This window comes from Nicotiana attenuata, unplaced genomic scaffold (genome assembly GCF_001879085.1).
Source record: "Nicotiana attenuata strain UT unplaced genomic scaffold, NIATTr2, whole genome shotgun sequence".
Lineage (NCBI taxonomy): Eukaryota > Viridiplantae > Streptophyta > Magnoliopsida > Solanales > Solanaceae > Nicotiana > Nicotiana attenuata.
This window is the reverse complement of record NW_017674162.1, coordinates 5,501-77,589: the sequence shown is the minus strand read 5'-3', so window position 1 is coordinate 77,589 and position 72,089 is coordinate 5,501. Positions and strand designations below refer to the sequence as shown.

Below are 72,089 nucleotides of genomic sequence, written 5' to 3'. Positions count from 1 at the left end.
GAGCCAGGTGTTTTCCACGTAAAAATCTCTGTGTTCTTTATGTCTGTATTTTAATTCCGCAAAACAGTAGAAGTTAGAACACCTAGAAGAACCAGGTTCTTCTAGTGCGAAAATTAGGTACCACACGAATCACCCCCCCCCCCTGTGTGGTATTGACGTCTAAAACATCACATACGTACATAATCGTTACCACGTCCTTATGGGTGGTGATGTCCTCTTTGGGGGAGGGGATCACCACATCCTTATTCTCCCAATTGCAATCCTTTTTCACCTGCTCAAGTTCATCTTCAGTGATTAAGCAGATGTATCAAGACATGGGATCACACCGACCTGGTGTCAATGCAGGTTTATCAATTTTAAAATCCGAAGTTATCTCACATGGCCCAGGAGTTCACTCCTCGATACGAGGAGGCACCACTGTTCTACCTCTGGCCGACCACGATGGTGAAGAAGCTTTCTCTTTCCGGGGAACGATCTTAGATATTTTAGCCGTTGATGTTGATAAATTCAAAAGAGGAGAAAGAGTTAATGTTGTAGCAAGAACAAATTGGGAAAGCAGTGAACTTAGAGAAAATGAAGAAACTAGTGAAATTTTAAGAGTGATTTGAGAAGTAAAAGATGTAAAAAGTGTGAGATTGGCCGATTTATAGAGGCAGCCTTAACAGTTTGGGGAAACTAACAGCCGACCATCATCCATCTTCAATTGATGGCCTTGGGAACTGTGTATACGTGACCTTTCAATCACTTCAATCGCTGACGTCACGAGATTTGCATCATGATCGAGGCATCGAAGGGTCGAGAATAAAATTATTTCTTATTATTTTATTCCAAAAAATGCGGGGACTATCTGTATATGGTCAAAATCATATGCCTCCGATTTTGTAAGATCGAGAGGTCGCATCGAGGACAAAAGTTCGATATAGAACAAGCTCGGGCTAGAAGGCAGAATAAGAGGCTCGAAGATCTAAGTGCTCGAGGAACATTGGAGTTAAGCATGACAGACTCCGAGATGGTGCCGTTATGAGTTTGTTACAGAAGGACAAGATTCCCGCCACATCCCCAAGATCGTGGCATCAATTCCGGAATTTATTCGTACGACCTAGTACGAATCCGTACTAGGCGGTTAGACAGCTGTCCCAATAAGATTCCTTACTGTAAATAGAAATGTACCTAATTTAGGGTTCCCCTATTATATAAAGGGGACCCCAATCATTTGTAAACATCATCAATCATTAGCAAAGAATATACTCTCTTATTTTCTAGTTCATATTTCATCAGAGTTGTCCTTTTACTTGATTGTTCTTACTTCACTGTCCTTAATCAACCTCAAGGCCACCTAGATCGAGGTCGATACTGTCTTGCTCACCGGTTTGATTTACTTATTTTCTTCACTTATACGTTAGTTTCTTGGTTATTAATTAGTATTGAACTAAATCACATATCTTTAAAACCATAAATCAAGTTTAATCGTTACCTCGTATTTTTGAGGTAAACAATTATGTCCCTGTTTACTCTAATATTTGTATAACAATTAAACTTGTAACGTGGTTTTAAGGATATGTGATTTCACCTAATATCAATTGATTGACTTAAAGATAAATGATGGGAATTGACGAGAATGTAAAACAAACCAATACTTGGATAGTACCCTCGAGCTGATGAACCCTCGAGCTTAGTAGAGTAAGAACAATTAAAGAACAACTTGTTAGTAAAGCAGAGAAAGAGAGAAATATTATATTGTCTTGATCTGTATGAATGCAGTCCTTTACATATGATGGGGATTCCCATTTATATACTAGAGGAATCCTAATTATAGTACAATTCTAATTACGGAAGTAAATCCCATTATTGGTACAAATAACTGCCCTTGATTTGATCTATTCCGGGATTCCATCCATGATCGTCAATCGGTTACGGATATCTCACCTTTCCGTTATTGCACTTCACTCGAAGTCGGTCATACTTAGCCTAGATTCTTGCTGGCCTCGATCTCGATAGACATCTTGATCCTTGAAGTCGACACCATGACTTCATGTATAGCCTGATCCATGGCGAGGCTGACCCTCGACGTGATCTCTTGGTCTCGATTAAATAGCAAAATCGGGAAGCCCGATTTTTACCATATACAGATAGTCCCCTCGTTTCTTGGAGTGTAATGAGAAGAAACGAGCTGAGCCTTCAATTTTGTACCTCTACCAATTATGATGTCACCCTCATGACGTATGCGACGGAGGAGATTAAAGCGTTGCGTCTGCACCATTTTCAAGATCATTAATTAGTGCCAATTGATGGTCGGCCACTAATGCCTTTGAACCGTCATACCAAATATAATAAATAGATCATTTGCATAATTTCTCAAACTTTACATCCAAAATCTCTTCTAATCTTCATAGCTCTTCTTCTCCCTACAAGTTTTTCAAATTTTAAAATCCCATTTGTCAACCTTCTCTTCAAACAACAAGTTTTATCTTCTTCTTTCTTCGCGGCCGGCCGGCGATAAAATGCCGGTAGAGCCACGCATCGAAGAGTGTGTTCATGGGTCGTGCGATCTTACTTCCGACTTTAAAGTTGAGAAAACCTTGTCGGTACCTAGCCAATGTGAGCCGATATCGAGGTACATATGCTTGATAACCGAGGGCCATCTTGAGCACGTGAAAAAAGACTGCCATTAGGAAAAAAATGAGGTTGTGATTCCTACCCCCGAGGAGGATATTACCACTCATGTGAAAGGATTTGTATGTGTTTACACTTACTCTTTCACGCTCGGTCCCATCGATTCCGTTATTATCAACTTCTGCCGCCAATACCACATAACCCTAGGCCAAATCCACCCCAGTTTTTGGCGCATCGTTATTTTGCTCCGATTCCTCGTGAGCAAGGTCGAAGGGATGTCTTTCACCCTCGATCATCTCATTAGACTGTACAGCCCCCATCTCAATCGAGGCGGATTAGTAAGACTTCAGCGCCGGGCCACAAAGGTGTTGTTCTCGAGCATAGACGAGGACAAAGATCGAGGATGGATGGGCCGGTTTGTCCGAGTGAGGACTTCTGACATAATCCTGGCCGAGAAGGTGTCATTCCCCAAAGAATGGAACATGAGGCATAAGAACAAACCCACAAGTAGCATGTGTTGATTGTTTTGATTCCTTTACCTTCTCTCATCAACATTCTATCTTATGATGCAGCGGTCTCTTAGGTGCCCGGTGCGATCCCGAGCCTTGAATGTTGGGTTTGAAAACTGGACTCAACCTCTTTGTACATTGAGCGCTCGTGGTGCGATTTGGCCAAGAACCGATGGGAGGCCAAAAATCACGATAAGCTTCTCTATCTGTGTTCGATGCCTTCCAGTGAAATGTTTCTTTTTTATTTTTACTTGATTTCCTCCCATACAGGTCTTAGAGACAAAGCTATCACGAGGCCGCCCCCACCTGGGGGAGAGGAGGCCCAGAAACCGGCTAAGGATAAGAAGAGGAAAAGGGTCTCGCCTTTTGATACTCCAAAGCCTAAGAAGAGCAAGGTTCATAAGTCGAAGAATGGCACTTGCTCTCTACATGTCGACGTAGCCCATAAACTACGAGATGATGAAGAGGAGAAAGAAGATGTTGACTGTGAGCTTGTTGCTCGAAAGAGGGGAAGAGCCAAAGCTTCAAAGGAGGATCATCTTCAAATCGAGGAGATCTCAGAAGATGGTCCGAGCAATGTCCCCAAGTCATTGGAGGTTGAAGATGTCTCCCGCCATGATGAACAATCGTCGGGTGTGCCTGAAGGGTCCGGTTCTGAGGCCCTCCGATAAGGATAGAGCACCCCAAGTGTCGTGCTTGGGGCAATAAACATTGATGATTCACCGCCCCTCCCCACATTTTCTACGGGGCGAATTCAGGAGGCCCAGTCTATAGAGACTCCCGATGTGGGAACGGTCCACGAAGTGGATGACTTATTTCTTGGCTGCTTCACAGGGGTCGATAATGTTTCCAACCTAGATGTATCGATCATTTTTTATGAGGCTCAGCAACTTCTGAACCAGATAGATTTCAGCCTCGTTATTAGGTTTACATTTGCTTTAATTTCCTTCCTTTCTCCATAGGCTGTGATGCTTTACTGGGAAGCGTTTCCTAAATCCCGAACTGAACAGAACCAGTGTGAGGCTGAACTCAAAAGAGTCACGGAGGAGAGACACTCCCTCAAACTCCTCTATGTGAAAAAAGAAGATGAGGTCAGGGACCTCCGAGCTAAATTGGTAACATCTCATAAAGAGCAGATTGACCTGATTGAATAGGTAATGAAGAATTTTCTTAGAAGTTTGGTGTGCTAATTCGGGGAGCAAAACTAATACTTTGACCCTGCAGGTTCAGCAGAAGGCCGAAAAGATCAAGGAGTCGCGAGGAGGTTGAGATGAAAGAGGCAGAGACATTGGGGTGGAAATAGAACATGGACCGCCTCGCCTCGAAAAAATATACAGCTCGAGCCCAGCTATCTTCGGTTGAGCATCAACTCCAAAGCGTGAAGTAGGAGAGCTTGGCCCGAGAATAGAAAATTGGGGAGCTCGAGGCTCGGTTGGCTGCTAAGCTTGCAAAGGCCGCATCTAAGGTAGAAAGAGTAAAGGCCGATGCGGAAGCGGTCATGGCCGTCTATCAAGCTGATGCTGAAGCCACTCACGCTTGAGCAAAGGAAATTTCCAATGCTGCTCAGGTTCGATCATTCTGTGTTGCCAAGCATGCAAAGTGTTAGTCTCGGAGAGAGACTCTCGAAGAAATTCATGCTCGTGGTTTTGACCTCACTGCCGATATCGAGAACAGGAAAGTGCTCGAGGCCGAAGCCAAAGCTTTACTCTATGATGATGATGACTCCAGGACCGCGGGTGGATCCGATAGCGGAGAAGATGAAGATGGAGCTCCCGGGGAATATTAGGCACTTAGAATTTTTTCATCTTTTTTTTTTGTTGATTTTTTGTGGAAGACCCTGAGTGGTCTTTGTAAACACTTTCGTATATGTGAAAGGTCATTTTTCTTTCCAATTCATCTCTGATTTCTGTTTTGTGAAATTTGTGTTTTGCTTTCGCCTTATGACAATTCCGATATACTTTAGGTTTTGTGAGAAATTCGACTCACTTCACTGCCTTGCGAAATATTTGTTGAAATCGGATTGCTATAGTCTCTATAATCGAGTGAGTACTTGCTCGAAATTAGAGTAGAGAAACCCTTAGGTTTTATGGTTAAGTGAGGGTGGTTCCTCAAGCTCAACAATGTAATGTCCCTTAGGCTCTTGAATCGGGCCGATATGGCTTCGAAAAGTTTCTTTTCCCCTTTTTCGGCTTAAAAATTTCAATTGTATAAAAATTTGTTATGCCAAAGCATGAGATAGATCTATACCCATTAGGGTTTAGTGTTATCGAAAAAACTTTGTTATGCCTTAGCATAAGTTTTTTCAATTCGGTATCTCTTAAGGTTTTCGAGGGTTGATGTTATCGAAACCCAATGTAAATTCGCCAAGGGTAGCCCCTTTTAACCGGTTTTATGAAAATATTTGAAGACTTTTTTGACTATAGAATTCGAACGTCTCTGAACCGTGTTAGTTTGGTTGTAGCCTTTAACTTGATATTTTCCCATTGGGCTTGTTTCTCGATTATACTTCAAACCTGTTCGAAGTATCAGTACCCGAGTGGGGTAGTCGTAGCCTACAAAATCAAAGATTGCCTTTTTAAGGTCTTATGATTTTGAAGTTTAATAATTCGAGCATGTCTAATTTCGGATGGCAGTCCCCGAGTACGGGGTTAATTGCTCGAGATTTAGTCCCAATTGGCTCTTGAGCGGGTTCTCGCAATAGATCATAAGTATGAAACTGTAAAGTATAAATTTCACTAAGGCATGGAATATTTGGTAGGAAAATGATACTTCTTTCAATAGATTGTTCTTGCGTACATGTTTTGCCATTAGGGCTCGAGTAATCTACATGGGCATGATTCATTCGACGTTTGGCCCTTTACAAAACTTACCTATCGAGACCCTATCGACACGAAGTATTTTCCTCGAATATAACATCCGAGGGTGATGCCCCCCAATATTCGAAATTTATTGTAGAGAAGCCTTGAATACTGTTGAATTTCTCTAAGCACGAACAATGGTTTCCTTGTTAAAAACCTTGCCGGAAAAACCCATTTGGGATAAAAATCGGTCGAAGGGAAAAAGAGTACAACGTGTGCTTTCCGACCTAAGGACTTCATTTTTGGAGAGAACTTCGACGTCTTCGACCAAACATCTACAATAAGTTAGTATAAAATACAAATTAAAAAGGAAGAAAACCATACCTTAGCAATATATCTCTTGAGGAGTGATATGTTCCAATTATTCGGCAATTGTTCATCGTTTATCGTGCCAAGTTTATAAGACCCTCTTCCGACGATGCCGAGGAACTGATATGGTCCTTCCTAATTTGAATCGAGCTTCCCCTCGTTTGGGTCTTGAGTGTTGATGGTGACCTTTCTCAGAAATAAGTCCCCAATTTTGAAGTGTCGAAGATTCGCTCTTCGGTTGTATTGTCTTTCGATTCGCTGTTTCTGGGCGGCCATTAGAACGAGGGCAGCTTCTCGTTTTTCTTCTAAAAATTCGAGGATCGTATTCATAGCTTCGTGATTTGATTCTTTCGTTGTGTACCAAAATCTGACGCTCGGTTCCCCAACTTCAGTCGAGGTCAGAGCTTCGGCGCCTTATACTAAGGAAAACGGCATTGCCCCCGTACTAGATTTTGTCGTTGTCCGAAATTCCCAAAGGATTTCGGGAAAAATTTCTCTCCATTTTCCCTTAGCGTTGTTCAACCTTTTCTTTAGTTCTGAATGATGGTCTTGTTTGTTGATTCGGCCTGTCTGTTCCTACTAGGATGATACGACGTCGATAATATCCTTTTTATTTTGTGACCTTCGAGGAACTTTGTTATTTTGTTGCCGATAAATTGTTTTCCATTGTCGCACACTATCTCGACGGGTATCCCTAATCGGCATATGATGTGATCCCAAATGAAGTCTATGACTTCTTTTTCTATAATTTTCTCGAAGGCCTGTGCTTCAACCCACTTAGAGAAATAGTCAGTCATGAATAAAATAAACTTAGCCTTACCCGGGGCCGATGGTAGAGGGCCGACGATATCTATTCCCTATTTTATGAACGGCCATGGGGATAAGACTGAATGAAGCTGCTCCCCAGGCTGATGAATCATCGGTGCATGTCTTTGGCCTTTGTCGCATTTTCGAACGAACTCCTTAGTATTTTTTTCCGTATTGTCCCAATAATATCCTGCTCTGATGACTTTGTGAACCAGTAATTCGGCACCGGAATGGTTCCTGCAGGTTCCCTCGTGAACTTCTCGTAGGACGTAGTCGGTGTCTCCCTGGCCCAAGCATATTGCAAACGGCCCATCGAACGTCCTTCTGTACAATGTTCCATCATCGGCCAATGTGGATTGTGCAGATGTTGTTCGTAGAGTCCTCGATTCCTTAGGGTCCGACGGAAGTTTCCCATTCTTCAGATAATCGATGTATTTGTTACTCCAATCCCAAGTTACGCTTGTGGAGTTTATTTCGGCATGGCCTTCATCAACTACCGACTTTGAAAATTGTACGACAGTCCCGAGCTAATTTCATCATCTTCAATTGATGAACCCAAATTTGCAAGGGCATCGGCCTCACCGTTCTGTTCTTGAGGTACATGATGCAGGGTCCATTCTTTTAACCGGTGTAAGTTTACCTGCAATTTGTCCAAGTACCTCTGCATTCGATATGCTCGAACCTCGAAGGTTTTGTTGACCTGGTTAACCACGAGTTGGGAATAACACTTGGTCTCGATGACCTCTGCTCCCAAACTTTTAGCCAGCTCGAGACCTGCAATCATGGCCTCATACTCAGCCTGATTGTTAGTCAACTTAGGGGTTTTCATAGATTGTCTAATTGTACTTCCTGTGGGCAGCTTCAAAACGATGCCTAGACCGGACCCCTTCACATTTGAAGCACCAGATGTGAAAAGGGTCCACACCCCCAAAGACGTACCCACTTTTATAAAAAATTCCTTTTCGACCTCAGGTACGAGGGCTGGCGTGAAGTCGGCCACGATGTTTGCTAAGATTTCGGACTTGATGGCCGTTCGGCGTTGATACTCAATATCATACCCACTAATTTCGACGGCCCATTTGGCCAATCGGCCTGAGAGTTTAGGCTTGTGCAAAATATTACGAAGGGGGTAAGTGGTTACAACACAATTTGGGTGACATTCAAAATACGGTTTTAATTTCCTAGAGCCGCTTATTAAGGCAAGCGCTAATTTTTCTAAGTGAGGGTATCGGGTCTCTGCTTCTCCTAAAGTTTGGCAAACATAGTAAATGGGAAATTGCGTACCTTGCTCTTCTCGAACTAGGACACCACTTACCACAACTTCCGAGACTGCCAAATATAAATAGAGCTGCTCGTCCGCTTTTGGAGTATGAAGCAATGGGGGATCAAAAGATACCATTTTAGTTCTTCCAATGCATGTTGACATTCTGGGGTTCAAGTGAAATTGTTCTTCTTTTTGAGGAGTGAGAAGAATATGTGACTTCAATCCGAAGACCTCGAGATGAACCGGCCTAGAGCGGCTATTCGCCATGTTAATCTTTGTACGACCTTAAGACTGTCCACGACTGTGATGTCCTCGATTGCCTTGATTTTATCGCGATAGATCTCGATTCCCCAATTTGACACCATAAAGCCTAGGAACTTGCCTTAACCGACCCCAAATGCACATTTTCCAGGGTTGAGCTTCATGTTGTACTGTCTCAGTATGTCGAAGATTTCCTACAAATGTGTCAAATGGTCCTCTGCGCGGAGGGACTTAAATAGAATGTCATCAATATAAACCTCCATTGATTTACCTATTTGGTCTTCGAACATTCGGTTTACTAGGCGTTGATAAGTAGCACCAGCATTTTTTAGTCCAAACGGTATTACATTATAGCAATAAGTACCGTACTTAGTGATAAATGAAGTCTTATCCTGATTCTCCGGGTTCATTTGTATTTGGTTTTACCCGGAGTAGGCATCGCGAAAGCTGAGGACTCGTGGCTGGCCGTGGCATCGATCATGCGATCGATATTCGGCAGGGGAAAAGAGTCCTTAGGGCATGCTTTATTTAAGTCTTTGTAGTCTACACACATTCTAAGTTTATTCTCCTTCTTGGGGACCACAACTACACTTGCAACCACTCGGGATATTTTACTTCCTGGATGGATCCTATTTTGAGAAGTTTGGTTACCTCGTCCTTGATGAATGCATGCTTTACCTCGGACTGTGGCCTTCTCTTGTGCTTTACCTGTCTGAACTTCGGGTCCAAACTCAATCGATGAGTGGTGACCTTCGGTAGGATCCCTATCATGTCAAGGTAGGACCAAGCAAAACAATCCATATTTTTAATAAGGAATTTAATGAGTTTTTCCCTGAGCTCGGGAGTTAACCCCGTGCCCAGGTATGCCTTTCGATATGGTAGATGCTCGATCAATATGACTTGTTCCAGCACTTCAACCGTTGACTTCATAGCGTCGGAATCATCGGGGATTACGAAGGTTCGAGGTATCATGTAATCATCATCCTCGAGAATCTCCTACTGTTTCGATCTGGTCGAAGCCGGCGACTGTGGTTTCTATTTCACTGTCTGCTTCTCCTTCGATTCTGGTCCCTTGATTGATGTTAGTGCTGATACTGGTATTACTTCATCAAATGAAAACATCTCTTTGGTTGTTGGTTGTGCGTTGTACACCATTTTGACTCATTCCGCTGTTGGGAATTTCAAGACTTAATGAAGCGTTGAAGGTATTGCCCTCATATTATAGATCCAAGGTCTTTCGAGTAGCGCATTGTACCTCATATCACCTTCGATCACGTGGAACTTCATTTCCTGGATAGTCGTTCACTGGCAACATTATTTCCCCTTTGGTGATTTCACTGGCCATGTTGAAATTGTTGAGCACTCGAGCTGCAGGCACAATTTGATCTTGGAGGCCGAGCTACTCCACGACCCTCGATCGAATAATATTCGCCGAGCTACCTTGATCAACCAACACACGTTTTACTTGAATTTTATTCATAAGGATAGATATTACTAGTGCGTCGTTGTGAGGTTGTCCGACCCTTCTGCATCCTCATCGTTTAAAGATAAGGTATCTTCTTGTAAGTAGTCCCGGGTACGCTTCTTCCTTGTGATTATAACTTTGGTGCGTTTAAATGCTGGACCCTGAGGAATATCGACCCCACCGACGATCATATGAATCACGTGATGTGGTTCCTCCTGTTCGTTTTTTCAGTTTGCATCCCTGACTCTGAAGTGATTTTTTGCTCGGTCACTCAAGAACTCTCGAAGATGACCTTCGTTGAATAGACGAGCTACCCCTTCCCTTAATTGTCTGCGGTCATCGGTTCTGTGACCATGGGTTCCACCATTCTTGCACATTTGATTTGGATTCCTTTGATCTGGATCGATCTGTAGGGGTCTGGGCTACTAGTATCCTTGATTCGTCCAATAGCCGACACAATACCTGAAGCATTGACGCTAAAGTTGTATTCCGATAACCGTGGTGCTTCCTTTGGCTCGACATGTTTATCGAAGCTACTCTTACTCATGAGCCCTTGAGAATTTTCACCTTGATCATTCCTTCGATCATTTCGAACGGGATTATGTCCCAGTCCGTTATTTCTACGATCTGCGCTATATGGTTCGTACCGGTCTCTGTTCGATCGGGGCTCTCTATCTATGTCTCTTTGAATCCTGCCTTTGGATATATTTGGGTAAACGGAACCGGACGGGGATCCCAACTGATCATCCTCAACTCTGATCTTCGATTGGTATCGATTATGCGCATCGGCCCAGGTCACCACTAGATATTCAATCAAATTCTGATATAGTTAACGTGACGCTACCGAACTTTGCTTGTTCAAACCCTTAGTAAAGGCTTGGACAGCCCAATCATCGTAACCGGGGGTAGGTCCATGTGCTCCATCTGAAATCGAGATACGAATTCCCTTAGCATTTCATTATCCTTTTGTCTCACTTTGAAGAGGTCCGACTTCCTAGTCGCGACCTTTATCGCTCTGACGTGTGCCTTTACAACGAATATGCAAGCATCGCGAAAGAATTGATGGAATTCGGCAGCAAATTGTGGTACCATATCATTGCCCCCTTCGATAAAGTTTCTCCAAAAATTTTCAACAAAACAGATTCAATTTCGTCGTCTTCCAAGTCATTTTCTTTTATTACGCATGTATAAGAAGTGACATGCTCGTTAGGATTAGTGGTTCCATTATACTTGGGAATTTCTTGTATGCGGAATTTCTTCGGAATGCGCTTCGGAGCCGCACTTGGTGGGAAAGGCTTCTGTAAGAACTTTTTTGAATCGAAACCCTTCAGAATGGGGGGTGCCCCCGGTATTTGATCAGCCCCGGAGTTGTACGTTTCTACCTTTTTATCATTAGCCTCGATCTACTTTTCTCCCGATTCAATCTGTTTAGTGAGCTCCTCGAGCATCTTCATGATGGCGGGACCAGTCCCCCATCCATTATCGTTCAATTTCTCCTGTATGGGTTTGACCCTATGAACAACATCTTGTAATGTATCAAGTTCGATTTTTCTTGGGGCTCGATTCTGATTTAGGAGTTACGCCATCGCAGCCTGCTAAGTTTGTAACATGTCAAATATCATTCGAAGGCTCGTTTCGCCTTCTTCACCATTTTGTGCATTTTGATCAGCTGCCCGGGAGTCTCTGCGGATCCTATTTTCAGGGTCGGCGCCTAAATCTCCACGAATGGCGACACAAGAACCGACATCAACTGGGTCTAGGGCCTGTGGTGCATCGGGATTGATTGGAGGCACTCTGTTCCCAGGGTGGCTACGTGTTCGTATTCGCCATGAAGGCCAAGGCCAGTATTAGTGTGAATGGGTACTACCAGAGAATTTGACATGTTGATTCCTGAAATCGAAAAATACTCACAAGAACAGGCGTAAAAGCAGTATCTGTTATGAAGGTTAAGATATTAAGCAATCACTATTATGCTTAGCCCCACGGTGGGCGCCAAGCTATTTACCCTAAAATTCGAATAACAATTAAACTTGTCATGTGGTTCTAAGGATATGTGATTTCACCTAATATCAACTGATTGACTTAAAGATAAATGATGGGAATTGACGAGATGTAAAACAAACCAATGCTCGGACAGTACCCTCGAGCTGATGAACCCTCGAGCTTACTAAAGTAAGAACAATTAAAGAACAACTAGTTAGTAAACCAAAGAAAGAGAGAAATATTATATTGCCTTGTCTGTCTGAATGTAGTCCTGTACAAATAATAGGGATTCCCCTTTATATACTAGAGGAATTCTAATTATAGTACAATTTTAATTACGGAAGTAAATCTCATGATTGTTACAAATAACCGCCCTTGATTTGATATATTCCGGGATTCCCGCCGTGATCTTCGATCGGTTACGGATATCTTGCCTTTTCGTTATTGCACTTCACTCGAAGTCGGTCATACGTAGCCTCGATTCCTGGTGGTCTCGGTCTCTACGGACATCTCGATCCTTGAACTCGACACCTCGTCTTCGTGTCACAGCCCGATCCATCGCGAGGCTTACTCTCGACGTGATCTCCTGGTCTCGATTAAATAGCAACATCGGGCAAGCCCGATTTTGACCGTATACAGTCTCACTTTTTTTTTTTTACTTTTGTTATTTTCCAATTCGTTTATTACTGATTGTTATTCTAATTAGGTTTCTGAGCAAGAATTTGATGACTTAAAAAGCATACTAGTTGAACATGGATTAGTGCACACCAAATAATCAGTTTTATTTTAACTTTTAGCTCATAATCAATATATGATAAGCAAAACGGATTAATCTCGCCTTCAAACATCCTAGTAGACCAATATTTTGAAACCAAAAAATAATAATTAAAATTTTTATGAATATATGAAAACTCATACTATATTTTCCTTCCATATCAATTCATTTTTTGGGACTTCAGTAGAATCGAAGTTCATTATATGCAAGAATCGTTTTAGAACCTGCGATAGTACATGAACTCAATTAAGACTCTTAAGTAATTCTATGTTCTATAATGGAATAATAGAATTGCAAACGGAAAAGGGTCAAAACTGCCCCTAGATTATTGGAGTTGGTACAATAATACCCTACGTCCACCTACTTTGAAAAAATTGCCCTCACCGTTATCTTACGACTAACGGTCATGTTAGATAAAAAAAAAATTAATTAATGAAACTGGACAAATTTATTTGATTCAAGCATTTAAATAGCTTAAAAATGCTCAATGTATAAGTGATATATCCAATTCACGATATACTGATGTAAAACCCATTTGGGAGCTTCTGAAGACCCATTGGGGAGCTCATGGAAACAAGCTGTAAATCCTTTTTACCTAATAGGAAACCTTATGCTTGGATAAAAAGTTTACCTGCTACCTGCCCTGCCTTTTTTTGAATTATTCAAAAACAAAGTTTTGTCCTGCCCTGTCCTCCCTCATTTACAGCTTGTTTGGACGGTTGTTACCCATCTGTGATGACCCAAAAGGTCATCTTATGTTTTACAACATGATTTTGCATTCGTAAGCCTTAAAAATCTTATTTTTATCCTCCTCGATTTGTGTGCGCAGTCCGGGCGTATTTTCGAAAAGCATTTATGCTGAAAGTTGATAAAAATAATATTTTTTTCCTTAAAGGTTGATTTTAGTTGACTTTGGTAAACATGAGTAAACGAACCTAGACCCGTGTTTTGACAGTCTCGATGGATCCGTAATGAAATATGGGACCTGGTCGTATACCCAAAATCGAATTCCGAGGTCCCTAGCTCGAGATATGGATTTTTGTTAAAAATTGAAAGACTGAAAATCTAAGGGTTTTAAGAATTTAGTTAATGTTTGATCTTGTTGGTATCGGGTCCCTATTTTAGTTCCGAAGCCCATTACAGGTTCATTATGATATTTAAGACTTGTCTGTGAAAGTCGGTGAGAAATGGAGTTGGGCTGATATGATTCAGACATCTGGTTGTAAAAATAGAGGTTTTAAAGCTTTCTCGAAAATTTCATTCAATTTGATGCTAAATTCGTAGTTCTAGGTGTTATTTTGGCGATTTGTTCACGCAAGAAACTTCGTATGATGTTTTAGGACTTGTGTGCATGTTTGGTTTGGAGCCCGAGGGCTCGGTGAGTTTCAGATAGGCTACGGGGTGTTTTGAACTTAGAAAATATGGTTTTAGTGCTTCAGCTGTCATATGGTGTCTTCTTCTTCGCGTTCGCGAAGGGAACTCTCGCGAATGCGAAGAGTGAACTCGAGCTGTGTGGGAAATTGTAAGGCCCCGAAAAATTTCGCTAAGTAAATTAGGATTTCGTGGTGCCATGTAGGCTAATTATATTTATGTGCTATTAACATGATGGGCATCAATTGGATTTGGTAAACAAGTGTATGTGTCATATATTAAGTAACGTGGGGTCCAAGGAGAGGCCTAAGTGTAAACCAAATAGGAAAAATTTCATAATAGGCTAAGATTCCAAATGTACTTGCACTAGTCCACACATTTAACGAGAATATCTAAATATGTATAAGGTTTTATGTGATGAATAACCTATCAAATGAAAGGTCTTTGAGTCTAGTTTCTAACGCTTCAAACCGTTCGTCATTTGGACATTCCTACACAAAGTTATGATCAAATTACCAAAGGCTGGAAAAATGCAATCCTGTGTCAGATATGCGATCGCAAAAACCATTATGCGGTCTGCATAACCGATCTGCGATCGCAAATTGGACCAGTGTAGCCCAGTTCTGGGCACCGAGTTCTGCGACGCGTTTGTGGCCAGCATACCCATTCTGGCGGTCCATTATGCGACCGCAGACCCGAATTCGGAGGGTTAATCTTCCTATTTTCATGACCCGACCCCCTGTCGATATATCTTATACAATAGCTCATTTTGAGCCTATTTCTTGGTACTTTTAGAGTGAGAAAGAGGGTCTAAGAGAGGGGAAGTGCTTAACATCAAAATTGCTCCACAAATCTTTATTAAACATTGAAGATAATCAAGTGAGGCACCTAAACCTTCATCCCAAGAGGTAGGACTTCATCCCCTCAGCTCTTAAATTTTCAACAAAGCCATAAGGGGTCATTAGTGAGGTAGTTTATGGGTATAAGAATAGGCTTCTTGCATGCACAATAGATAATGGAATATTGGGAGGTTGTGAAGTAAAAAGAAAGCAGCAATTGGGGTATAAAATGATAGAAACCTCTCACAAAAAGGACCTAAGATCACAATGCACCCCTAGTGCTTGATAATATGCTCAAACGAGCTAGAATCCTAATAATGTCCCTAATTCTTGGTTCAATTTGTAATTCTTATATAATAGATCGAAGTGCTAAGAGTTCCAAAATTTTTTAAGGATTAAGGAAAGCTTTATTGAGGTATGTATGGCTAAAACCCCGTCTTTTAGAAATTGAGCTTTATCGGAGGTTGTGTGAATACGGTAAGATAAAAATTGAATTGTTGTATTGATTGTTCTTTGACTTGAATAGGTGTTGCAACCTCATATGCGTGGAAAGTATGTCTCAATATGATCAATATGCTATACTTGATAACTTGAAAAGGTGCAAGGACTATGGATCATGAATTGAAATGCTTAGACCCTAAATTGAAATCAAAGCCGCATATGTTGTGCCATCTATGTGAAGTCTCCTCTATGCCTACAATTTTAATTGCTCTTGTGTGCACTTATTATCTTGAATTACAAATCTAACATTGAAATCAGGAATGATGTGAGATGTGGCCTAGTGCCAAATATATGATGTGATAGTTGTGACCCCATGTGCCTATGGAACGATATATGTGAAACAAAGGTTGAATTGAAATGATTGATGGAAAAAGGAAACGCCTTGGTAAGGCGGCCTAGCTGATCGGGCCAAGATCGGATGCCATGCCGCTCACATGGTGGTAGTATGTTGATATTGAACCCCGGATAAAAAGGGAAGAGAGATTGTGATTGAAGTGTATGTCTCAAATGAGGCAGCCTAGCCGATCGGGCCGAGATCGAACTCCGCTCAAGCTAGCGGTGGTATAGCAAACAAGGATGAACAATATGAAATGCCCCACACTAAAGGCTATGGAAACACGATGTAAAAATTGTATGATTCTATTATTGATAATGTTGTGATCGTTTAAAGTGTCGAGTTATACTTGTGATTTCTTATATTTGATTGAAAGTTCTTTCTAACTAGATGGTGTTTAGTTATACATATTAGTGCTATTCGATGGCACTAACATCCCTTTTGCCGGGGGCGCTACGTCTTCAAATGGATGTAGGTATTTCTATAGCAGGCAGTGTTGGTCGCAGCTAGTGCCGCATCATCCTTTCAGCTGACTTGGTGAGCCACACTTCATTTCGGGGTCCTTTTTCATATGTTAATCATGTACTTTGTATTTGAGGTATAGCCGGAGTCTTGTTGCCGGCATTTCCATATTATTTTTCAGTTGTATTTAGAGGCTCCGTAGACAGGTTGTGGGTAGTGTCGGGTATTGGAATTAAAATAGAAATATTGATGTTTGGCAATGATGTATAAAACTTGTAATGTCTTCAAAATTGTGAATGAAGTTGCTAATGAAAATGAAATGGGAAATCGTTAATGACATGTTTATAGAATTTGATTAATGGAGTCCATCTCCTATTTATTCATGAATTAGTTTGGGTAGAATGATAACAGGCTTGCTCAGTCGGGTTCACTCGGTTGAGCGCCGGTCTCGCTCCTCGGATTTTGGGGCGTGACAAACTTGGTATCAGAGCCTAAGGTTTTAAAGTGTCCTAGGATGTCCCGGAGCCGTGTCTAGTAGAGTCCTTCTTATCGGTGTGTAGTCGACCACATCTATAAGTTGGAGGCTATTCGGACATTTAGGAATTTCACCTTTCTTTGATACTCTAGATCGTGCAGTAGAGCTCAAGATAGGGAGCTAATTTCCATTCTATGTCTTAATCTCAAGATGAGTAATTCATGATTTTGGAAGCAGAAATGAGGGAATGCCCCCACCATTGAATATGCGGGAGATTGCCCAAGCGTTTGTTAGGAGAATGTATCGAGCCATGGAGGGATTGGTAGAACTTGTTTCTAAGGGGAGTACCCTTGTTCCTATTAATGTCTATGCACTACCAGATCATGTAGTATATCAGCATGTTACCTACGTACGTTTGGGATGTGGAGTCGAGGGGTATCGATTAAGCTATTCCCCTACCAACCTAAAGTCATTAAGTGAGTCAGATCAAAATTTCTACTCGTTGTATATGTACATCCATATTGAAGAATTCTCATAAACATGGTCTTAACAAGGTGTTAAATAACAAAACATTACATGTATCAACTCTTTGAATGAGACGCATTATTCGTGAATCCACTCTATTACAAATCCTCTTATTTACATTCTTGTGGAATTAAGTTCTATAATTGTGTCCTTGAATGGGGTTATGACAATGACTCTAGGATTAATACTTCGACCTGCATTTCCTAAATTCTTACCAAGGGACTATACCTGATGAATTTCTTACAGAATATTTTATTGAAATGGACAACATCTGCCCACTTGTGCCTATGCATGCACCGTCGTAAAGTTTACCTATGTGGTGTCGAGTTCCATGTAAAGCATTCCAGTGTTGCGATCCTTCTAGAGTCAGTCTTTTACTCAGTTGTGTATATGGCTTATATGGTTTGAACAATTCAATCTACTATCCTGCGAATATCATCATGAAAGCTTCTCAGTATCTAGTAACATAAGAGCATACCTTAACACCTATCACATGAGTGCATGTCAATCGAAATGCTCACCTGTGCATAAAGTCTCTCTGAAAATTGAGATCCTCACATCCCCGTCATAGGAAGATCTTGTGTCGCCATAACTTTCGTGTCCACTTGTGACATCCCGCAGTAAGTAGCTCACCTTGTCCTAGTATTGTGGTTGCTCGTGGCGTGGTTGTATATTGCAGTTGGGAGTTAATATAGCAGAAACATGTCCAGCTTATAACAAATTCTTATTTTCTCTTTGCACCTCCACAACATGTGTCAATTGTGTTCCTTAGTTAGTGAATTCATTGTACTAGTTTCCCAACACTTGTTCGATAACCATGAGAGAACATATCCTTATATGTGTCATTGTAACACTTCCTTTCCCGTAATGACCCTTACCAGGCTCTCCGTCAAGACCAAGCGCACCTTTGGAGGTTATCTTATCATAGCACAACGTCTGTTTCTCTTGTCTTTTTGTTTTTCATTAGCATCTAGGTATTTCTCAAGTCAAAATCCATGGAGAACTCATTATGAACATCTGCAAACCTTCCATAATTATTTTATACTATCTCATTGGGTTCCCACCTCACTTCAAGTTCATTAAGGGTTGATAGCATGCTGCAATTGCTGAGATTGAATGATCTCCTTTTGATAATGGATTATCTACACATGTGCTAGTCCAACGATCTACTTATCAGTCTAACTCTCGCCTTTGGTTTTGGGTTGACCAAGGAGCAATACACCTAGTAACACATTCGTATGCCAAAACTTTTCTCTCAATCAAGTCTTATAGCGTCTCCCAATTTGGCTGGTAATAGTTGGTTGTGTAGAAGTGTGCTATAGTGCTTCATTGTGAAGTTGAGTTGCTAAACATAATCGGATTTTTGAATTCTGGAGCTATACATCACGTGACTACATACAAAGATCTTCTTTCAAAAATGTAGCTTCTCGTAATCACTTTATATTACCACCATTCCTAGTGGTTACAATGTAAAGGTTACTTCCATAAGGCTCTCTCACTTTCTTTTAATTTGTCTTGCATCATGTGTTGTTTACCCGTAATCTTCAATGCGATATTATCTCAATGTCTCGACTAGTTATCCAACTATATGATCTGATTTAATTAACCTCACTTTTATGTACTCTACAAGCGCCCTGAGAGTGGGCAAATTTCTCCTTTTCTACAGACTTCTAATGTCTTCAACTTGGTTTAAGCTTGTTGGTTCCAAATGGTGCTCATTAGTTTTGCTACCCTACTATCTATTTCATCTGATAACTCTCATTGTAAAATTCATTTATGTTTCATGGCATCAAAGAGGAAGTCTTATAGCATTAAGGATGGGGACATATTCCTTTTGTTCGAATAAATAAATATTGTTGGTATTCCTTGTAGATGCTCTTCTAACAATCATCTACATGCTCTACTTGTCGCTATGACTAGATAACTTAGGTTACTCCTCTCCGATAAGTGCATCAAGACTTCTCACCCTTTCATAATTATTCATACGGTCGCTTCGAGGCCTTATTATATACCAGCTCGTAATGATTTTAAGTAATTCCTTGCCAATGTTGACGATTCTCTAGGACTACGAGGGCTTGTCTCATGGGTTTCAAAAGCAATGATTTTCCTTAAAGTTCAAGCTTATATTGCCATGATTTCGAACCAAAGTGTGTCCCATTTTCAAAAGTCTTAAATGGGTCGGATTGGACGGGTTACGTGGCCTTCTACTCACTCGGCTTCTAGGATTATTGACAACGTCATTGTCATGTGCGGGAAATTTTGCTACCCCTGGCATTTCACCTCCTTAAGGAGGATAGGAGTTTTAATTGTCTTTCCTCCCGAAGCGTTACGTCAACCATTAAAACCCCTCTAACCAATACATGATTTCACCCCTGCGGTAGGAGTTCCTAGCTATGTGGTTTCACTCGTGAAAGGTTGAGATTAGATGCCTTTAGATTTTTGAACATATCATGAGCGTATTGATTTGGAAGACAAGTAGTCGTATCTTTTGTTCTCTCATACAGGATCAATTATCCGGAAGGGATAAGCCGTTTCAAATATGATAATCCCATAAGTGTTCAACTTCTTTCCATCCTCATGGGCTTGTGGCATAGATTCCGTGTGTCAGTTAATGTTAAGAGTGTAATCCAACTTCATGTATTTTGAAACCCATATCGTATTCAAGGTGCCAGAGTATTCTCATTCTTGATAAACGGATTTTCCCTACACTCCAGGAGACGACTGGGTCACTTACTTGAATATTCCTCCTTAGTGATTCCTATTGCCAATGTACGAGTTACCCCTATGCCTTATTTGTCTAATAATTGATGTCGTCATAATGATTAATCATGTCAGTATTGTTAATAGTAATCTTAGTGTCTCTTAGCATATAACCTCGTGAAATACTCTGCTCGGCGCATAAATGGATTCCTGAATAATTCCATCCCAACCTTGAACTCCATTGCTCCTCATTGCATTAAATCTATTGGATATTGAAGTTCAAACATGTCAAGAGGGAGCATCCCCGTGTGATCACATATATTCGATAGGTAAATTTATGGTCAGTTTATGATAGCACATCTTAGATTAACTGTCGAAAGTCTTCAAGGGTTTAGTGANGAATACGGTAAGATAAAAATTGAATTGTTGTATTGATTGTTCTTTCACTTGAATTGGTGTTGCAACCTCATATGCGTGGAAAGTATGTCTCAATATGATCAATATGCTATACTTGATAACTTGAAAAGGTGCAAGGACTATGGATCATGAATTGAAATGCTTAGACCTTAAATTGAAATCGAAGCTGCATATGTTGTGCCATCTATGTGAAGTCTCCTCTATGCCTACAATTTTAATTGCTCTTGTGTGCACTTATTATCTTGAATTTCAAATCTAACATTGAAATCGGGAATGATGTGAGATGTGGCCTAGTGCCAAATATATGATGTGATAGTTGTGGACCCATGTGCCTATGGAACGATATATGTGAAACAAAGGTTGAATTGAAATGATTGATGGAAAAGGGAAACGCCTTGGTAAGGCGGCCTAGCCGATCGGGCCGAGATCAGACGTCATGCCGCACACATGGTGGTAGTATGTTGATATTGAACCCCGGATAAAAAGGAAAGAGAGATTGTGATTGAAGCGTATGTCTCAAATGAGGCAGCCTAGCGGATCGGGTCGAGATCGGACTCCGCTCAAGCTAGCGGTGGTATAGCGAACAAGGATGAACAATATGAAATGCCCCATACTAAAGGCTATGGAAATATGATGTAAAAATTGTATAGTTCTTATTATTGATAATGTTGTGATCGTTTAAAGCTTTTGGTTTATATTTGTGATTTCCTTATCTTTGTATGAAAGTTCTTTCTAACTAGATGGTGTTTAGTTATACATACTAGTGCTATTCGATGGCACTAACGTCTCTTTTGTCGGGGGTGCTATGTCTTTAAATGGATGTAGATGTTTCTATGGCAGGCAGTGTTGGTCGCAGCTAGTGCCGCATCATCCTTTCAGCTGACTTGGTGAGCCCCACTTCATTTCGGGGTCCTGTTTCATCTGTTAATCATGTACTTTGTATTTGAGGTATAGCCGGAGCCTTGTTGCCGGCATTTCCATATTATTCTTCAGTTGTATTTAGAGGCTCCGTAGACAGATTGTGGTTAGTGTTGGGTATTGGAATTAAAATAGAAATATTGATGTTTGGCAATGATGTATAAAACTTGTAATGTCTTCAAATTGTGAATGAAGTTGCTAATGAAAATGAAATGGAAATCGTTAATGACATGTTTATAGAATTTGATTAATGGAGTCCATCTCCTATTTATTCATGAATTAGTTTGGGTAGAATGAAACCTAACAGGCTTGCTCAGTCGGGTTCACTCGGTTGAGCGCCGGTCTCGCTCCTCGGATTTTAGGGCGTGACAAACTTGGTATCAGAGCCTAAGGTTTTAATGTGTCCTAGGATGTCTCGGAGCCGTGTCTAGTAGAGTCCTTCTTATCGGTGTGTAGTCGACCACATCTATAAGTTGGAGGATATTCGGACATTTAGGAATTTTACCCTTCTTTGATACTCCAGATCATGCAGTAGAGCTTAAGATAGGGAGCTAATTTCCATTCTATGTCTTAATCTCAAGATGAGTAATTCATGATTTTGGAAGCAGAAAGGAGGTAATGCCCCTACCATTGAATATGTGGGAGATTGCCCAAGCGTTTGTTAGGAGAATGTATCGAGCCATGGAGGGATTGGTAGAACTTGTTGCTAAGGGGAGTACCCTTGTTCGTAGTAATGTCTCTGCACCACCAGATCATGTAGTATATAAGTATGTTACCTACGTACGTTAGGGATGTGGAGTCGAGGGGTATCGATTAAGCTATTTCCCTACCAACCTAAAGTCATTAAGTGAGTCAGATCAAAATTTCTACTCGTTGTATATGTACATCCATATTGAAGAATTCTCTTAAACATGGTCTTAACAAGGTGTTGAATAACAAAACATTGCACGTATCGACTCTTTGAACGAGACGCATTATTCGTGAATCNATTCGATAGGTAACGTTTATGGTCAGTTATGATAGCACATCTTAGATTAACTGTCGAAAGTCATCAAGGGTTTAGTGAGAGGGTTCGCCTAGAGATTTAGAGTTTAGAAGGGTAAACAGGTTATTCTAAATATTTTCCCCTGAAGATGTTATGTGAGTTGATAATAAAGGTTGCGTGAGTGTATTCCATATTAGGCCGCACTAGGAGTATGAAGTTTCCCCATAGTTGTTCGCCATATATTTTGTGTATTCACATGTCTATGTCTAAGAAGGTAGGTGGAGATCATTTGTGTATTATCCTGGTGTAAATTATTGAAGGTGAATGTTGATGGATAGTTAGCTTATGCGAGGTGTCTAGCTGTCATCCTTGTTAGATAAGTTTAGGGGTTGGGATTGCTTCCGTGAATATGTTATGGCAAAGCTTACGAGTTGAGGAGGCCACCTTGAAGGCCGAAAGTGTCGTGGAAGGAAAATATTTTCGCTTGATTGTATATCAATAAGCTTTGATTTGAAAGGTAGCTTATAGGTGTTATGATCTAAATATGTGCAGTCCATGTGTAGGTGTTGTTATGATAATGTAGTGCTTGTAATGCTGAGATTCATGTTATTGATATATACATTGTGGTGCCTTGTCGAGTTGTGGATGTATTTTTAGGATGGTTTTGGTGGTTCTCTGGCAGGTGGATAGGCGTAGTTACAAAGGAGACTCTGCTGAAATTTCTGAAAAATTTAGGAGTTAGTCAAAATTTAGGGACTTGAGGTAGGTGAGAAAAGAGATTTATTATGTTGAGCGTTTAAGTCGAACTCTACTCCTCATTCGAGGACTAATGATCCTAAGCGGGGGAGAGTGTAAGGCCCCGGAAAATTTCGCTAAGTAAATTAGGATTTCGTGGTGCCATGTAGGCTAATTATAATGTTTTATGTGCTATTAACATGATGGTCATCAATTGGATTTGGTAAACAAGTGTATGAGTCATATATTAAGTAAGGTGGGGTCCAAGGAGAGGCCTAAGTGTAAGCTAAATGGGAAAATTTTCATAATAGGCTAAGATTCCAAAGGTACTTGCACTAGTCCATACTTTGAACGAGAATATCTAAATATGTATAAGGTTTTATGTGATGAATAACCTATCAAATGAAAGGTCTTTGAGTCTAGTTTCTATCACTTCAAACCGTTCGTCATTTGGACGTTCCTACGCAAAGTTATGATCAACTTACCCAAGGCTGAAAAAATGCGATCCTGTGTCAAATCTGCGATCGCAAATCCGTAGCATTTTTGACTTTGCGATCGCAGATCTGTCGCAAATTGGGCCAGTGTTGCCCAGTTTTGGGCACCTATTTTGCGATGCATTCTGCGGCCCACATTCTTGGTTTGCGGTCCATTCTGCGATCGCAGACCCGATTTCGGAGGCTTATTTTTCCTATTTTTATAACCCGACCCCATTTTAATATATAGGCTTTAGGGGTTCATTTTGGGGTCATTTCCTACTGATTTTAGAGAGAGATGAGAGCATATAGAGAGAGAAAGGATGGACCTAGCTTCATAATCACCCACCTCTTGCTCAAGTCTTCAAGAATCAAAGAACCCAATCACATGTTCTTCATCTAAGAGGTAAGGTTCTATACATTAGACTTTAATTTCGAGTTTGGGGTATAAGATGGGTTATTGAGGTATGATTCTTGGGTGTAATAGTATTATGTATACATGCATGTACAAATTAGGTTTGTGGGAAGATTGTTGAACATAAATAAGTAAAGATTGGGTTGGGGAATGAAGGAAACCTTGTACAAGAAATTTGAAATCAAGATGCTCAACTAGTATTTGATAAAATGCTCAAATGAGCTGAAACCATGAATACCTTCCTAATATGTGTTCAATTTTGTTATGTCTCAAAGTATATTGGGATTGCTAGAATTTTCGGAATGTCGTAGTAAGGATTAAGGAAAGCTTTATTAAGGTATGTATGGCTAAAACCCCGTCTTTTAGAAATTGAGCTTTATCGGAGGTTGTGTGAATACGGTAAGATAAAAATTGAATTGTTGTATTGATTGTTCATTCACTTGAATTGGTGTTGCAACCTCATATGCGTGGAAAGTATGTCTCAATATGATCAATATGCTATACTTGATAACTTGAAAAGGTGCAAGGACTATGGATCATGAATTGAAATGCTTAGACCCTAAATTGAAATCGAAGCTGCATATGTTGTGCCATCTATGTGAAGTCTCCTCTATGCCTACAATTTTAATTGATCTTGTGTGCACTTATTATCTTGAATTACAAATCTAACATTGAAATCGGGAATGATGTGAGATGTGGCCTAGTGCCAAATATATGATGTGATAGTTGTGGCCCCATGTGCCTATGGAACGATATATGTGAAACAAAGGTTGAATTGAAATGATTGATGGAAAAGGGAAACGCCTTGGTAAGGCGGCCTAGCCGATCGAGCCGAAATCGGATGTCATGCCACACACATGGTGGTAGTATGTTGATATTGAACCCCGGATTAAAAGGGGAGAGAGATTGTGATTGAAGTGTATGTCTCAAATGAGGCAGCCTAGCTGATCGGGTCGAGATCAGACTCCGCTCAAGCTAGCAGTGGTATAGCGAACAATGATGAACAATATGAAATGCCCCACACTAAAGGCTATGGAAACATGATGTAAAAATTGTATGATTCTTATTATTGATAATGTTGTGATCGTTTAAAGCTCTTGGGTTATATTTGTGATTTCCTTATCTTTGTATGAAAGTTCTTTCTAACTAGATGGTGTTTAGTTATACATACTAGTGCTATTCGATGGCACTAACAACCCTTTTGCCGGGGGCGCTACGTCTTTAAATGGATGTAGGTGTTTCTGTAGCAGGCAATGTTGGTCATAGCTACTGTCGCATCATCCTTTCAGCTGACTTGGTGAGCCCACTTCATTTCGGGGTCCTGTTTCATCTGTTAATCATGTACTTGTATTTGAGGTATAGCCGGAGCCTTGTTGCCGGCATTTCCATATTATTCTTCAGTTGTATTTAGAGGCTCCGTAGATAGGTTGTGGGTAGTGTCGAGTATTGGAATTAAAATAGAAATATTGATGTTTGGCAATGATGTATAAAACTTGTAATGTCTTCAAAATTGTGAATCAAGTTCCTAATGAAAATGAAATGGGAAATCGTTAATGACATGTTTATAGAATTTGATTAATGGAGGCCATCTCCTATTTATTAATGAATTAGTTTGGGTAGAATGAAACCTAACAGGCTTACTTAGTCGGGTTCACTCGGTTGAGCGCCGGTCTCGCTCCTCGGATTTTGGGGTGTGACAGAAATCCTTCTAGGTCGCGAACGCATAGCAACGGGGCCATTACCCTTCGCGAACGCGACCAGCCTATCGCGAACGCAAAGGCCCGTTGGGGGAGGGGAAGTGACCTATACTCGTTGCGAACGCACATGGCTCGCGAACGCCTAGGCTGGTAGGGATATGCCTTTGCGAATGCGAAGAGTATCTCTCTAATGCCTAGGGTAATTGAGCTACTGCTTCGCGATCGCGGCAGTCCCTTCGCGAACGCGAAGAAAGCCTGTCGCCTGACTTAAAACAGAACAGTGACGGGATTTCTCCCAAATTTTCATAACTCTTTCATTAGAACTCGTCTTAGGAGCAATTTTGAAGGGAAAACTTAACTCCAAATCATAGGTTTGTACTCTTAACTCATTTTCTCCCATTTCTAACATCACCCATTGAATTCCTAGCCCTAATATTTGTTCTTTCATGGTAGAAAACTAGGGATTTAGGTAGAATTGAGGATTTTCTCAAATTAAGGATATAGACCTCAATTTGAGGTCAGATTCCAAAACTAATTGTGTATCCGGGCTCAGAGGTAAATGGGTAAATGATATCTGGACGCCACTGGTTTACTTTAGAGGTTGTGATTATCATTTCCTGTTGGTTGTATAATTCTGTACTGTATTTCAGTTGTTTTGTTATTATTATATACTGCGTACATGTTTTAGTGTAAGTGACTCACCTTAGCCTCGTCACTACCTCGTCGAGGTTAGGCTCGGCACTTACCAGTACATGGGGTCGGTTTTACGTATACTACACTTTGCACACTGTGTAGATTTTGGAGTCGGTCCCAGCAGCAGATATTAGCGTGCTCAGATTGGATATTGTTTGAGACTTGAGGTACGGCTGTTCAACTCCCGCTGCTCCCGAAGTCCCCATCCTCTTTTCATTTTAGCTCTATAACTTCATTTGGCCAGCTTGTACTTATTTCACACTCTTATGTCTATTAGTTTAGAAGCTCGTGCACTTGTGACACCAGGTTCAGGGAATTGTAATAGACGATTGGTTGTTTAATCTCCACATTTATACTTAAACATATCTGTCCTTTTAGTTCATTATTAATGCTATCATTTAAACTGTTAAAAGAAGTAAATTGTTCTAACGTTGGCTTGCCTAGCAAGTGAAATGTTAGGCGCCATCACGATCCTGATGGTGGAAATTTCGGGTCTTGACACCATCGTTTTATAATGTATTATATTGTATTATATTATATTGTATTGAATTGTATCGTTTTATGACTACAACGTTTGGATAGATTATATTGTTTGTTGTTGTTAAATAACATTTTGATGTTTTGTTTGACTGTATCGTATTGTACTATATATTGATAAATTTACTAAATTACCCTCAATTATTTAAATATTAAATTTATCACCAAATATGTCTTTAATTTATCACTAAATATGCTTTTTAATTTATTACAAAATATGTCTTTAACTATCATTAGAAAAAAAATAAAAAACTACGATAAAGAAAGGAACGAGAATTGGCAGAAGAAAGGAACAAAGAATTGGAGTTAAAGTAATTAGAATTGAAGTTAAAATCACATTAGGAGAAAAACAAAACAAAAAGAAGGCAAAACCAATAGCTTTTACATTGGAGTTGGAAGCGATAGAAGTTATGAGAAAAAAAGGGACTAAGACAAAGTAGGCTATAGGTTGGAGATTTAGAGATAAAAAAAAAGTAAAGGGTAAAATAGAATTATGGAGTAATAAGTTAGGACATAATTGGAAAGAAAAATAAGAAACAATCCCACCACACCAAATCGATTATTTCATAAAATGAAACTTTTTATTGTTCCGGAACAATGGATTTAACAATTCAATACGACCATTTTTAATGAAACAATCAAAACAAACATTATTTTGGGATAACAATACAATACCATACAATGAGTAACAACCATCCAAACAAGCTGTTAAATGCTCCCGTGCCCGAATTCTCTTTGGCGATGGCCCTTAGCCTTGTAGAATATTAGTATTTTGATATTGTGCTATCAATTCATCGTTCGATCGAGGTCGAACTCTCCTCATTGGCGAAGGCGCTTGACCTTTTAACTTACTTCGAGTGAGGTCGAGCTTCATTATGCTCTGATCCTTACGTTTGTTTTGGGTGCATACCCGTCGACCATGGCGGACGGGTCGTATGTTGTGAGGCCGAGGGGAGTAAGGGCACGCTTGATACGTGTTTGGAGATGTCAAAAAATTTCTAGGGCGCAAGGAGCGTCTCCTCGGCATTCATAGGTCGTTATAACCATTTCGAGGGTGAGACGCCGATTGGTGATTGCAAGGCTGCTTTATGGAGCCTGTCATAATGACGCACATTCCTATGGAATCGAACCGGTGTGCGGTTGGTCATGTAGTTAATGGTGGCTGTTGGGGTGCATGAAGGCCACTTGCATTGCCTATAAATAAAGGCTGAGGCATTCTTTTTTTATATTCTCATTGTTTGTCTGAGAGAGATTCTGAAGAAGCTTTTCTTACTGCTGTTTCACCTTCATCTTCGTCCCCCAAACTTTGTTTCTTTCTCGTTATTGTATCAACAATGGCAGGCATTTCTTCCCAAAATGTTCTTCCGACGGATCTTCCGGTTAACTCACCGGTGACCGAGGGGCCATTTCCGGCAATGGGCGATGCAGAACTGGTGGAGACCGGTGAAGCTCCATCGGTTGACGAGATAGTACCTCTGCCCGGAGGTCCGATGACTGATTTCACCGCCGATGGTGGGGAGGATCAGGTGGATGAAGCCCCATTAATGGGGGAGATTGGGATGTCCCGACTACGGGAACAGGGGGTCATCCCAGGCTATGCTGACGTCATTCTCGCTAGAAGCGAGGAGAGGGTCCACACCGACCGTAGGGGATACTGCGTCTTTTACGCCTACCCCTTCAAGTTGGGATTTAAGCTCCCGCTCCCAATGCTGGTGGTTGATTTCTGTCGTTATTACGGGGCGTGCCCGGGTCAGCTTGCCCCTTCTCATTTCAAATTGTTAGCAATGTTTATAAAATATGCAGAACTGGCCGGTAGGGAGGTCATGCTGCAGCATGTGCTTAGCCTCTACGTTCCCTAGAGAGTTCGTGGCACCATGATTCGAGCTTTCCCTCGCGGGACGAGGGGCCTGACTGCGAAGCTGGATGATGAGGTCGACCCTTGCCCTTTCGAGCACTTCTTCTACATCAGGACGGAACATTTAGTGGCTTGCTCTAGTGTGTTCCCAAAGGCTTGGAATTATGCACGTAAGTTCTCTAATCGTCGAATTCCCTTTTCTGCCCCTCCTCACGTCTTGTGCTCATAAGCTTTAACTCGTATCAATTTTGTAGCTGAAAAGTTGCCACCGGCTCCGTTAGCTGGGATTCGCGACTGGGTTAAGGCCGTACTCACGGTGGGGATACGCACATGGGCGTCCTTCTGGGAGAGGCATGGCCGTAGGCCTATGGCAGGTAAAAAATTAATTTCTTCTTTTGTCCCTCTTTGTCTCAACTTTATTCATCAACTTTGTTTTCCTGTGATCAGGGAGGGAACGCCACGTCAGGGCCCCTCAGTTGGCCTTCCGTCGGCCGGGTGCAGTCGCTCGACTTACTGCGGCGCCTGTGTCGCGCTCAATACCGAGGGCGGCATCAGTTGAATCTTCAGCGGTTCCTTCTCCAGCGCGGGCCGCACTTCGGGACGAGAGGCCATCGGGGGTTGTGCGCCCTAGGGCGGAATCACCATCAGACGGGGAGGAGGAGAGGCCCTTGATAAGGGGTAGGGTTGTGTTTACGCCGGCTCCTCCTGTGGTAATTAATTTAGACTCTCCTCCGACGGATGCAGAGAGGGGTGCGCTCGCGGCACCTGCTCTTGAGGGTGGACAGACAATGGGGGTCGCCCTGGCTGGCTTAGGCCATGATGATGCCGTCGCTTCGGCGACCCAGTTGGAGGTTCCAATCGCTGAGACGGGAGGTAGTTCCTCAGCGGCTGCTAAGGTTGGTGAGGTAAGCGCTCCTTCGATGGCTACGGCGGGGGGTTCTACCTCGCTGGTGGCGGAGGGAGGAAGGGATACTGTAGGAGATGAGTGTGAGTCCGAATCCGACTTGGACCCCGACGACGTCCGTATGTTCCAGGAAGGGTTCACCAATTCAGCGGTGCGCGCAGAGGAGCGGTCTCGCTTTGTCGAGGTTCCCACGGAGCTGAACTTATTGCTCTAAGGGAGTAGCTTGGTCCCGCAGTTTGAGCTGCTGTGCTCGGAGGCCGAGAACGCGTCACTGAGGGGCGTCACGGATGTCAGATTGATGAACGAAGTGGCTGTGATGGGCTTGAGGGTATGTAATATAATGTCGGTTCGCTTCTTTTTCATCTTAGTTTGAACTTTATCTTAATCGTTGTCTTTGCTTTGCAGTCTTATTTGTTGGAGTTGGAGAGCATCCGTCGAGCCAACGTCCATTCGGGGATATTTTTGCGGGCGCTGGAGAAATACCGCCGCTACCGTGATCAGTGCCGAGAGATGCACATGCGCCTGAGGATTGACCCCCGTAGTCGGACCTTGGTCGAGGAACTGGCGAGGCGGGAGCTTTAGATGCAGCAAGCACTTGGCAGAGCGAGTGCTCTCGGGGAGCAGCTCCGGCGGAAGGATGAGGAGCTTAAGGCGGGGAGAAGGGCTGCAGCTGAGCGTGAGCGCCAGGGCCAGGCTAAGGCGGCGGAGGCCGCTGCGGCATGGAGCGGGAAAGTGACTGCGTTGGAGGGTGAAGTCGCGGTATTGAAGCTTCTAGTGAGGGATGCCTCGTCGAGGGCTGGGGCGTTGAAGGAAGCTATTCGCGTGCACGAATCCCAACGGGCATTGGAGAGGGATGCTGCGGCCTTTAGAGAAGCCAGTCTCGAGGAGCGGATCGGTGTCTTTGAGCAGGACACCCAAGTCATGGCGGACCGGATCACAACCTTAGAAGAAGAGAATCAGCGCCTACGGGATCAAGTCGCTTCTTCCAGCCAGGCTCGAGAACTTTGGGTCTTTGCCGAGGCCCAACGTGATGTATATAAGAATTTTTGGGAGGCCGGCGTCGTGACCGAAGCTGCTTTCGAGGGGGCGCGTCAAAAGGCTCGTGAGGCCGGTGCCGACTGTGGTTTTGACGCGGCGACGCCAGAGGATGACGCCGGTGCAGATGCTGGCGCAGATGGCGTCGAGTAAAAAGATGTTATGCATTTTTTCTTCTCTTTTTCTCTTTCCTTGTATTGATCGGCCTTGGCCGGGTGTAAGCGGGGATCACCCGCAATTAATTTCATGGATAAATGAGATCTCCGTTCCGTTATTTTCCTTGTATATGTTTCGTACCTCCTCTTTTTTCCCTTTTAGATTTTTCTTTGCATGCGCGCGAAGGGGTGATTTGCCTTCGAGTTCGACTCTGGTAGGCATTTTAGTTTTTAATTGCTGACGACTCTTCTTCTTCGACTCGGGGTGAGCGAGTCGGAGCCGTTGCTTGGCGATAGCGGCACTTAGCCTTAGTCCCAGTTCGGGCGCGGTCGAATTGTCGGCCCTGATGACAGAAATGCGGCCTTGTAGTTTGACCGGGGCCGGACTTTACGTGTCCCCAATCTTAGTTTTAGTTGGGAGTACTTACTTGAAGGGCGAGGGCGCCTAACCTGCGCCGCGATTCGTTGGAGGTTGGGTTTTGCTGAGTTCAATGATGAAGGCGCTTGGTCCGAGTCCTGGTTCAACTATGGTTGAACTTGTTAGATTTGAGGACGAAGGCGTCTAGACTTATGGTTCAAGCGAGGTCGAACTCGTTGGGTTTGATGGCGAAGGCGCGTAGCCTGAGTATTGGTTCGACCGTAGCTAAACTTACTGGCGAAGGCGCATGGGCTTGATACAATTTGGAGGCGCGNCCCAGTTCAAGTGTTGTTGAACTTGGTCGATTTTGATGGCGAAGGCGCGTAGCCTGAGTCCCAGTTCAACTGTTGTTGAACTTGGTCGATTTTGATGGCGAATGAGCATAGCCTGAGTCCCAGTTCAACTATTGTTGAACTTGGTCGATTTTGATGGTGAAGGCTCATGGCTTGAGTCCCAGTTCGACTGTTGTTGAACTTGGTCGATTTTGATGGCGAAGGCGCGTAGCCTGAGTCCCAGTTCAACTGTTGTTGAACTTGGTCGATTTTGATGGCGAAGGCGCGTAGCCTGAGTGTTGGTTTAACCGTAGTTGAACTTCTTGGCGAGGGCGCATAGCCTTGATTTAATGACGAAGGCCCTTAGCCTGAGTCTTAGTTTAACCGTAGTTGAACTTCTTGGCGAGGGCGCATAGCCTTGATTTAATGACGAAGGCGCTTAGCCTGAGTCTTGGTTCAACCGTAGTTGAACTTACTGGCGAAGGCGCATAGCCTGAATCTTGGTTCAACCGTAGTTGAACTTACTGGCGAAGGCGCATAGCCTGAATCCCAGTTCAACTGATGGCGAAGGCTCATGGCCTGAGTCCCAGTTCAACTGTTGTTGAACTTTGTCGATCTTGATGGCGAAGGCTCATGACCCGAGTCCCAGTTCAACTGTTGTTGAACTCTGTCAATTTTGATGGCGAAGGTTCATGGCCTGAGTCCCAGTTCAACTGTTGTTGAACTTTGTCGATCTTGATGGCGAAGGCTCGGCCTGAGTCCCATTTCAACTGTTGTTGAACTTGGTCGATTTTGATGGCGAAGGCGCGTAGCCTAAGTCTTGTTTTAACCGTAGTTGAACTTCTTGGCGAGGGTGCACAACCTTGATTTAATGACGAAGGCACTTAGCCTGAGTCTTGGTTTAACCGTAGTTGAACTTCTTGGCGAGGGCGCATAGCCTTGATTTAATGACGAAGGCGCTTAGCCTGAGTCTTGGTTCAACCGTAGTTGAACTTCTTGGGGAGGGCGCATAGCCTAGATTTAATGACGAAGGCGCTTAGCCTAAGTCATAGTTCAATCGTATTTGAACTTTGTCAATTTTGATGACGAAGGCGCATAGCCTGAGTCATGGTTCAACCGTAGTTGAACTTACTGGCGAAGGCGCATGGCCTGAGTCCCAGTTCAACTGTTGTTGAACTTGGTCGATTTTGATGGCGAAGGCGCGTAGCCTGAGTCCCAGTTCAACTGTTGTTGAACTTGGTCGATTTTGATGGCGAAGGCGCGTAGCCTGAGTGTTGGTTTAACCGTAGTTGAACTTCTTGGCGAGGGCGCATAGCCTTGATTTAATGACGAAGGCGCTTAGCCTGAGTCTTGGTTCAACCGTAGTTGAACTTACTGGCGAAGGCGCATAGCCTGAATCTTGGTTCAACCGTAGTTGAACTTACTTGGCGAAGGCGCATAGCCTTGATTTAATGACGAAGGCGCTTAGCCTGAGTCCCAGTTCAACTGTCATTGAACTTCGTCAATTTTGATGGCGAAGGCGCATAGCCTGAGTCTTGGTTCGACCATAGTTGAACTTCTTGGCGAAGGCGCATAGCCTTGATTTAATGACGAAGGCGCTTAGCCTGAGTCTTGGTTTAACCGTAGTTGAACTTACTGGCGAAGGCGCATAGCCTAGATTTAATGACGAAGGCGCTTAGCCTGAATCCCAGTTACACTGTTGTTGAACTTGGTCGATTTTGATGGCGAAAGCGCGTAGCCTGAGTCATAGTTCAACTGTATTTGAACTTTGTCAATTTTGATGACGAAGGCGCATAGCCTGAGTCATGGTTTAACCGTAGTTGAACTTCTTGGAGAGGGTGCATAGCCTTGATTTAATGACGAAGGCGCTTAGCCTGAGTCTTAGTTTAACCGTAGTTGAACTTCTTGGCGAGGGCGCATAGCCTTGATTTAATGACGAAGGCGCTTAGCCTGAGTCTTGGTTCAGCCGTAGTTGAACTTACTGGCGAAGGCGCATAGCCTGAATCTTGGTTCAACCGTAGTTGAACTTATTGCGAAGGCGCATAGCCTTGAATCAATGACGAAGGCGCTTAGCCTGAGTCTTGGTTCAACCGTAGTTGAACTTACTGGCGAAGGCGCATTGCTTAGATTTAATGGCGAAGGCGGATAGCCTGAGTCTTGGTTCAACCGTAGTTGAACTCACTGGTGAAGGCGCATAGCCTGAATCTTTGTTCAACTGTAGTTGAACTTACTGGCGAAGGCGCATAGCCTAGATTTAATGGCGAAGACGCATAGCCTGAGTCTTGGTTCAACCGTAGTTGAACTTACTGGCAAAGGCGCATAGCCTTGATTTAATGGCGAAGGCGCATAGCCTTGATTTAATGACGAAAGCGCTTAGCCTAAATCTTGGTTCAACCTTAGTTGAACTTACTGGCGAAGGCGCATAGCCTGAGTCTTGGTTCAACCGTAGTTGAACTTACTGGCGAAGGCGCATAGCCTTGACTTAATGGCGAAGGCGCATAGCCTGAGTCTTGGTTCAGCCGTAGTTGAACTTACTGGCGAAGGCGCATAGCCTGAATCTTGGTTCAACCGTAGTTGAACTTACTGGCGAAGGCGCATAGCCTGAATCTTGGTTCAACCGTAGTTGAACTTACTGGCGAAGGCGCACATCCTAAATCTTGGTTCAATCGTAGTCGAACTTACTGACGAAGGCGCATAGCCTTGAATCCCAGTTCAACTGTTGTTGAACTTTGTTGATCTTGATGACGAAGGCTCATGGCCTGAGTCCCAGTTCAACTGTTGTTAAACTTTGTCGATCTTGATGACGAAGGCTCATGGCCTGAGTCCCAGTTCAACTGTTGTTAAACTTTGTCGATCTTGATGACGAAGGCTCATGGCCTGAGTCCCATATTGTGGGTATTGAGTGCTGAAGCTCGGTTTGGATTCGAGACCTTGAGCGGCTCATCCGTTGTCTTCCCAACCAGGGTATATAGGCTGTCTTGAGGCGACTCTCGGCTCGAGATATCTCCGTGCCGGTTTCTGGCCGGAGCTCGTATTAGGGATGTGGGAGATGCCTTACAGAGACCTCCCCTTAGGAGGGGGGGGGGGGCGTTCTTCTTTTTGTTTGCACTATCTGAGATCGGAGAGAGAGAGAGGACTTAGATCTTGATTTGAGATCTTCGAGTTCCCCTTCGAGTTTGGCGTTTCTTTCCTTTTGGTCCAGGGAAGAACTACACGATTTTGCTAGGAAATCCCCACAGACGGCGCCAAATTGTTTGCTCAAAAGTTATCGCATATCTTATGAGTATAAAACAATATAAGTAAATCACGGGAAAATCATAGCAAAACGTAATAATCCATTGGACCAAATGAAGGAGACGAAAATAAGTACTCAGGATTAGGGGGAGAAACATTAGAAGGCTTTATTGATAATATTGGTTTGGTCTGCCTCTCCATGAAGAGGTTCACAGCCTTACAATGGTGTTCCTCTTGCCCATAATATGGGTCTCGTTATCTCTTTTTTCTCTCGTCAATAGTGAAGAAGAAGAAGCCCCCCTTTCTAGGGTTTCCTCTCTTAGTATTTATAGCTGTGAGCTTCTTGAGCTGGCAATAAGTGGCCGTGACCACGTTGGGATTTCGCCTTCATGGTGGCGGATGGGCCATGGCCTTACTAATCGAATCAGATGCGGGTTGAATATCGTTAATTCTGAGTGGTCGTGCCACTAATTAATCATGAATTAGCTTAAGACGGGATTAGCTTCGTTAATTATCGTGGGGTCGGATTCTGATCCATACAAGAAGTAAATTAAATAGAATTAGAAAAGAAAAAGAGCCATTATACTTGTGCGATTTTGAAAGGTATGGTTTAGTTGATAATTACCAGAAAAGCGCTAACCTTGAATAATTATACGCTGGCTAAATGTGCAATTGCTTATTTGACTCTTGCAATCCTCCCAGACATGTTGAGGATCGAGGTATTTAGGAACCAAAATATTTTCAATCTGGAGTTAGAGTGTCTGATCAGTAGATGGAATTTCTTTTAGATTTTACAGAAACAAAAGAAAGTAACGAATTAAATTCCTAAATCAAGGAAATTAGCATGTCTCCTTGACCTGCCAAGAGTCATAGGCTGAATTGATTATAAAAAATGGAGTCTGAACGTATGGAACGACATTCTGAGGAAAAAGGCACTGCATTAAGGACAACGCATGTTATAAATAGAGGGCAGTATTTATAATATAGTATAAGGAAAATATTTTTAAATTGTGACTCTTACCAAACTTGGTTCCATTGCAGACGTGCAAGATAAAGGCAAATTCTTAGCTGATCCCTTCAAGGAGAGGAAAGAAATATATTATGGTAGCACAAAAGAATCTAACTTACATCTAGTAATTCATAAGTACATATAGCTTACTAAAACAAATTGTGAGACTCACATGTAACCTAACAACTCTCTGATATATCTCTTGAATATCATAAGTACCAGAGATTGTCTTCCTGCATAAATCATGAAACTTGAGTTCCAATGGCATAGACGTAAATCAATAAGATGATAACCATTTAATTTCTTGAGTCATTGCTTATTGCATTGCAAGAAAAGCTCACGCGTTGATGAAGAAGCCTGCATCCGCAACGCACTTGACTTTGGCATCATTCGAAAGGAGGGACTTGAACTTGTCACAGTTCAAGATTGTAGCCAATCCTCCTACTGAAGTACCGCATAGGATTGCCTAACATATTGCATTTTGGTTTTTCCAGATTTAGCCAATTGCAATTTTTTTTGTAAAAATGTATATTAAGTATAGCATGTGACGTTGTGTTATGAATTTGGGATTAGAGAGTGAATTCAGTGGAATCTTACATTTTCAGCATTCTGCATTCCTTTCCCAATTAAATCATTCATAATTGCATTGAAGATTCTTGCCCCTCTATAGTAAAGTTTGGTATCCTAATGTGGATTGACATTTCAAATCAGTAAAGCTTTATGCAAAGCAGAACAAATACCAGTGAAATTAATATTTGAATACAAGGGGTAGTACACTTACAGGGTCAATATCTTCAACGTCTCCCGTAAAAGATGATCCATCACAATATCTAACCCTGACTCTATTCCAGTTGTAAAACTCTACCAACTCAAATGTCTACAATTAGTAGTGCTAAAAAGTACTAAAAAGTTACAGATACGACAACAAAAACTATTATTAAATTATACGTAATTAATTGAAATATGAGCTTCACCTGGATTGGTTCTTGGATCGTTATGAAGAATCTCCGAAAACTTAGCTTGTGGCGGCTGCATCTTCATGGAAGAACCTAAGTCGCTAGTTGAACGACTACGGCAATCCGGGATGCTCTGACACCAACCACCGCCCTAAAGATAGAATTTATCCAGAGTTATCAATACTGAAAAGAAGATAGAAGAAGAAAAAGAAGTAAATGTAACTAACGTCAATGGCAATGATCCAGCTGCGAAGTCCTGTGCCATATCCCCGATCAAGATGATAGGCTGGCGGGCTCCCGTCAAGACAAACTGTTGATGATTCGAAAACAAATTAAATACTTAGTATACAAGTCTGCATGCCATTCTCTTTTCTTTGTTGCTTAATGTACTATGTAGTAAATATTATACCTGCGCCTTCAGCAGTGGCGCTGTGAAGTATGGTGATGTTAACTATCAGTTCTTTTTGAGCTATAATAGTTGTCAACATTGCTAGCAAAAGTAACAAGAAGGTTGCCATCCTGCAAAATCTTCAAATAATTAAGCTGTTGTTTTTATCGTGCTTATAATATTGCATATGTGAAAAGCCTATATCAACATTTGTAAGGAGAACTAAAGCATTGCCAAATTTTAGCTAGTTAAAACAATGAAGAAGACAAAGAGTATAAGCGATAACAAGAAGAAAGAGATGCAGTGAAAGAATACGTTTGTTCTTCTTAATTAGAAAGGCTGATGATAGAAAGGAGTTTAATTTTTTTTTCCCCCGAGAGAAAGCAATTATAGTAGAGGACTAGAGGTAAATGAGTTGGTCTGACAGTTCGGCTCTATTTATAATACCAATGCCAGTAATACTATTTTGCATGCCAGTAATTAATACTATGGTTCTAAAATATAGAGAAAACAAAATACTCCCTCCGGTCCAAAATAAGTGATTTTTTGGCCTTTTTCTTGTGGTCCAAAATAAGTGATTTTTTCAGATTTCAAGAATGAATTAATTATTTTTTTCCTACATTGTCCTTGGAGTAAATAGTGTTGGAATATGTGTTAGGAGTGTTTATGTGAGATAGTAAAGGTTAATATGGTCAATTCCATTGCTAATTAATGCTAAAAGGTGGATTTCTTAATCTGTATAAAAACATCCAAAAAATCACTTATTTTGGACCGGAGGGAGTATCTGTGTTGGGAGAATAGCTCCATGCATGTGCCAATCGCCATCACTTCCTTACTTCTTTTCTTCTCGTCTCAAACAAATCACGTGGTTTCTCTTGCCACATTTGGCGGTAGAAACAAAATATGTTCACAGACAAAATTACCTCTTTTGACTTGTTTTATCTTTTTTTAAACAATTGAACTCATGGGTTACTCTTGCTATTTGGCAGTAGAAATTAAAATTTTCCATAACCATCTTCTTTTCTTGACAGTGAAATTTTACTCTCTTCGCTTCTTTTGTCAATTCGGCTGTAGAAATTAAAATATGCCATAACCTTCTTCTTTTCTTGATGCTATTCGGCAGTAGTTATTGTAATTTCCCATAACCTCCTTTTCTTGGCAGCGAAAAATAGCTCTCTTTACTTCACTGCTTCTCTTTTTAAACAATTCACATGGGTCCGTCTTGCTATTTGGCGACACTTTTTATACAGCTACTAGTACAGTTTAATATGCTAATATCAAGTTTTTTACTGTTCTTTCTAAATAAGCAGTCAATGATTATTATGAAATACTTTACTTTGTGTCTCAACTGACACTAGTTGTATTAGGTTTTGTATACGGGCGAGATCAGGAGGCTCGATTTCGCAATCATTGCGTCTCTCCCTTAGCCTCGAAAAGGCCCCGAAGATCCGTGGACGCAGCTCGAGGCTTCGACCTCTATGGCCCTTCGTGCTCGACCTCGATGCAGCAGGAGTCAGTGGTTATCAAAGGTAAGCGGGAAGTTCCCTAGGCATGCGGTCCGAGCTGACATTACCTGCAAGAATAGTACCAGTCTGCGCTAGACTATTAGGTAGTTGTGCCAGCTATCTTACTTTGTAATAAATGCTTCTGTACTATTTTTGGGTTCTCCCTCATATAAAAGGGGTCCTTGTCATTTTGTAGACATCTGTTGCTCAATACTAAATAGACAAGAACATTCTCTCTGCTCTCTAACGTATTCTCTTGAGTTCATTACTTCCATTTATTGCTTACATTCATCGTGTTCTATTTATTGTTTTTCATTTATTGCTTATTATTGACCATAAAAAGCCATCATTAAATTTATCATAATTGTTAGTCCCTCCATCGACTTCCTACGACAGGGTATAAGACTCGACCTCGAGGCCCCGCTTACCAGCCTATTGGTCCGGTTATCACCTTGTGTTCAAGCTCTCTCGTTTTCTAATCTCTTACTTAACATCTACTGGCTAAACAACTAGCATAAAATAGATCACGTATTTTTAGAACCACAAAATCAAATCTAATTGTAATTACAATTTTCAAGGTAAACAGTTTGGCGCCCACCGTGGGGCTAAAAATAATAGTAATTATTTCTTGCTGGTTTAGCTACGTAACGCGAGTTATCTTTCACACTTTTTCTTGTCCAAGATCTTGATTTCAGGTCAAAATGTCCAACACAGTAAACGCACGCGAAAACATCAATCTCGGAGACCATGGAGAAAATGGTGTTGACGTCCCAGGTGTTGGTGTGCCACCACCAAAACCTTGACAATGCACCAGAACTAATTCCCGTGGACGTGGTTTCACGCGATGCCCAACACATCGATATAAGCTCTCACATTAACAATAGCGAACATCGAGTGATTCAGCATGGATGACTTTAGTGTGGTTGGTGACCTTTTTGATGAATGCATGGTAAATTTGGATAGAGTCTTGGCCCGTTGCGAAGAAACTAACCTCGTTCTCAATTGGGAAAAATGCCATTTTATGGTTGAAGAAGGTATAGCGTTGGGTCACAAGATTTCAAAACATGGGATTGAGGTAGACAAGGCAAAGATTGAGGTGATTTCAAGGCTCCCTCCCCCTACTTCTGTCAAAGGGGTGAGGAGTTTTCTTGGGCATGCCGGGTTCTACCGGCGGTTTATCAAAGACTTCTCGAAGGTTGTGAATCCACTTTGCAAGTTGCTAGAGAAAGATGCCAAGTTTGTTTTTGATGAAAAATGCATGGAGGCCTTTGAACTTTTAAAGCACAAGTTGACCACTACCCCTATCATAACCGCACCTAATTGGATTTTACCCTTTGAACTAATGTGTGATGCTAGTGATGTTGCAGTAGGGGCGGTGTTGGGTCAACGGGTTAACAAAATGTTCCATCCCGTGTATTATGCAAGTAAGACTATGAATAAAGCTCAACGGAATTACACGGTGACAGAGAAGGAGTTTTTGGCAATTGTATTTGCCATGGAGAAAATTCGGCCTTATCTTATGGGGGCCAAGGTGATTGTGCACACGGACCATGCCGCCCTTAGGTATTTGATGACCAAGAAGGATTCCAAGGAAATATTGATGAGATGGGTGTTACTTCTTCAAGAATTTGACTTAGAAATAGTGGACCGGAGGGAAGTGAGAACCAAGTTGCGGACCATTTGTCCCGGTTGGAGGAAGAAGGGAGGCCATGTGATGGCCATGAGATAAATGATACATTCCCGGACGAGCAACTTCTTTCTGTGTCAATGTGTGACATGGCATGGTTCGCGGACATCGCCAACTTCATTGTGACCAGAATTGACCTGTGTGAGCTCTCTTCTAACCAAAGGAAGAAACTCAAGCGGGATAGTTTGGATTTTTATTGGGATGATCCGTAGTTGTTTAAAATTTGCACGGATTGTGTGATTAGAAGATGTGTCCCGGAAGGTGAACAATTGAGCATTTTGGAGGCTTGTCACTCCTCCCCCTATGGTGGCCATCATGGAGAGGTGAGGACAGGTTCAAAGGTTTTGAGTTGCGGTTTCTATTGGCCGACTTTGTTTAAAGATGCTAGTCACTTGGATAAGAGATGTGATGCATGCCAAAGAGCAGGCGGAATTTCAAAAAGGGATGAGATGCCTCTCAATACGATTCTCGAGGTGGATATTTTTGATGTTTGGGCCATCGATTTCGTGGGTCCTTTCGTGAGCTCTTGTGGGAACACTTATATTCTCGTGGCGGTGGACTATGTCTCGAAGTGGGTTTAAGCTGTGGCTTTACCCAACAATGAAGCCCGGAGTGTTGTGGCATTTTTGAAAAAGAGTATCTTCACAATGTTTGGCACCCCTCGTGCTATCATTAGTGATGGGGGGTCTCAATTTTGCAACAAGGCTTTTGATTCGTTGCTTGCCAAGTATGGAGTAAATCACAAAGTGACCGCCCCTATCATCCTCAAGCTAGTGGTCAAGTGGAAGTCTCCAACCGAGAAATAAAGAGTATCCTGTCCAAGACGGTTAATGCTAATAGGACAGATTGGTCGAAAAAGTTGGATGACGCTTTATGGGCGTACCGGACGGCTTACAAGACCCTAATTGGTATGTCCCCGTACCGGTTGGTGTTTGGGAAAGCTTGCTATGTTTGGGCCTTGAGAAAGTTGAACTTGGAATGGGATGTTGCAGCGAATCTCCGTGTTGAGCAACTTAATGAGCTTGATGAGTTTAGATTTCATGCCTACTCCAGCTCGTCCTTGTATAAGGACAAGATGAAGTATTGTCACGACAAATATGCTCGGGACAAGGAATTCAAAATTGGTGATATGGTTCTTCTTTTCAACTCCTGCTTACGTTTGTTTCTGGGAAAGCTCAAACCAAAGTGGAGTGGGCCATTTGAAGTTGTGTTCGTGACCCCATTTGGTGCTCTTAATCTAAGGAACAAGAATGGTGAAATATTCAGAGTCAATGGACATCGTGTGAAGCATTATCTTGGGAAGATTGATGATTGCCAAGTGGTGGCTATGGTGAATTTAAAATGATGTGTTGGTAACCCGCGTCGTGCCGCGACATTAAACCAGGCGCTTCTTGGGAGGCAACCCATGTCTTTTCCTTTCTCTTTGATTTTCTTTGTAGCTTAGGATTTTTGAGATAATTGTTTGTGAGATGTTTCAGGGATTGTGTTGAAGCAGTGCAAAATTTTTTTGTAGTCTCTGATGTTTGCTAGTGCGGCCGTGGTGCATGTTTGCGCGGTCCGCGCTGGCATGATCCAAATATAATGCTCTTTGAAGTTTTCCACCGCTGCCGCGGTCAAGTTTGTGCGGGCCGCGGTGGACCTTCGCGGCCGCGGTACATATTAACGCGGTCGTGCCAAGGTTGCCTTCTGAAACATCATATGTTGAAACCCAGCGCGGTCTGCGGTCGCTTTTGTGCGGCCGCGCTGGTAGGTAAGTGAGGGGCCCACGTGTTGTCTATAAATAGAGACCAAGGGTTTCATTTTACCCTTTCCGCACTTTGAAAACCCAGAGCCATAATTGTACTGTTCATCCCTCTTCTAAGACCGTAACTCTTACTTGCTTGGACTAGTTGCATTCAAGCTTCAAAAACCTGGTAACATTTCATGCAGTTGTGATTAATTAATTTTATATTTTCATTTTTATGGCTTGCCCAGTAGCTTTAGCTTCTTCTTTTTATTTAATTGTTAGTTTAGGATAGTTTAAAATCGGGGTTATGTGCTGAATGTGCTTAATCAATGGGTGAACTGAGTTGGGACAAAGTAGGTGTAAAAACTTGAACAAGAATGGCAAGAATGCAACCCTAACTTAGTGCCCGTAAACCCTAGCTCAACACGGACCGCGGTCGCCGTTGCGCGACCGCGCTGCCCTGACGCGATCCGCGTTGCATTTTAGTGCAGACTGCGGTGCTCTTGTGATTGCAAGTTAAATGTTTCCAGCGCGGGCCGCATTGCAGTTTGTGCGGTCCGCACTGGCTCACCGCGGTCCCTTTTTGTGCGGACCGCGGTGGGAGATTCAGAGAGTGGTGATTTTTGGCCTTTGCCCAGCACGGACCGCGGTGCTATGTTCTGCAACTGTGTACTGCAATTATCTCTGCAATCTATTTCATTCACCTGTTTCACTGTATGTGCTTAAACTAACAAAGTTAGATGCTTATATTTGCAGATAATGGTTAAACAAAGGGGCGCCAAACAATCACAACAACTCGGGAGAGGTGGTTCCTCCCGAGGGGGTAAAGGAAAGAGAATTGCAAAACTCACTCCCCAGGCTCGGGAGAACATAAAAAGACCCGGAAATTGATAAAAGCTGCTGATAAGGCTGCTTCTCATTCGTCGGGGAGTGAGTATGTGCCCTCCAAAGACATCTCCTTAGATTCAGTCCCAACTCACATAACCGACCCCCTCCACCTAGTTGATACCCCTCCACCATCACCCACCTCCAAATGACCAGTAAATATAGTTTCGGATTCATCTGATGAGTCCGCAGCCGGTAGTGGGCAATACTCCACCTCCCCCACAACATCATTATTTGGGGAGAGTGCAGGCAGAGATGAGGGAGATGAGCCTCAGATTGGGGGTATTGAATGAACTAGAAAACCTAAAGTCCGGGAAGATCGATTTGTCAGTCAACTGGCATTTCACAAGTTTTGGGAGTGGTGGCCGGTGAGGAAGTTGATACCGAAGAGGAGTTTTATTCACACTGACCTCTCACCCCACAACCCTAATGTGCAGAGGGAGTTCCGAACTAGATGGGGCTGGGAGTTTTTCATGGAGAAGTGCATCGATGCTAATGAGCACATGGTCAGGAAATTCTACTCTAATGTGGCTCACATTGTCAAGGATACTAAGGTGACCAATGTTCGGGACAAAACAGTGTTGTTTGATGGACAATCTTTAAATGAGTATTTTGGGTTCCGTGATGAAGATGAGTCATTTTATTTGGCTAAGTTGGGGATGGGTGAGGAAGTTCGTCCTTGGTTGGCCCAGTACTTGGCAATCCCAGGTACTGTGCCAGAATGGTTGCAAGCAGGGAAGAAAATATTCCGGAAGACCTTCAACTTTGAGGCTCGAGGGTGGTTGACATTTGTATGCAGTCGGCTTGACCCTTCTACCCACAATCATACTATTCAACTTACCCGGGCGGTTCTTGTTGCATCTATTATGGCCGGGTACCCTATCAATGTAGGCAATGTGATATCCCGTGTGATTTCTGCTTTGGGGCAAGAGCATGACCGGAATTACCCTTTTCCCAACACCCTTTCATTGTATTTCCAGGACCTGGAGGTGGAGAAGAAGAGATATGATGTCAAGACCAAGCCGGTGGCTCCTTACTCTTGGTACAGTATGCAGGGTCCCGACAACCCTAAGTCCAAGAACTACCAGCCACCTGCCTCTGCCCGAGCTGGCCAGTCTGAGGAGCTAGTTGCGATAGAGCCTTCTACCGAGCTATACACCATACCTGCTGCCACTACAGGAGTAGACCTGCCTCTGGGACCTTCCTCTACTGTTGGTCGCAGTTCTTCAGCACACCCGGGAGTTCCATCTTCCCGAACTCGTCCGTTCACTGCCCATCAGTTGAGCCAGACACTGGCTTGCTTGAACAACTGGATGTCAGCTGCGACATCCCAGTTGTCCACATTGTCTTCCACTATTCAGACCCAATCAGCACCTCAGCCAACTCAGATTCCTCAGTCCATTGAGGAGATTTTGAAGAAGCTCCTGGAGAACAAGGAAAGGATTATGAAGACACAGGCTACTTTGACTACAGCTGTGGAGTCCCATGGCAAGGCTCTGAAGGAGCTTGCCAAGGAGCACAAGAAGATGAGGAGGTCAAGGGCTTCGAATGAGTCTGAGAAAGAGCTGTGGAAAGATGTGGACAAGCTATTGGCAGACCAGATGCCTTTATACTTGTTATTTGGGGATACATCCCCTCCAGCAGCAGCACCAGTGCCACAGCCACAGCAGGAGCAGGCACCCAGGTAGCCTAGGAAGAAGAGGAAGCTCCCCAGCACAACGGATGCAGTTATTGAGGTGGCAGTCCCATAGGAGGCCTCCTCCATATTGCCTCAGGATGCACCTGACATCCAGCCGGTCCGGAGCAGGCCCCAGTCCCAGCAGTTGAGCAGCAGGAGGCCGGGAGCCAGTCTGAGGCTCCCGCACATACGGAGGACTTGGGGACCACTGATGGTCCCATGCAGACGGACTAGGCTTAGGAAGCCCCTATATCCTTTCTTATGACTTTTTTTATGCCTAGTTTGATAGTTGGCATTGGGGACAATGCCAGCTTTTATTCGTGGGGGTGCGCCATACTTTTTTGTTGATTATCTGGATGACTGTATATATTTGACTCGGTTTTTGTTCCTTTTGGTTGATTTTCTATTTGGTATGTATATAACTTTACATTCAGTACTTTTTATTTTCTATTTCGGTCTGTTTATAAAGTTAAGTTACATTTTGTATATATTCATCCCCCGTTTGTATATTCTAATTCCCTATTGTAAATATTCATTCTATTTTCTATTTTCGCAAAAAAACATTTCGTTTTAGCTTTATAGTTAGGCTCTTAGCCTCTTATTTTGTTTTTGATGCTTCCAATAAGCCCTTGGTTTTCTTAAGGCCACGGTTCTTTCCAAGGGTGGAGTATTGTGTGAACCGGGTGGCTCTTCCCGATGATGGATGGAGTGACAACCTTCTTAAGGGTTTGAGTCCGTTTCTTTGATTTTTCTTTTGTTTTTTTTATAATTGTAGTTAAGGGTACCTCAAGCAAAGCTTCACTTAGGCCTAGCACATTTGCCTTTGATCCCATGGTCAAAGACATAATGTTGGGTTTAGGATGGTGAAAGTCGTGGCTTTGAGACTCTTGCGTTGACCAAACAATCATCATGTGGTCCTTTCGGACCATTGTGTGCTTGAATTGTAACTAAGGTCGTTGTGGGCCCTCGACTCGATGTCATTAGCAATCCACTAGTGTGTGTGGTGAGGAATCGAATTGTGAGTCCAAATCCTGAGCCAATGGTCTAGAACTTGCCCTGAATGTTTGTTGAGGCGAAATCCTAGGTGAAATTTAACTTGAGAAGTGATTATAGGCCCTCCTTGATCCAAATGTTAAGTTGAACAATTCCATAGCCTACCAAAGAGATGATCCCTAGTTAATCCTTTTGAGCCTTAAACCTTTTTCTTTCAAGAACCAATGCTACAAGCCTATACCCGTTCTAAATGATTACCCTCTCTTGGCACCCAAAGCTTCCCTTGAGTATTGGCAAATGTCTAAGTTTGGGGGGAGAGACAAGAAAGGAAACAAAGTGGTAGAAAGTTACAAAAGCAAAAGAAAAAGGAAGGCATTGAAAAAGCAAGAAAAGAAAAAAAAAGACAAAATGAATGTCCAATGTGAACAAGAATAAAAAGGGATTCAAGGAAAACAAAAGTGAAAAAGGTGTGGAAAAAGTAGAAAAAGGAGAAATATTTTGAATTGCATAAGAAGAGTGACAATGTGTCTCTCTAACCCCTTGTAAAGAAGTGAAATACTCAAAAGAGTCAAGAGAGTTATGCCAAAATGAATCAAAAGAAGTGCTTAAGGGAAGATTGAACCTACTTGAATAAAAACATGTCCTCCCCTTACCCAGAAGCCTTCACAATGACTCCACAAAAGCCCTATAGGATCTTGAGTTGAAGGAAACCTACATTAGTGGATACTTACATAAGGGGCAAGCATATGGTACCTAGAGCCGGACTTGTGACCTTCTTCTTGAGAGAGATGAGTGAAACTCCATCAGCCTTGTTTTGTGTGTTAATACTGTAAAAGGTGAGGTTCGCTTAGGGAGATTTGAGGATGTGTGAGTTTGGGTTCCACAATGACCAAAGTAATTGAGATAAGTTCTTTGATGAAATGTGTCAACTCTTGATGCTCTTGTGTCACACTTGATCCATAGTTTTTCAAAGTTTAAATGTGTTAATGATGCATTCGTATTGAGGGGAATTGTTAGTCCCAATTGATGCTTGTTGAGGTTGCTTTAGGGTAGCTGGAATTACTTGGATTTTCCTTTAAGGGCTGGGTCTTATTTTGTTTGCTTGACGACAAGCAAAGGCTTAAGTTTGGGGGAGTTGATAAGTTAGGATTATAACGTATTTTATGCCCCTACTTGCCTATGCTTTAAGTATAAAGTGCTACAAAATAGCCCCAAAATGCTCACAGGTTGTGCTTGATTGCAGGTTTGATCGACAAAGTGACGAAATTTCAAAATCGGCTCAAAAAAGAGTGAAACCTGCTCAAGTATCAATGACCAAGAGAATTGAGGAAAAAGGGCCTAGTGCGGACCGCGCAATGATGGATGCGGCCGCACTAGGAGGTTCAGAGACATGGCATATTCAATGGAAGTACTATGCGGCCACGGTTGGATTCTCGCGGTCCACGGTCAGGCTACGCGACCGCGTTACATTTTTGTGCGGTCCGCGTGAACGACATTCAGAGAGTTGAATTCTTGACAATTTCAAGTAATGCGCTCCGCGCTCATTTATGTGCGGCCGTGCCAACTTCAATCGTGGCCGCACTGCATTTCCACGCGGTCCGCTGTCCTCAACTTCAGAGAAGCAGAAACCAGAAGTTCAAGAGCCAGTGCGGTCGCGATCCTTTTTGCGCGGTCCGCGCTGACCCCGCAGGGGTATTTTTGTCCAGTTTTTCTAGCCTAGTATAAATAGAACATTTTACCATTTTTAGGTTAAGTTTTATATTCTGAACGCAACTGAGCTCGTGAGACCTGATATTGTAGCCATTTTCGGCATTTTTGCTCTTTCTTATTGTAGTTTCTTCTTAGTAATTAATTAATATGCTTACTTCTTCATCTATTTCTTCAATTTCTGTATCTAGCATCAGTAGCTAAACCCATTATCTAGGGTTGTGGCTCAACCCTAGTGTGGGTAACTGATGGGTGTTGCCATCTAAGGTTATATTGATAATGGGTGTTTGTTATTTGGGTTGATTTTATATTTTAATTAAGGATTGGTGGTCGCAAACACTATTTCTAGCTTTGTGGGTTTAACTCTTCTTGAGAAGGAGAGTCCCTCAGGACCCTGTTCGAACATACGCACAAGTCCCATATCATAACATGGACCTACTCGAGGACTAAAAACACATATAATAACATTAAAACGACGAATCACACCTCGATTCGAAATCAATGAACTTGAAACTTCAAATTTTCACAACCGATGCCAAAACCCATCAAATCACGTTTGATTGACCTTAAATTTTGCACACAAGTCAAATTTGACATTATAGACCTGCTCCAACTTCCGAAATCAAAATCCGACCCGGATATCAAAGAGTCCACTCCCAGTCAAACTTTCTAGAATTCCAACTTTCGCTATTTCAAGCCAAATTCTAATACGGACCTCCAAATCACAATCCGGACGCGCTCCATAGTCCAAAATCACCAATGGAGCTAACGGAACCATCAGAAATCCAATCCGAGGTCAAATTATAGAAAGTCTAAGCTTGGTCAAGCCTTTAAAATTTAAAGCTTCTAGCTGAGAATCATTCCTCCAAATCAATTCTGAATAACCTGAAAACCAAAACCGACGATTTACATAAGTCATAATACGTATAGAGCTACTCATTCCCTCAAACAACCGAGCGAAGTACAAATGTTCAATGACCGGTCGGATTGTTACAGAAGGTCAATCTTCCGAGAGGCCCGTGAAAGGACCAAATATGTGTACAAACGCATACAAAGTCGAATCAACGCACATAAATTTGAAACATTCACCAATATCGAAGGCGAGAAGTAGAGCATTTGAGGAAAAAATATGAGATGAGAAGTGTGAGAAAGAGAGACAATAGAACTTTAGAGTGGCTTCTACCATCTATCGATATGATTCATAAAGAAAACGTACATATAGGAGTAACTTTAGTTTTGCCCTAGAATAAACTTCGGAATTACAATTTTGCAGCTCTCCGTCAACATGTCTGTTTCACTATAAGGGTATTTCCGAAATTTCATACTTTATCTGCTTCATAGGTATTGTACATGTTAGTTTTATCATCTGTACACCCTAATTCACGGCGGCTTTTTTGAAATGATCATTTCCTAATTATGTGGGTCCCCCAATAGTACATAGCAGCTTTTTTATGCTATCTTTTTGCAGCCACGTTTACCGCCTAACCCAACCCTCTTTTTCCTTGTATTCTCCCGTCTATCAAAATAATTTCTGTATCACTTTCTATGAAAATTTTTATATTATTTGTAGTTATAAATAATATATTGCCTTTTTTTGGTTCAATAAAAAATATATTGTCAAGTCCCAGGATTTCATACTTCCATTAGGTTAAAATTCTTTTATTAGGTTAAAATTCTTTCTCTTCTTCCGCACCTAATTTCATCTACCATTAAAGCTCGATTTTGGTGAATCGAAAGGGTTTTTTTTTGCGTTGCAACCTTCTTGTATAGTATTAACTTCTCCTCCTCAGTCTTTAATTTTCTTAGTCATATTTTACAGTGAAATTTCGGAAATACCCTTATAGTGAAACAGACATGTTGACGGAGAGCTGCTAAACTCTCACTTATAGAATAAGAGAATAATAGTAATGTGTGACACTTAGCTTCAATCTCTTTATGCTTAGATGGTTAGAATAGGAAAAGAATACACTTGTGTTCCATATATATATCTGATTAGAACACATTGATGTCTTCTTATATCAAAAGTAGCTTTAATGTTCAGTAAAACTTATCTGTGGATTGAGTAGGATAAGAAAATTATTTTTCACTATTTTAATGATTCATGCCATTAATACATATTGGATATTACTTACTGGTTGTTAATTTAGTCTAATTTTTTTGGAGTTAATAATAAAATGCACAATCTGTTTATATTTTTTTATGTGAAAATTAGTCATGATTGGTAATTAGTTACCACAAAATTTTATTTTTACCACTACAATTTTTTTGTGTGGTTGCGACTTTCGACTGCAGGAAGTGTTTATATGTGCATTCGATTGTAGAGTTTTCTGTCAGAACCATAAATTGAAAACTCTCTCCAGTAAAATCCACCCCTGATGAGTGGTGATTTTACCACTCATTCTAGTCTCTTTTCTTTAGTTTTTATGTCCTTTAACTATAATATGAGGTCATTTATGATGTGTATTGTTTGATTTTCAGATAAGTGATGCCATGAAGTGAATTGAATTCAATTTTTTGAAGTGGAATTGAGCAAAAAAAGGTTGAAAAAAATGCAAAACTCTCCTGTGATTCCGCATCCGTGGAAGATTGAATGCAGAAGCGACCCCGCTTCTGCGTGAATAGGCTCGCATCTGCGAATATGAGTTACTTTGCCGGAAACCGCATCTGCGTGTAGTTTACCGCTTGTGCGGTAGCGCATCTTCGCTTGAGAGCCCGCATCTGCGGTACCAGAAGTCCCTTCATGTTTTTGCTTCAGCGATAAGTTATCCGCTTCTGTGTAGCCGCACATGCGAGGATTCTTCTGCAGGTGCGGTCAACGGGCATCAGAACTGGACTGGAATGATATTTCACATTATCTCAATTCCAAACCCACAAGTACACGACCAAGCCTATTGGGAAAAAATCTTTTTTTGGCATATGTTTAGTTTTAAAGACTAGAGAGAACAATTTTGGAAGCTAGGGTTTGCACACACACTTTGGTCTTGAAGATTTGAATCTTTTGGTTGAGAATTTCTTACTCATTTATACTTATTTCTTCATTTCCTTGCTTTGTATTGTATATCTAAGAGTGTAGTATTTCATCCAACACTTCATTCTTGTTTATAGAAATACTCATGTTTAAAAAGTGGATTGAATTTCTTGTTGTGTTTATGTATTGAATGATTTTTTATCTTTTATGAAGTGAGTTATTGTTTCTTTAATTATTCTTGTTCTTTAATGTTTCCAAAGGGATTAGCTAAACCTAGGACTCGCCCATCAACTCCGAATTAATTTTGGGAAAGATTATTTGGGGTTGGGAAATATTAATTAACAAGAACTTGAGGCTTTAACCCTCATTTTATAGATTCTACCTAGGGATATGATTGAACTACTTCTAGCAATAATCGGGTGTGCTTAATCTCTTAACTGATTTAGGGATAATTCAATTGGGAAGTCTTGTTAGTCTTTGGAAGAAGCTAATATAGAATTATTACACGTGGCTAATTAACATAAACTCGCTCATATTTGTAAAATCATGAAATACATTGGATCGTTACTTGAGTGTAGTCCCCGGTGCATCCATACTTGTAGCCATTGATCATTTCACTTGCTTTCTAGGTTAGTTTGTATTTTCTCATTTAGGTATAAATATTTTCTCAAATATATTCCTTAGTGTTTGGCATTGCATAACAAGTGACAATTCTCTTACATTCCTAACCGCCTACATATTATTCTCTGTGGGATTCGATCCCGAGTCATAGTTGGGTAAATTAAATTGCATGCGACCGTGTCCATTTACTTTTTAGTAGTGGATTTGGACGTCATAAAAAATTAGCATCATTGTCGGGGAACAATTTGGCGTAATTTAGGTTGTTTGAGAAATAAGCGTAAGTGCTTTGGTCAAAGCTTATGAATATTTGTGTAATTATTTTTCTTACCTTGGCCTATTTCTCTTGTTTGTTTCTTGTTCATTTTGTTAGTTTTAAAAAAAATGGCATCATATAATGAAAATTGGTCGGATGGTAGTTGTTCATACTTTGATGACCCTTGTCCTTATTGTGGATGACCACACTCTTGGCAAAATTATTTAAATTCTCCCAGGGGTGGATTGTGTGCGCAATCTCAAACCCATGAGTGTAGTATTTGTGATAAGTGTGGTCGTCAAATTGGTCATTGGAAGTATTGTGCTTATTTGTCGTTCCCTTCCCCAAGACCCCACTATGATGATTCTACTTTTTGTGATGAAAATGAAAGGGCTATGGGAGTGGAAGAAATTGAGCATGGTCAAAATGGAGAGTTCAAGCTCATGTTGGAATACCTACTTGATGGAGGAAACAAAGAGCAAAGTTCCTTGGAGGAACTTTTAGAAAATAGTCTCCAAAATGACTCTGCACTTGAAAAGTTACACTCACAAATTGGAGTGATGCTTGAAGCTTTAGAGGTCCAAAAAGACTCGAAAGTTAATGATAGACAAAAAATTTCCTTAGAGGTTGAAGCTGAGAATCCTTCCTTGGCACTTGATCAAAACCAAGAAGAACTCTCAAAAGCTTAAACTGAGAAAATAATGCTCATGTTTGAGACCATTCTTGAAAATGAGGAGAAGCACAACTTTGCACTCGAGGACTTGAAACAAGGCTTGACTCACAATGATGAACATATCCGCACTTTGGAAGATGAAATGAAAATATTGGTTGAGGCTCACTATGCCCACCAACTTGAGAGTGTGGAAAGAAGTCAAGAAGAGTACGACTACGAGGAAGAAAGTGAGCTCTACTTTGAGGAATCAATAATTGAATATCCGCCAATCGCCTCCATGAGTTTTAGTGATGCCAAAAAAAACATGAAATTAGAGTCAATCGGTGTGCATGAAAGTATGGTTGAGATTGACTCTAATCTGGGGAAAAAAGAGGATGTCAAAGTCCGGGAAGAATTGATATTTGGTGGTTTGATGTCACATTCCAAGCATTTTTCAACATTGGAATTGTGTGGTGATGTGGAAATTGAACAACACGAGTCAATCGGGGATTGCGAGGAGGAAAGACAAAGGCCATAAGCTTGATTCCAAGTTGGGTGGCCAATTCATATCGTCCAAGTGGCGAGAAAAGTGGTAAAGTTGATTCGCGTCGTGCCACGACGTTTAATGCGGCGCTTGGTGGGAGGCAACCCATAATTTTTTTTTTTAAAATTTTTAGTCATTTTTCAAATTTTTTTTAGAATAGCTTAGTACGTTATTGTTGACTAATCTGCCAAGTTTCGAATTTTTTGGAGTTGAATTGAGTATTTTGAGGATTTTAAATGCACAAAACAGTGGCTGCAAAACTGGGCACCAGTCATCTGGTGTAACCGCATCTGCGGATTTTTTCTCGCAGATGCGTGCACGCATAAGCGGATTTCAAGTCGCAGATGCGAAAACTACGCAGGCGCAGCTGTCTTTATGCTGAAGCTGTTGCACGCTTTATTAAACGCAAGTGCGGTAATCGGGCAGGTTTAATGAATAGATCTCTCCTTTCATCAGGTAATCTTTAAAAATCCTTCTCTCTTGATTTCTACTGCCCTTGCACAAGACACCACAAGTATCTCCAATCTACTCCTCTCTTCTACTTCTCCTTTCTTCTTTTTCTTCCTTATGTCTGAGTTCCCATGGTTGCTTCCTGTAATTCCCTGGTTCCCTCTGATTTATGTAGAGATTAGGGTGAGCAAATCTATTGAGAGTATGTTTGTGTGTGCTGCTAATGAAGAAGAGCAAATTGTTGGGAAATCTAAGAACCCAATATTGTGCGAAAAGGCATAAAATTCTCATTGCTTGTCATGTGTTTGACAAATTGTCCAAAAGAAATTTGTGTGCTAAGTACCACAAAGATCAGTCTTAATAGAGTCATGGGATTTTGTATTGCCCCAATTTAGAAGGCTTGAGAATAAATTAGGTTCTAAAATCAGGTTTAAGAATTGAAAAGTGTTGAAAAATTCTGGGTGCTTAAACCCATGTACGAACACCGCATATGGAGAAAATTTGCCGTAGATGCGGCCTCGCACCTGTGTTGACTTTTCTGCATGTGCGATTTTTTGCATTTTGAGAAACACAATAGAAGTAGAGTAAAATTCGCAGATGCAGGACCGCACATGCGATGTTCTTACCGCGGGTGCGGAGACTAGGCAGCTTCTGGAAACTCTAGTAGCTTTGCAACTGAAGCTTCCCGGGCCCGTTCAACTTGATTCTTTGGCCTAATTGCAGTGTTCTAAATTTCTTAACATGATTCTATTGCCTGACTAACATTGTTTTGATTTTATGAAGGTACTTTGAGCTAAAATGGACCCAAACAGGAACGAAAATGCTCCGCAATCATGAAATTGAGGAGGAGGCTGATGAACAATTTGATAACTCACGCTTGATGTTGGCTGATTGTCAATGCCGGTATTATGAGAAACTCGTCACCAAAAAGAGAGTGATTGAAAAAGGGATCGCCGAGGATAAATAGGCCGAGCTGCTCCCAGAATTCTATGCCCGTCTTCAAGCCTCCGATGGTCATGTTTCATTCCCACTCTGTGCAAAGAGAATGAGGAGTGGGTACATGAATTCTATGCAAATATTCAGCGCACTAACTTCGCCAACCCACAACTCAGCATTAGAGGAATAATGAGGTTTGGGATGGAGTAGATTAATGACACCCTCGGGATTCCTACCTCTCCACTTGAGCCAGTGCGAAAAAAGGATCAGTGCGACAACGGGGAACGACTTGTCTCTAAACTCTACCCGGCAAGCATGAGAGAAAAATAGGGAAATAGGAGAAAGAGTTTGAAGTCAATTGACTTTATAGCTGAAGCAAAAATGTAGCTCTACATCCTCTACAACAGGGTGTCATTTTGTGTAAATGTTTCAGATGTGTCCTACACCAGAGTCTTGATCATTGCATGTATTCTATGCGGCATTCCTATGAATGTTGGTTAATATATCCTGCGGGAGCTGAGAGAGTATTTGTTGGACGATGATGCATGGTTGACGTTTCCTTCACTGATCACAGAGTTGTGCAGGAGGGCAAAGTTTGAGGTGCGTAGCACCGATCATTGGTTCCCACCCGATTAACCCTTTCATCCACTGAGAGTAACGGGTATGGGTAGTGCAGTAAAGAGTAAGTAGAGGAAAGTCACCACTACTGCTGCCGAACCAGAGTCATCCTTACAGACAGCTGCACCTGCGGGACCATTTGGGGTGCTAAACTCCCAGCTTGCATCCATCCGGGAGTTAGCGTCACAGCTCCCTAGTGGGCCCTAATCCTCCCTGCCTGGGCCCGAGTACTTCTCTAGGGAAGACATGAGGAGTTACTTAGATGCCCAGAAAAGTTAGGAAGAGTCTTAGGAGAAGATAGAAGCATCAGTTGGATGACTCGAGACAGCCTATGGCAACATGGCCAAGGTGCATGCAGAACTTTAGTCAGACTTCCAGAAGGAGAAGGTGAAGAACAAGAAGACGGGAAATTTATGATCAAGATGTGGAGAGGTATAAAGGCCATCTTCAAATTGGGCCATCTAAACAGGATGATACCAGCGGAGGATAACGATGATAGCGAGGAGTATTCCTTCAAGTCAGGCGTTGCTGGTGATGATGATGATGATGAGACTGATGATGATGAGGCTGTGAGTTCGGCACATCACTGATCAGCCTTCCACCCATAGTCTGCTAGTCCGATGTAGACCTCAGGGAGACCCTCAATCTACTTGTATTTTCATTTTGATATTGTCTAGTGAGGACATTACAATGTTGTTAGTTGGGGTGGCTTTAGGGAGTACATTTTGTTTATATATTGCTACTTTGACTTGTGCCCTTGCCGGAATTACTATGTTGTAAGGATATTTTGTGCCCTTGCCGGGCTTGTTTTGATATTGGATATCATGTGCTCTTGCCGAGCGTAGTTGTGAGTAGTTAGATATGTGCAGATTAGTCACTTTTGTTGTTTTTAGTTTATAAATTTTTTCTTTCTTCCTTTATTTTGTTCTTTAGTAGTTTTTGTTAATTTTTTTCTTTAGTAGTTTTCACTATTTTATTTTTATTTCTTTAGTAGTATTTCCCTGGGTTTTCTTTATGCTACGGTTCTTTCCAGAGGAACATTTTTGTGTTGAACCGGGTGACATTTCCCTATGATGGATGCCGTGATGTCTTTTTTAAGGGAATCAGTCTTGTTTTGTTATGTGGAGATTTTGGGATTATTTGGTACTAATAGAATTACTCTCTTGCATGTGAAATGTGAATTAAGAATACCCCTCCAAATTTTAGTTTTAAATTGAAAAAGTAAGTACATGGGAAGGAATAATTTTTGTGATAACTTTTTGGCTCTTTTAGTGACTCTTTGCACACTAGTTGGCATAATATTGCTCTAAATGCTCTTATAAAAAAAGTGAAATTGATCCGTCTTGACTAGTTTATGTGCCATGTGTGTTGGTTTTTGTTAGAAATAATTCATATGTTTACTTATATCATCTAGAACTTGCCCGGTTGGTCTTTCAATGGTAATGTTAGTTATGTTTGGTTGGACGGATGACCTTAGGCATTCTATGTGATCTTTGAAAACCCTCTTTAGCCTTTCAAACCTACCATTGCATAAATATTATCACTTGCTTACCCCATTTCAGCCTTTAACCTTTCTTTAGCCACCTCATTAGAAACTTTTACTCTTTTGTGAAATAATTCCATCTTTTGAACCCGTCCCTCCTTGAATATTGAGAATGAGGCTAAAAGCCTATGTTGGGGGTGTTGGTTCCAAATTAGAAATTGGTAAGGTTATACATTGAGGTTAATTACTCAAGCTCCAAAAGGAAATAGTAATACATTAAAAAAAATTGTGTATATAAATATGGAGTCTTGAGAAAATTAGAGAGGGACTTCAAGGTGGTTCTATGTTGGTAACTAGATGATATTAAAGGCAATGTGCATTAAAAAGAAGCAAAATGCAAAAAGAAACACAAATGTGAGTAGTGTTCAAGGATGGTGTAGTCACTTGTATCCTAAATGCTTATCCTACCCTTTCCTAAACCTACATTACAAGCTTAAAAAGTCCTTATAGGATCTCCAACCGAATGTTCTTGAATAGGCGGCGAATTAAAACAAGGGCAAGCTTATGGCATGATGTTTTGCAACACTTGAAATTCTTTGTTGAGAGTGAGCGTCTTTGTGCATTTGTCCCTTGTGTTATTATTGTAAATATGGTAATTTTGGGACTTTCTTTCTTGTGAGGGCACATGAATTAGGATGGATTGGTAACATTGCTGTATCCTGAAATGAGTAAATGGAGCACCTGTAGTAAACTAGTGCTTTTGAGTCACTTCTTGAGGGTTTTTGTTGTCACTTGGTTACTTTGAAATCCTTTGCATTTCTTGAATGTCTTTTTAAATGAGGGAGTTATTTGGTTAAGATTCGCATTCTTGAGCCTAATAATTAGTACCAACTAAATTCATAAGTATGGTGATTAATTGGAGAATGTGATTTGTAAATAATAGCAAGACTACTTGTGCTTTAAATGGTAGAGCCTCATTGAAGTGTTGGTTTTGATTTGCTTGAGGACAAGAAAAAGCTTAATGTTGGGGGTGTTGATGAGTGTTGATTTTACCACTCATTCTAGTCTCTTTTATTTAGTTTTTATGTCCTTTAACAATAATATGAGGTCGTTTATGGTGTGTATTGTTAGATTTTCAGGTAAATGATGCCATGAAGTGAATTGAATTCAATTGAAGTGGAATTGAGCAAAAAAAAGGTTGAAAACAATGCAAAACTCTTATGTGATTCCGCATCTGCGGAAGATTGGTTGCATAAGCGACCCCGCTTCTGCGTGAATAGGCCCGCATCTGCGAAGATGAGTTACTTTGCCTGAAACCGCATCTGCGTGTAGATTACCACTTCTGTGGTTGCGCATCTGCGCTTGAGATCCCGCATCTGTAGTACCAGAAGTCCCTTCAAGTTTTCTCTTCTGCGATAATTTATCCGTATCTGCGGAGCTGCACTTGCGAGGCTTCTTCTGTAGGTGCGGTCAACGGGCATCATAACTAGACTAGAATGACATTTCACATTTTCACAATTCCAAACCCACAAATACACCACCAAGCCTATTGGGAACAGATCTTTTTGGCTTATTTTCAATTCTAAAGACTAGAGAGAACAAGTTTTAGAAGCTAGGGTTTGCACACACACTTGGGTCTTGAAGATTTGAAGCTTTTGGTTGAGAATTTCTTACTCATTTATGTTTATTTCTTCATTTATTGCTTTGTATTATGTATCTACGTGTGTAGTATTTCCTCCAACACCTGAATCTTGTTTATGGAAATATTCATGTTTAAAGAGTTGATTAAATATCTTGTTGTGCTTATGTATTGAATGATTTTTTATCTTTTATGAAGTGAGTTATTGTTTCTTTAATTATTCTTGTTCTTTAATGTTTCCAAAGGGATTAGCTACATCTAGGACTCGCCCATTTACTCCGAATTAATTTTGGAAAAGATTATTTGGGGCTGGGAAAGATTAATTAACAAGAACTTGAGGCTTTAACCCTCATTTTATAGATTCTACCTAGCGATAGGATTGAACTACTTGTAGCCGTAATCGGGTGTGCTTAATCTCTTAATTGATTTAGGGATAATTCAATTGGGAAGTCTTGTTAGTCTTTGGAAGAAGCTAATGTAGAATTTTTACCCGTGACTAATTAACATAAGCTCGCTCATATTTGTAAAATTATGAAATACATTGGATCGTTACTTATGTGTAATTCCCGATGCATCCATACTTGTAGCCGTTGATCATTTTACTTGGTTTTTAGGTTAGTTTATATTTTCGCATTAAGGTATAAATCTTTTCTCAAAACTGTTCTTAGTGTTTGACATTGCATACCAAGTGATAATTCTCTTACATTCCTAAAAGCCTACATACTTTTCTCTGTGGGATTCGACCCCGACTCATACTTGGGTACATTATATTGCATGCGACCGTGTCCATTTACTTCTTAGAAGTGGATTTGGATGTGATCAACCTTCGAGGCCGTGATGAAGCCTAACACTTTACTCGCCATGCAAGCAAATTACACTAATTTGTCCATTTTTAACAGTTCAAATTAAATACTAATAAAGAAATCGAAATAACTGAAATAAATTCTGAAGCAAAGTGTGGAAAACCATAACAACTTAAATATCTAATACATCCCCAAATCTGGTGTCACAAGTGCACGAGCTACTAGAATACTACAAATAGAGAGTCTGAAATAAATACAACGATCTCGAATGAAATGACCAGTAAAAGAGGGAAGAGGAAGGGGACTTCAAGGTCTGCGGACGTCAGCAGATCTACCTCAAGTCTCTGAATGATAATCCGAGCTAGTTTACCTCACGTTCAGCTGGGACCTGTACAAAAATCTGCACAAGAAGTGTAGAGTGTTGTATGAGTACAAGCAACCCAATGTACTCCGTAAGTGTCGAGCCTAACCTCGACGAGGTAGTGATATGACAGAACACTCACGTAATTAAAATGTACAAACATAGATATATGTACCAAACAGCAACAAACACTGATTTAATATGTACAGTTGGGAGGGAAAATGCGAAAGGGGAACAAGATACGATGACTACAACATGAATGACACCACATAACAGTTAAATAAATCATCAACCAATAAAGACGGATAAACATACGGAATAAAGATGGCACAACACACCCTTCGTGCTTATACTCTCAACCTTAGCATGAAATGATGACATAAGAAACGAAATTGCACTCCATCACCCTTTGTGCTTTTACTCTCGATTCGCCAATGTAACAATGAATTATTGATACAGATGGCATGACATCACCCTTCGTGCTTTATCTGTCTTCATAACTATGCATTAATCAATAAATGAAGAAATAAAATGGCATGGCATCACCCTTCGCGCTTTAACACACTCCCTTACCATGCAGGAGTGAATATAAAAATTCAGGAGATAGTTAGTTCCAATGATGTACTTTATGTCAATAATGATTTCAACATACCGAACCTCAACTCCCAAAATTCTTAACCATCACAATTAATCCATAAATTACGAAAGGAACACTCAAATAGGTAATAATCTATTATAATCATGGATGTCGTGATTAAATATGCAATAAATGAGAAAGAAAATAGTTCTACCGCATGTTTTAACCCATTAACTACACATAAATACTCGTCACCTCACATATACATTGTACACACACGTTAAACATTTAGCAAATAGGAAAAACAATTCCCAATCCCTCAAGTCAAGGTTAACCACGACACTTACCTCACTCAACAATAAATTCTAAGCTCTACGAGGGCCTTTCCTCTAAAATCCGCCTCTGAACCAATCGAATCTAACAAAAATCGACTCAATTACATAAAATAAGGCTAGCGAGTTCAACTGCAGCACATAAAGTTATGATTTTTACACTTTTCTCAGAGAGTTGAAAAAGTCAACCTCAATTTTGCTTGGTCAATACCCGAGATTCAGACCAATACCCATTTATCCATTCACCCCTGAGCCCGATTATGTAATTAGTTTTGAAATCCGACCCCAAATTGAGGTCCAAATCCCGAATTTGCAAAAACTCCTAATTCATCCCAAATTCTTAGTTTTCAACCATAGAAGAACAAAGATTAAGGCTAAAAATTAATGGGCGATGTTAGAAATGGAAGAAAATGAGTTAAAGTACACTAACCTATGAAAGGGTGGTAAAATTAATCCTCCAAATCGCCTCTAGGCCGAGCTCTAATGGAAAGATGGTGAAAAATGGTTGAAATCCCGTAATTGAAATGTTTTAAGGTATGTGCATCATGTCTTCATCGCGTTCGCGATGAACAGCGGCCAAAATGGCCTACCTGTTCGCGGGAAGTGCCCCACGTTCGCGATTGTTCTTCCCCCCTAACAATCACGTTCGCGACCTAGAGTCCACGTTCGCGTAGCACTCCAACCCAGTTCCCCCAAAGCCAACAATACTTCACGTTCGTGGAGGAACAATCACGTTTGCGAAGGGCAAACCCCCCTCCACTTCGCGTTCGCGGCCAGAACCTTGCGTTTACGAAGAACAATCTCCTCCCCTATCCCAAACTACTCCTCGCGATCGCGAAGAAGAAAACACCACAAGCAGAAGCTAAAAAGCAGAATTTTCCATGAGTTCAATACACTAGTAGCCTATCCGAAACACACCCGAACCCTTAAAGCTCCAAACCAAATATGTACACAAGTCCAAATATATTATACGAACTCGCTCACGCAATCATAACACCGAAATGACGTCTAGAACTACGAAACAGACACACAAATGAATGAAATTTTCAATGAAACTTAAGAACTTTCAATTTTCCAAACGGACGTCGGAATTGCATCTAATAAACTCTATTTTGCCCCAAATTTTGCAGACAAGTCATGAATACAGTAATGATCCTATACCATGTTCCGTAACCAAAATCGGACCCGGTAGCAACAAAGTCAAACTTCAGTCAAACTTATTAATTCTTTAAACCTTTAAGCTTCTAGTTTTTAATAGGTCGCGATAATTCAAGCTAGGGACTTCCGAGTTCGATTTCGGGCATACGCCCAAGTCCCAAATCACGACACGGAAATAAAGAGACCGTCAAAATACTGATCCAGGTAGGTTTGCTCAAAATATTCACCGAAGTCAACCAAAATAAGTTTTAAGGCACCATTTCACATTTTTATCAAATTTTCACATAAAAACCTTCCAGAAAAAAACACGGACTGCGCATGCAAATCGATGAAGGTTAAATGGATCTATTCGAGGTTTCAAACTATAGAATTGAGGGTTAAATCTATAAATGACCTATCGGGTCATCATATTCTCCACCTCTAAACCAAACGTTCGTCCTCGAACAGACATAGAAAAGTACTTGGACTGGTTAAAAGATGTGGATATCTACTCTGAATGTCCGACTTAGGCTCCCAAGTAGTTGCCTCGATCGGCTAGCCTCTCCAATACACTCGAGCTAAAGGGTAAATCTTTGACCTCAACTGTCGGACCTGCCGGGCAAGAATAGCCTCCGGCTCCACCTCATAAGTCGAATCCTTGTCCAATTGGACTGAGCTGAAATCTAACACATGGGACAGATCACCGTGATACTTCCGGAGCATGGACACTTGGAACACCGGATGGACCGCTGATAAAATAGGTGGGAATGTGAGCTTGTAGTCCACCTCACTCACTCTCTTATGATCTCAAAGGGTCCGATATACATAGGGCTCGACTTGGCCTTCGTTCCGAACCTCATCACACCCTTCATGGGTGAAACCTAGAGTAATACCCTCTCTCCAACCATGAATACAACATCACAAACTCTACGGTCAACGTAACTCTTCATCCTAGACTGAGCTGTACGAAGTCAATCCAGAATAATCATGACCTTATCTAAAGCATCCAGTACTAAATTTGTACCCAAAAACTGAGCCTCCCTCGGCTCAAACCATCCAACTGGCGATCGGCACCGCCTCCTGTGTAATGCCTCACAGGGATCCATTTGAATGCTCAACTGGTAGCTGTTGTTGTTGGCAAACTCCGCAAACGGCAAGAACTGATCCCAATAACCCTTGAAATCTATGACACATGTGCGAAACATATTTGCCAATATCTGAATAGTGCGCTTGGACTGTCCGTCCGTCTAGGGATAAAATGCTTTACTCAACTTAACTTGCGTGACCAACTCACGCTTATAGACCTCCAGAAGTGTGAGTTCAACTACGTACCTCGATCAGAAGCGATAGACACGAGAACATCGTGAAGATGGACGGTCTTGCGGATGTAGATATCAGCTAATCGCTCTGAATAATAGGTAACTACCACTATAATGAAATGTGCTGACTTTGTCAACCTGTCCACAATGACTCATACTACGTCGAACTTCTTCTGAGTCTGTGGGAGTCTAACAACAAAATCCATAGTTATATGCTCCTACTTCCACTCAAGAATCTCTAATTTCCGAAGAAAACCACCAGGCCTCTGATGCTCGTACTTTACTTGCTGATAATTCATAAACCGAGCTACATATGTAACTGTATCCTTCTTCATCCTCCTCCACCAATAATGCTGCCGCAAGTCCTGATATATTTTGGCGGCACCTGGATGAGTAGAATACCGGGAACTGTGGTCCTCCTCAAGGATCAACTCACGAATCCCATCCACAATGGCACACAAATATGGCCATGTATCGTCAAAACTCCATTATCTCCAACAGTAACCTGCTTGGCACAATCATGCCGCACCGTGTCCCTAAGAAAAAAATGGTGATCATCATACTGACTCTCTTTTATGGGCTCAAATAAGGAAGATCGAGCGACTGTGCAAGGTAAAACACGACTGGGCTTTGAAACATCTAACCTCACAAACCGATTGGCCAAAGCCTGAACATCTGCAGCCATCAGCCTCTTACCAACTACAATGTACGCAAGGCTGCCCATAGTCACGACCTTTCTACTCAAGGCATCGGCCACAACATTGTTGTTCTCGAGATGATACAAAATGGTGACATCATTGTCTTTTAACACCTTAAACCATCTCATCTACCTCAAGCAGAGATCCTTTTTCTTGAACAAATACTGTAGACTCCGATGATTCGTGAATACCTCGCACAACATGCCGTAAAGACGGTGCCTTCAAATCTGCAACGCATGAACAATGGCTTTTAACTCTAAGTCATGAACAAGGAATTCTTCTCATGAACCTTCAACTGCCGCGACGCGTATCCAATCACCCTTGCATCCAACATCAACACTGCACCGAGGCCGATACGAGATGCATCATAATACATCGTGTAATATCTTGAACTAGTGGGCAACACCAACACTAGTGTCGTAGTCAAAGACGTCTTGAGCTTCTTATAGCTCAACTCACACCATCCGACCATCTGAACGGGGCACCCTTCTGGGTCAACCTAGTTAACGGGGTTGCTATAGTTGAAAACCCCTCCATGAACCGACAATAATATCCCGCCAAACCTAAGAAAATCCGGATCTCTATAGCTGAAGTAGGTCTTGATCAATTCTGAACTACCTCAATCTTCTTAGGATCCACCATTATTACCTCTACCAATACAATATGTCCCAAAAAGGTAACTGAGTCTAACCAGAGATCACACTTTGAAAACTTGGCATATAACTGGCTATCTCTTAGAGTCTGAATTACAATCCGAAGATGCTACTTATGCTCCTCTCGATTGCAGAGTAGATCAAGATATCATCAATGAGTACAATAACAAAAGAATCCAAGTAGGGCTTGCACACCCGATTCATCAATTTCATGAATGTTGCCGGGGCATTTGTCAACCCAAATGACATCACTAGGAACCCATAATGCCCATACTGAGTCCGAAAAGCTATCTTAGGGACATCAGATACCCTAATCCTTAACTGATGGTAGCCAGACCTCAAATAAATCTTCGAAAAAACTTTGGCAGCCTCAAACTAATCAAATAAGTCATATATCATCATCAACGGATACTTGTTCTTGATAGTGACTTTGTTCAACTTCCAATAGTATATACATATCCTCATCGACCCATCCTTCTTATTTACGAATTACAAAGGCGCACCATAGGGTGAAACACTTGGTCTAATGAATCCCTTATCAAGCAAATCCTTAAATTGCTCCATCAACTCCATCAACTCTGGCGGGGCCATATGGTATGGTGGAATAGAAATGGACTGAGTGCCTGGAGCCAAGTCAATATCCCTGTTGGTGGCATCCTCGACAGTTCTACAGGAAACACCTCTAGAAACTCATGAATAAGTGGTACTGAATCCATGCATGGAACCTCCGCACTAGAATCACGAACATAGGGAAAATAGGCTAGACACTAATTCTCGACCATACGCAGAGCCTTCAAATAAGAAATAACTCTGATGGTAGAATATCCAGGAGTCCCACTCCACTCTAGTCAAGGAAACCCTACCATGGATAAGGTCACCATCTTGGCGTGATAGTCCAATATGGCATGATAAGGTGACAGTCAATCCATACCCAAAATGACATCAAAATCTACCATATCAAGAAGTAGAAGATCAACACTAGTCCAAGATACCCAATAGTAACCACACAGGGGTGATAGACACGATCTACAATAATAGAATCTCACACCGGTATGGACGCATATACATGAGTACTTAAAGAATCACGAGGCATAACTAGATATCAAGCGAAATTCAAATTCCTCTTCAATGTGAGCACAGTAAGAATGCTGCTTGTAGATCTCTATTGGGATGGGGTCAATATAATTCTTTCTGGATGTTGTATCAAGGAAGATAGGGTTGCCAATGCATCTACGAACTTGTTCTAAATTCAAGTAACATGTTTGAATTCTATATTTGTGAATCTTTTGATCAATTCTTGCACATAGTGTATGTACGGTAGCATCTTGGTATTCTTGGTGGCCCATTTTTCGAGCACCTGATGTATCAGCAAGTCTGAGTCTCCAATTACCAATAATTCCTAGATGTTCATGTTGATGGCCAACCTATGTTCCAAAATTCAAGCCTTGTATTCTACCATATTGTTAGTGCATGGGAACCTGAGCTTGGCAGATGGCGGATAATGTTTGCTAGTTTCCGATACTAAGACAACTCTGATGCCTACCCTTTTGAAAATTTTGGCTCCATAAAAAAAATTCTCCAACCATCATAAGCTTCAGCGATATCTTCCCTTATAAAAGATACTCCTTCGTAGGGAAAAATACGTCCTAAATTGTTCCTATTCTCTATCTACGGGGTTTTGTGCCAAGTAATCGACCAATGCTTGCCCCTTGACTGTCTTCTATGTCACATAGACGATGTCGAATTCACTTTGAAGTATTTTCCACTTTGCCAACTTGCCAGTAGGCATTGGCTTTTGAAAAATGTACTTCAAGGGGTCCATTCTCGATATGAGGTATGTGGTGTAGACGCAGAAATAATGACTCAACCTCTGATTTGTCAATGTCTGAGCCCAACATGTATGTTCCAATAGAGGATACCAAGTTGTGTAAGGTAGAACTTCTTACTAAGATAGTCTATTACTTGCTCTTTCATTCTGGTCTCGTCACATTGACCCAAGACAAATCAAAAGGCTCCGTCCAACACGGACAAGTACAACAATAGAGGTCTCTCGAGCTCTGGTGGAACGAACACAGGAGTTTTGGACAAATATTCCTTGATTTTATCGAAGGACTTTTGACACTCTGCAGTCCAACTTGTTGCAACATCCTTCCTTAACATCTTGAACATTGGTCCACATATTACCTTTGATTGGGTTATGAAACAACTGATGCAATTGAGACATCCCAAGAAACACATCATGCCCTTCTTGTTCCTTGGCGGCGAGACATCCTGGATGGCTTTGATCTTTGACGGATCTAGCTCTATTCCCCGGAGGCTGATAATGAAACCTAGCAGCATCTTAGCATGGACCCTGAAAGCACATTTTCAGGGTACAACTTCAAGTTGTACTTTCACATGCGGTCGAAAAACTTTCACAAATCTGCTATGTGATCCAGGCTCTTCTTCGATTGCTGATGACATCATCCACATAAACCTCAATTTCCTTGTGTATCGTATCACTATAGAGGGTTTTCATAGTCCTCATATAGGTAGCATCGGCATACTTCAAACAAAATGGTATCATCTTATAGAAATACACACCCCATGGAATGATGAAGGCTGTTTTCTCTACGTCTTCTTCATCCATCCAAATTTGGTGGTATCCCACTAAGCAACCAACAAAGGATTGTAGTTCGTTCTCGAAATTTTTGATCAAGATATGTATGTTTGGTAGTGGAAACCTATCGATTGGACCTGCTCTATTTATATCTTTATAGTCAAGCACATCCTGACCTTCCCATCTTTCTTTGTTACGGGTACGATGTTGGCTAACCAGGTCAGATACTTGACAACTCGAAGGACCTTGTCATTGATCTGCTTAGTGACCTCCTCTTTTATCTTTAAACTCATGTCTAGCTAGAACTTCTTGAGTTTCCGTTTCACTGGTGGACACATAGGGCTAGTAGGTAACTTGTGGGCTACTATAGATGTGCTCAACCCTGTCATGTCGTCATAGTACCACACAATGATGTCCTCATATTTTGTCCGAAATTATATGTACTTTTCTTTGTCGGGCGGTGACAGATGGATACTAATGTGGGTCTCTTTGTTTCTGAATTCCCCATATTAACTGCCTCAGTTTCTTCTTAGTTAGACTTTGGGAGGTTTTAAAAATCCTCTGCTTCCGTGACAATACCCTCGGGTATTACATCATTTTCCCAATCTTTTGAATCACTCTAGTTGTGTTGCGTTATATCATTACATGTAACAATTGTAGATTCAACAGGGTAGGAAATAATTATGCTAAAAGAATGTAGAGATACTAATATAAATAAATGAAGGGAAATAATACATTAAAATAAAACTCAAAATTCTAAAACAAACACGACTCAATCTCTCGAGTATTTATCTCAAAACACAATAATGAATGTCTTAAGTGCTAGAAAAATAATTTAAAGAAAAATCATGCTAGTCTACCAAACATAACCAGGTGCTTGACGAGCACAGGATGGTGTAAAGGTCCAGTTTCTAAGATTATCTCCATTTCGTGCCATCTGGATGATGAGGTCTTCCTCCTCTTCTCCCAAGATCGCATTGCAATCCATATCTTCTTCAACTAGAAACAAACATCTCATGCTAGCTAGAATCTCATCTTTTTCAAACCCCAAATCACGTCGGCCTTGCAAAATGTGTGGTACATCGGTGGTATGGTTTTAGGCAATGTGTAAATAAATAATTCCATGGTGGATGTTAATCCTCATATTATTGCACTGTGAACTCGTACCTGAGATTGAAAGTGGTGCCCTGAGTCCATGGTTGTATTGGTTCTGTTATACCCTGAAGCTTAGGGTCGAGAACTTAGCTTGGCTCATACCCTAGCCAAAGTAGCATGCTCAGCGCTTTATTACTCCACCATCGTTCCTTCTCGACTTTGTTTATCCGTTCATACTTTGGAATGTCTCCCCTCTTAACTTCTTTCTACTTTCAATTGTCGGTACGGTTTGGTTGGTATAGATAGGATTGTTGCCATCTTCGTGAACAACCACCCCCTGATGATTCTACTTGAACTTCACGACCTGATGCAAAGTAGAAGCAACTTCCCTAGCCATGTGCATCCATGGTCGTTCCACTAGCAGGTTGTTAGTGTCAGAGATATCTAGTACATGGAACTCGTCATTGAACATGGTCGGGCCTCTCTTCAAACTCTGATTGATTTCTGAGATTGTAGCTCTCTGGGATCCATCGAATTCTTTCACGATCATTTTTCCTTACCGTATCTCGGGTATGCCTATACCCAATGTTTTCAGTGTAGTTAGAGTGCATATATTAAGAATCGAACATCCATTAATCAAGAGTCGATCAATGAACTTGTTTTTATATTGCATAGTGATGTGCAATGCCCTGTTGTGACTTAAACCATATGAAGGAAACTCGTCCTCATGGAAAATGTTTTTGTGCGTTTCCAGTACTTGTCCCACAAGATTTTCCATTTCTCATCTGGTGATACCAACATGTACATATTCTCTACATAAAACCTTCATCAAGGCATTCTTGTGTGCTTCTGAGTTCTGCAACAATGGCAGGATGGATATTTGGGCAGGAGTTTTGTTTATGTGATTAACAGACAGAATACCCTTGACATGTATCTTTCTCAACAAATACCCTACATGGGAAAGATTCTCTACCTGGGAATGAGTCTCAGGCGTGTATACTATTTTTGTTCTAGTCATTCCTTGGGCGGAGCTCGCTTTTTCCATCTTAGCATTTCCATTCTTTCTTGCTTAAGTCACATAGTCCTGTACAACAACATCATATTTGTTTGTTGGTGAAGGAGCTACCATCATAGTGAACGATGGCCTAGGTGTGGCCACTTCAATCTCGAATGGTGCCTTGGCTTGCACCACAATGGATGAGAGTGTGACAAGGGATGTCATAGTAGTGTCTCCTTCTCGAATAAGATCGATGGACCCTTCCTGGTCCCATTCTTCATCAGTCTCAATCATATTTACTCCCTCACCCCTATTGTCGAGAAGGGTTTTTTTAAGGACATTGGGTGCAGATTCCTTCACCAGTATTACCTTAGTCTCAATCAACATCTGAATCTTGTATTTTTACATGTGACATTCCAGAATGGTGTGCCCATTCATTCTAGAGCGATAAGCACAAGTTTTATTGGGGTTGATGCACTGAGAGGGGTATTCAATTGCGGCCGTAGGAGTGAGAGTGATGTAATTGGCAGACTTCTGCCTCTCATACAATTAGGCTATTGGTTCAGCAAGAGAGTTGTATTTAATAGGAGTTCTACGCTCGAAGTTGGGTTAGGGTGTAGGGTTGTTCTGTCGGGCCGACAGGGATGAGTGGTGATATGCTAGTTGGGTACTGTAGGTATGGTAGGTGGTAGCAGGATAACGGTATTTTGGGTGTGAGGGGTGATATACTGGTTGGGGTGTTTTATATGTGAGGGGAGACTTTGCCCTTGGGCTATCATTACGGTGCCCACTTCATTCTTTTTGGATATATCTCCAGACTGTAAAACACTATTGGTGGCTTGAAAAGCTTTAAAATTGGTAACCATGCCACTCTTGATACCTTCTTTGATCGTTTCTCCAAACTTGATATTGTCGGAGAACTTGTTATTTTATATGACCATTATTTTTTCGTAGTACTTCGTGTCCTAAGCCCGCACAAAGAACTTATTCATTTGTTCTTCCTGCAATGGCGGCCTCACCCTAGCAACTTATGATCAATAACCGGTAGCGTACTCACAAAAAGTTTCCGTGGGCTTCTTCTTGAGAATTTAGATATAGAACACATCCGGTGCATTCTCTGTATTGAACCTGAATATATCTATAATGTCGAACACCATACTCACCCAATTAGACAATTTCTTTGTGTTTCGACGGATATACCACGAAAAGGCATCCCATGTGAGGCTTCACATGAACAGATTTATGAGAATTTTCTCGTTCATGCCTACACCCACAATTGTGTCACAATAAGTCCTCAGGTGCACCGTGGGATCACCAATGCCGTCAAACACCTCAAACTTTGGGAGTTTGTAACCATCGGGTAATTCCACATCTGATTGAATGCATAGATCTTTATAATTCAAACCTCGATACCCTTTCCTACTTTGACACTCTGGACCCTTCCAGATAACTTTTTCAACTTCTCGACCATATTCCTGATGAGCAAGTCCTTTTTGGTAGGTTCGAGTGTGTATATGGATTGTTCCAGGGTGTATGGTAGAGTTTCTACGTATATGGGGTTGCTTTAGTTGGTACCAGAGACTTGAGTGTATGGATGACATTGATGGATGCTTGGGGTGGATCATGGGTAGGTTTTGGTACATTTTGAGGAGTGGGGTTTGTGGCAGTTTGTGGGTATGGAGTTGTGTTGTGATGGTATGGCTGCAGAACTTGAAACGATGGAGGATTTAGGTTTTGTGGGAGTGTGGGGTTGTGGTACTATTGAGTGGTAGGGGGATTTTGTGGAGGTCTTTTCATAGTCGAATCCACTAGGATTTTTTCCTATGGTAGTTTGTATATACTTATATAAATGAAACAGAGTACAACAAAATAGCGGACATGAACCATACCTCCAGACCTATAGTGGGAAACCAATTTATTTTCCAAACATGACAATTAAAAATATCCCAAAGACTATGTGAAGTTAGACCTATAGTGAAATGCCAGCTGTCTTATTTATTTGATAGACATTTGGATAAAATAATACAAGGTGAAGTGAGCCTAGGACAACTATACAAGAATGTAATCCTGAGTCAACTATGCAAAAGAGTTTGAAGGAGACCTTCCAAATATAATAGATCCTACATCTAACAAGTAGGTACATCCATCCTAAGAAAGGTGACAAGATACAATTGTACAATAAACCAAGAGGATCAAGACAAAGCAAGATGACAATCTTCGGCATAGCTTTGACAAAAAACAAGTTGAAGATAGCTAACAAAAGGATCCATGGTATTAGAACAACATGCTGCCTCTGTTTGTGGTGGCTGACAGAAGAGGTAGAGTATGAGGTATTTCCTGTGTGTGAACAGAGCATTACTATGCTTTGCAAGGAGTAGTGAATTGATGTTGCCTTTATCCAGTAAAAGTAGGGGGAGACAGGCTAAGCTGACGGCATATGGAAGTTGGTGCAAGAGATTCTTCAAACTTTATCAATCATCTATTGTTACACCCCATGTTTTCGTACGTGAAAGAACGTCGTAAGTCAATTGATGTAAGTTCAGAAATGAGATCATATTTGAAAGTACATAAAATAAGTTAATAATGATACCATGGTGGTTAAAAATATATAAGATCACTAATACTAGGTACCAAGAGTGTTGGAATGTCTAGAAGCTAAACGAATCGAAGAAAAATAAGTTTCGTCGAATGTCGACAAAGTGAGATGTTTTAACATGTACTTTTGGTGTGAGACTAGGGTGCTTAACATTACAAGTAGATTATGTTTTGAGTTATTTCAGTCGTATGATATTTGTGTGTTATGTTTTGAAGTCAAGCGTGTTGTGGAACAAAAGTTGGAAAAGGACATCACAAGTTACATTCAAAAATGTGTTGAAACTTAGGTCAAATGTAGCAAAGCTTTTCTCCCAATATTCTTGGAATTAGGAGATTATCTACCTGAAAAATTGAATATCTATGAGCCTAGTTTCTAACGCACTAAACCGTTTGTCTATACGACATCGGAGTAGACAGATATTTGCAACTTAGCGAGACTACGCAGATTGCATAGGTGACAAGTAAGCGTGTCACTAAAGCTTTTTGAGAAATACACTTTGTGTGTTATATGAGGTCTTATTGGGAAATATTATATACCAGTTGAAGGTCATGTAACCTAATTTCTAACTCTCTTAGCAGTTCATTCATACGACATTCGGATAAAAAGATATAAGCGTCAGAAGAAGGGCCAATGCTAGGGAGCCAAGCTAGCACCTCTCTGTCTTTTCAAAAGTTGATATATGTAGGTTTTAAATCGTCGTTCTCTCCTTTTTTTTCATATAACACGACCATAGAACCCTCATAAACTTACCCTTAAGCCCTCTACAAGGATTTACACGAAGATTAAAATACCGGGTACGAAATCAAAAAGCGATAATATTAGAACAATTCCTACAATGTAAGTATCGCTATATCGCCTCTCTTTTTCTCTGTATTTTGAGTTTATGAAGGTACTTCATAGATAAGAAAACAACTAATATCTGTATTTAGGCTTGTATGTATCGAGTAAGGTTGATGAAGCCGTTTCCTAACAGTTAGGACTCACAGGATGGTGTTCAGAAGCTGTGAGTTCGATTTATTTCACTCTTAGTGGACTGTTTTGTAGTCCACTCGTGTTGACCTCTTGTGCTGATTTTCTAAGGAGTTTTTGTGGAGAAAAGGTGTGTAGAAACACCGCATACTGATGGGATGATGTTCCGGTCATTCTTCAGTAAATTTTTTAGGTTGTTTGACACTACTTTGGTTGTCGCTTTATATATGAAGTGAATAGGGTATGTGGGTTTTTTGTGGTATATTGTGATGGAGATGAGGTTGGAAAATGATGCATACATGTCGTTATTGTTATGTTCTTTTTTTTTTGGTATATGGTATTGGAGGAGGGCCTTGTTACAGTGGAGATGCTGCCCAAATTTATGTAAATGGGCTACTAGTTTCAGTTGCGAACTTAGACTTTACTCAACACTGATTTTGGATCTCCTTATGCTATGGTAG

The 72,089-nt window shown here is 41.4% G+C and overlaps 1 protein-coding gene across 1 annotated transcript; it reads right to left on the bottom strand.

Moving 5' to 3' along the window:
- Window positions 1-12,914: 12,914 nt before the first annotated feature.
- On the bottom strand, window positions 12,915-37,551 carry LOC109218118 (pectin acetylesterase 8-like). The gene is made up of 12 exons (XM_019382447.1): window positions 37,463-37,551; window positions 37,169-37,278; window positions 36,987-37,069; window positions 36,778-36,910; window positions 36,585-36,664; window positions 36,401-36,487; window positions 36,145-36,269; window positions 35,976-36,036; window positions 35,816-35,869; window positions 35,652-35,729; window positions 35,435-35,540; window positions 12,915-13,068 (listed from the first exon to the last, which is right to left on the bottom strand). The coding sequence occupies exons 2-12, from the start codon at window positions 37,275-37,277 to the stop codon at window positions 13,025-13,027; spliced, it is 960 nt and encodes a 319-aa protein (XP_019237992.1). The 5' UTR covers window position 37,278; window positions 37,463-37,551; the 3' UTR covers window positions 12,915-13,024.
- Between the last annotated feature and the right edge of the window lie 34,538 nt (window positions 37,552-72,089).

Excerpts from the sequence above, each read along its gene's own strand:
- LOC109218118 (XM_019382447.1), bottom strand. The coding sequence starts at position 37,277 with ATGGCAACCTTCTTGTTACTTTTGCTAGCAATGTTGACAACTATTATA. Across the intron at positions 36,037-36,144 it reads GCAGGCTTCTTCATCAACGC|GAAGACAATCTCTGGTACTT; the intron begins GTGAGCTTTTCT and ends TGATTTATGCAG. Across the intron at positions 13,069-35,434 it reads CCAGCGTATAATTATTCAAG|GTTCTAAAACGATTCTTGCA; the intron begins GTTAGCGCTTTT and ends GTACTATCGCAG.